Source organism: Mastigoproctus giganteus, chromosome 13 (genome assembly GCF_048544385.1).
Source record: "Mastigoproctus giganteus isolate SK-2022 chromosome 13, ASM4854438v1, whole genome shotgun sequence".
NCBI classification, from domain to species: domain Eukaryota; kingdom Metazoa; phylum Arthropoda; class Arachnida; order Uropygi; family Thelyphonidae; genus Mastigoproctus; species Mastigoproctus giganteus.
This window is the reverse complement of record NC_143587.1, coordinates 24,615,253-24,687,341: the sequence shown is the minus strand read 5'-3', so window position 1 is coordinate 24,687,341 and position 72,089 is coordinate 24,615,253. Positions and strand designations below refer to the sequence as shown.

At 36.2% G+C, this 72,089-nt stretch overlaps 1 protein-coding gene across 1 annotated transcript; it reads right to left on the bottom strand.

Moving 5' to 3' along the window:
• Positions 1-12,341: 12,341 nt before the first annotated feature.
• Positions 12,342-50,192, bottom strand: LOC150075875 (uncharacterized). Its single transcript, XM_090387916.1, has 4 exons — positions 50,123-50,192; positions 46,428-46,538; positions 24,968-25,159; positions 12,342-12,853 (listed from the first exon to the last, which is right to left on the bottom strand). Exons 1-4 carry the CDS (start codon positions 50,190-50,192, stop codon positions 12,570-12,572), a joined length of 657 nt encoding a protein of 218 aa, XP_090244042.1. The 3' UTR covers positions 12,342-12,569.
• Between the last annotated feature and the right edge of the window lie 21,897 nt (positions 50,193-72,089).

Sequence of the window (72,089 nt, the reverse complement as noted above, 5' to 3'; positions counted from 1 at the left end):
GTACAATATCTGCAGTTTCAGTATTTGGTTCTGTTTCTGTTTCATTCACTTTTGCAATCTGTCTCTCACTGACTCCTGAATCCGTCTGTTTTTTATCGGTCCTTATCTTGATGTCCATTTCTTTCACTGGAAAAATGTCGGTTGCACTGAGTCTTCTCAATTTAATCCTGACTTCTTTCTCTGGCAACATGTGGGTATCACTGATTTTTCTCAAATCAATCTTTGCTTCTTTCTCAGTGATTCTTTTCAGTTTAATCCTTGCTTCTTTCTCTCTTAGAATGTGGGTCTCACTGATTCTTAGTCTGGTCTCTACTTCCATACGCGGTAATTTGTGAGGATCATCGTTTCCCAGTTCAGTCTTCGTTTCTTTCTCTGGTAAAATGTGAATCATACTGATCCCCGGTCTGACTCCCAATTCTTGCTCTTTCAAGATATGGGTCTCTTCATTTCCTATTCCAATTCCCGAATCAGGTAAAATGTAAGCTTTATCTATCTCTAATTCTTTCTCTGCTAAACTGCAAGGGTCAATGACCAATGGTTCGATCCCTGTTTTTTTCTCTGGTAAAACATCAATAACACTTATCCCTGGTTCAATGTTATCATCGAGTCCGGGTTCGATCTTTATTTTATTCGCGCTTATAATCTCTGTGATACTCACTATTGATTCATTATCATTGCTCTCTGGTTCCACCTTTATTTCGCTCACCATTACCACGCATTTTTCACCAAACACATTCAAAGGTTCGATGTTTAGTTCGCTGGGTGTCTGCTTTTCATTGGTCCCCACTTCGGTTTGTGTTTGTGTATCCCTCAGAGTAACTGCTACCTTTTCTTTTCTTGCCTTTATCTTCTTGTTTTTTTTCGAATCCTTATTGTTCTTGTCTTTAGTTTTCTTTGTGACTTTTTCATTCTTATTCTTCGTCTTGTTTTTTATTTTCTTCTTTTTCTTCTTCTGCTTTGATAACATTTTTCTGGATCTTTTTGCAGAGCTTGGAATTTCTCCAATTATTTCCAGTTCTGGCGATTCACTTGTCCTCTTCCTTGACGTGTCGGGTTCATTCTGTGAGTCTACTTCAAACCAGAGGGCACAGCTGAAGCGTTCTGTTTGGGAGAAAGAAAACAATTAAGACACCGCACATCGATAGTTTGAATAAAATAATTTCAGAATATTAATTAATGTTTTGTTTGGTCACAATGTGAAAATCCTGGTGTTATGTGAGAATGGAGAAAACAAACAACAACAAAAAAAAAACTTAACTATGGCACTGAAACTGAAAAAAATTAGTGAGTAGATATGCGCACCCAGACAGTAATTGGTCATTCGCGCATATCTATTTTTCGCAACGTTATCTGCAGAATTGACAGATTAAAGAAATTATCCACACATGTGTAGTACTTTTGTAATATCAGCCATGTAATGACGTCACGTGTGCAATATCAACGAAGCAGTCACTCTGAGAAAGAAGATGTATAATAACCCTTGAAACGTTCCTATACTTAAAATATTGTTTGATTATCGTAGAGATGTGTTATAATGTGTATGGGAACCTTGATGAAAGCCCCACTAACCTTTCTTCGTAATTTGGGCATTCAGGTACATCTTGCTAAACTATTTAATAAAGTATAATACACAAAGAACAGATATCCAGTCATACGCTACACACATACGCACTAAATACAAAATTTGGATGCTAAAAGCATCCCAATAAAGATCAAAGTTACGATCTCCCTCTGGGAAAATGGCTCTCAAAACTACGCTTCTCCTCATTTTGGCAAGAATAGTTTGTTTTTTATATAAAATATTCCACAATAATATAAGTTTAAATATTTAATATTTTAAATATAAATATTAAAAAAAAAAATTGGGTTTTTATTTGGCACAGAAGTTTGAAAACCACTGTCTTATATTAGTTTAAATGTAGTTTATAAAATATACCTCTTGTCTTGATCACACTGGAATTAAAGACCTTCTTGATCACAAGGGGGCGCTTCGTACAGTAAAATCTTGCTGCCAGAGCACGAGAAAATCCAATAATGTGTTTAGAATATATATATATAAATACTGATTCATAACAGCTGCAATTAAATTTAAAACTAAACACAAAAAATCCAATGACATAAGAGAATTTATAGCAACTTTTACCTGAAGTACAGAAGACATTTAAAAGAAGACATGCAACCATAATTAACTACCCCTTTCCCCCAGCAGATTTATTAACTGCACTATATTTTCTTCTATAACTCTTCCCATAGTGGATGAGTCGCTGATGCTCCAACATAATGTCTCTACGGGAGTACAGTTGACCACAGATGTCGCATTTGACCTTTTTCCGGTGTTTCTGGTGAATGGGCAAGTGGCGACGAACATCAGGGACCCGCGAGAACACTTTCCAGCAGACGGGACATTGGTAGGGACTTAGGACCACGCGAGTATCCGTTGTGGGTCCTGGTTCTTCGCGATTTCCATCCAGGGCTGGAATTTCACCAACCGTCGCTTTTATTGACGACTTCACTTCGCCAACCTTCGCTTTGATTGACGACCTCACTTCGCCAACCTTCGCTTTTATTGACGACCTCACTTCACCAACCTTCGCTTTTACTGACCCCGATTTCACTCGACTTTTTTTCATCCCTTTCGAATACCGCGATTTCTTCAGTTTTGCCTTCTTCGTTGCCGAAACTCGAGTTTTCTTGATTTGCGCCATGACCTGGGTTTTTTTGACCTTTGTTGTGACCTGTGTGGTCGCCTTGGTCTTCTTTACTTTGGTGGTGGTGACCTTTGTATTTCGGACTTTTGCCGTGACCTTCGTCTTCCTCTTCATCTTTGCAGTCATTCGCGTCTTCTTGGACGTTCCAGCAACGCTAGTGAGTTTTGATGCGACCTCAGCGTTTATGTCAAATCTTCTTCGAAAATCTACAAACTCCCCTCCGTCTGTCTCAAACCAAAGGTCTAGATCTCCATAGGAGTAACTCCAAAAAGCTATTAGAGAAAAAAAAAATAATAAAAAATATTGTTAATAAATGATCCAGATATTTATGGAGTATTTTATGAAGTTTAATGGTTTTGTACTGGTGTAGAATAAAGCTTCATCAAGTTGCTAAATCAAATATTTATGTATTTTTGCCAGCGTTTTTGAAGAAAATATGCAAATTAACCACGTATGATTCTCATAAACTCAAGGATAACTATCGTCATCCAACAGAGAGAGCTACCAGCACTCCAAAAATACTAAGCGATATATCAAATGCAAATATGTCTTGGGTTAGAGTTTAAGATTCGATTTTGGCATGAACTGGACAAGTATTTGCTATTTGAGACACACACTACGTTATCAAAAGTAATGAAAACTCACTCACTTCGTACAAAAGAATAACAGCATTCTTTATTTTATTAATAGATGAATGTTGGATAGTTCTTTCAAAAGCCCTGCCAAATAGTAAATACATTTAACAAGATATAAACAAAAGAATAAACATTTTTAAGTTAGTTTAATATTATAAAACAGATCGTTAGTACAAAATGCAGAAACAGTTCTAAGGCACGGTCGGTTTTGCTTGGAGAACCCGACTGGATTCGGGTTAGGTGATATCATTTGCTCTTCCTATGTTGGTGTCGCTTATGGGAGAGCATGTTGTCTTTGCGAGTGAACTCCCTACCACAGATGTCGCATCTTACTTTCTCCCGGTAAGACATATGACACTTAAGATGTCTCCTCAGGTCACGTGGTCTTCCGAAGTCCTTGTAGCAAAGGGGGCAACCCGTGTTTTTATACCCTCGATACGGTTTGTACCGAGTATCCTCCACACTCATAGTATGAGGCAGCAAGTCATTGTCGACGTGGAACAAGAGTCCAATCTGTTCTACTGGATCAGGTTCGAGTTCTGTTTGGGGGAAGAGGAAGGAAAAATAGTTAAAATAAGATAATATTGGAATCAATAAACAGTTAATTAAGAAGTTATGTTGTCTTATGGTTTCGGTGAGATTTACAAAGTTCTCTGTTGCGCAGAGGCAAATATGTTTTGTTACTTTAGTGCGCATCGCATCGACTGCAGCTGGTGTTCAAAGACAACAGAATAAAAAATACAGAAAATGCACTTTGAAATTTCCATTTTAATGAGTTGACTAAATGAATTCATCAATGACAATTCCACAACATAAAATATCTAAATATATTAACACCGCAATTTCCAGTTATGTACATTAAGAAAGTTGTCACCAACATGTAGATAAACTCAACTAGGTTAAATCTTCTAAGAGTCTGTACGATTTCAGCGATGTCTGGATTTCAAATTTCCCCACTTCACATTTGAGTCAGCATCGGGATGAAGAATTCAAATTAGGATGATGCAACTGTGAAAGCTACGCTGATTGGCATCTCTTCAACTGTAATGGCGCTGATAAAAACAAAAAATGTACAGTAGCAGACACAATAATTCGTACAACACAAAATTTCCTAATAAAGTTCGTACAATCATAACTTATCAATTAAATTTATAGACTTTACGATGGTGTTTTGTGGCCGCCATAACTTTTGCTGTCTTGTCTTCAACCAGTTTTCTTAGAAAGCGGAGAAATAGGCCAATCCTCTTTGCCATAATTCTGTAATTTGACTGAGGGTTGTGGGGAGCTTTTACTATTTAGCGTGCGCATGACAGTGGCGCTTATGTGAGAGCATGTTGTCCCGGCGAGTAAACGCCCGACCGCAGATATCACAGTTGACCTTTTCCCTATAGGTCATGTGGCATTCCATATGTCTTCGCAGGACCGTGGCTCGTACAAACGCTTGGTAACAGATGGGGCAGAATTTTCTGTTCTTCTTGACCGACTTTTGTCTGGATGGAACATCGGGATTATTGCCTATTTCAAACCACAGTCCCAAATCTCTGTCCGGACGGCCTATTTTGTTGAAATAAAAAAACACTGTTAAAACCAAATACAATTCGCATTACTCATCTAAAATTAGTAATCATGAACTTAGGGGTTACTAGAGGTGTGTGTCTGTGCGCGCGTAGAACTGATGCTGCCATGGTAATATCTCCATTAAAGATCTCTTAACACGTCGAAACATCATACTGAAAGAAGTCTACAATGTACGTTAGATCGCATCAGTATAAGTGCACTTAAACAACGGTGTTCTGTACGTTGGCCAAGGCCAACAGATGGCGTTGAGTATGAGGGGAACAACGTATTTATATGAAGCAAATGACTCAAGTACAGAACTGTATAGTAAACAGATTATTTATTCAACTCTTTGATACAACAACAAAGCATTCAAATATAAAAGATAGACTTTGGAATTCTGGGAAGGCAGCGTTCACTTGGGCATCCCATGAACGAGTCGCTTGTGCTGCAACATGTTGTCTCTACGTGTGAAACTGTTCTGGCATATGTCGCACACTATCAAGTTCCGGATGGACATGTGGCATTTCATGTGTCGCCGCAGATGTTCGGATCGGGAGAGTACCACGTGACAGTAGGGACACTGGTGTCGTCTTCTGGAATTCGGGGTACTGTCCGACTCCACTTCGAACCACATGGCCTCCTGGATAACTGCGTCGGTATCTGGGTGAAGAAATTTTCACGTTAGAAATACTGTTTAAATATGTAACGCAACATGAATGACTCCAACAGAAAAAAAAAAGAAGAATCGAACCCATTCCTAATGAAAAACACGAAAGAGTAATAGCCATACTAATGAACAATACTTTGTCAAAGTCATTCGCTGATAAAGTGTCAGTAGAAGTCTCTGTTTCAAGCCCATAATGTAGCTATAAATGGCCGACCCTGAACACCAAAGATCACTCCAATCTATTGATTTGAAAAAACTTAAAATTTCCTTTCTTCTTGTATTTACTTCTCTAGCCACAATAGATTATCATAAATGGACAAAAAATTGTTTATTTATTTATATAGTTACAAGTCTAATGTTATTAGACGCGCTCGGTTATTCGGAATCCCAATAATTCGAAAAACCCGCCAGCTGGTTCGAATAACAGACGCGAAGTCTGATATTAGTGTTATTTGTTTTGCATGTCAAAATCCAAAGATCATCTCATCATTTCCTAGGATTTTATTATTTTTTTAATAAATTGGCAAAAGTAAAATAAGCCTTCATTAAAATAAAACAGAAGTGCACATTTTCTCAAGAGGATGCGGTTGAGGTGAAATCTGCTAATATTCAGGAAGAATTAAAATAATTTACAAGCCTCTGAGGTGGGTAGCCTGGAAGCATCAGTGCCACTCCCCCTCCGAATTCCAACTGACCCTCTCAGGGCTATAATTACTACTGTTAACCCCCCAGGCATTCAGACAAAGATTTAACGTGTCCTTCGGATTAGCTCTTTATCGTGTTCCATATTATTATTAAATATTTATTAAAAATACCAAAATATAATCAATATGTATACACCAAGAAATCAAAAGACACAGATTCTCAATATAGTTTATATATATTTATATATTTCTTTATTTATTTAACAATAATAACAGGCGTATTTTTTAAAACTATTCTTCAAAAAATCCATTTTTTTTCATGGATTTAAAATGACTTTGGTTTACAATTGAAGAGATACACTTCACAGAATAAAACTTAATAGAAAAGTCACGAAACCATGGCAACGATGAAAAATCAACATAAGGGCTTCACAACAATAAACAGCACTGCTATCCGAAAAAAGTCTACACCGGATGGATAGCGAGAGCTAAAAAAAAAAATTACACAGGTTCAACACGTGCTCAACGTCACATATTTTAGAATTGGACAGATATGTAAACTGGGCACCATTCGCTTAGAAATTCTGGTATGGTGAAAAAGCTGGCTATCGATATAGGAACACGTTATAGAGGACAGACGATAGGTGGCGCTCTTTAAATTGACTGTTCCGATTTGTGTTGATCTTTTATGTGCCTTACTAAGTTGTCGCGTCTGGTGAAAGACCTGGAACACCACGGGCACACAAATGCTTGCCGGAAGAGTCTGTGTCGATCCAGATGGCGCTGCAGGTGGAACTTGACAGCAAACCTCATGCCACATATGGAACATTGGTAATTCCTTTGGCGTTTGGGATCAGCGATCACCTGTCTTCTCATCCACCTATGAAGCTTCACCGGGAAGAAGGTGGGAAAGTCTAGGAAAGAACGAACAATGAAAAGTTTATTGGGAACTCATTTTGAGACTCATTACATGTAATTGAAATCGGGACATACCATCACAATTTCAGTAAGTTATGCTATTGGCTAATTAACAAATATAATTAACAAAATTTTGCTGATGTCAGATTCATCAGCGTTCCAGGATATACAAAAAGCGTTCTGCTTTGTTAGCCTTCCAAAACATCCAGTAATTAAAAGACGCGTGGCTTTCCCTAGCTGAGATCCTTCTTATCTTCACACATCATGGAGGTTGTTGAACATAACAAAAATAAAAGACACAAGAATCTACATAAACATCATTTATTGCCATTATTAAATAAAATCAATGCAATTTCTAATTTTAATAAAAAACATATTTTTAGAATCCTTAAATGCCTAACTGAACAGACTAACATGGTTTTATGCTTTTTATAACTAAGAATGAAAGAAGGCCTGGGGCACTCCACGTTTGAACTGTGACGTCATCGCTGCATTTCGACCACGGTTACCATAAATGGATTAACGTTCTTGTGGCTAAATCTCCTTAACTCCTTTTTTTTTTGCTTGAAGGACATTATAATTCTAAATCTAGACCATCTGTCTCTCTTAAACCTGCACTCACTTTGCGCATATCGATAATATAATGTAATAATAAAATAAATGAGGCTAAATTAAATAAGCCTCATTTAAATATATACTTTTTTCTTTTCTTTTTTTTATAAGAACTAATTGCTATTCAAAAACTTCGTATTCTTATGCAAAAAGAAATCCCTCCCTCCATATTGGACTTGGAGTAGTTGGAAACCTTATTTCGTTAGGATTGTAATATACATGTATAGTCGAAGCTCTATATAACCACCCTGTAGGAAAATGAGAAAACGGTCGTTATATCAGAAAGTCGTTATATCCATTGTTCATAAAATAGCGCCTTTGGGGTAGCACAGTTGGTAGGACACCCTCCTCCCCATGCCGGGTGGAAAAGACCCGAGTTTGAATACCGGAATTTTTATGAGTCTTTTTCACAAGGCTGAGTTAGTCGGTCTCAGGCAAGGGCACATGGTTTTTTCTCCCGGAAACTAGCGTTTTTCGTTCAGCAAACAGAAAATACGCAATTTACAAACAATATACACGGAGCAACATGGCCTTAGTGGCCGATGCTCCTAAAATTCAATAACACAAGGTTAATGAGAAATTGGCCGGGACCAACCACACAAGACGTTAAAAAGAGGGTCACTATAAAGAGCTTCGACGACTGTATTAGAATTATTGTTTCTCGCATTTTTATAAGTGTTTTTCCTTTGGCAAACACTTCTTCATAGATAAAAATCATGAGAGATGGACACAAGACTAATTAAGAAAGAGAAATTATCTTTTGAGTATTAAAAATAAGAATTAATATTTTTATTGTCACATTTTTAAAGAAAAAACAATGTATTAAAGCAATACATCACTAAAAGGGAACTTTTAACAATTGGCTAGCAAAACAGACATATAAGTGTTTTAATTTTTACCATTACTTTTTTTTTTATTCTACTTTTGAGTATTCTTTTTTCGAGGGAGTTTATGGAAGGGGGAAGGCGAAGGATAAGTCATTAACGTTTCCTTCCCCTTGGTCTTCCTCTCCCCCTACCTCTCTTTGTGGCCTGTTCTCTTTTCACATGCAAACGTCTGTGTCTATATAGAGTATCCTTCCGCGCGAGACGTTTAAAACAAACATCGCACTGGTACCCGGGTCGGGACTGATGTCGGGCCATATGTCGCTTCACACTACTCATCAAGGTCATCACAAGGCCACACACGGGACACGAATGTTTTTGATTACTTCCAGACTTCGTGTCCTCTTCCTCCTCCTCCTCCTCCTCCTCTTCTGATTTCGCCTCTTGAAGTGGAGATTCTGGCAGGTCAAACCAATTTCCAGAAGATGGCGCTACAATCAGGAAAAAAACTTGAATAAGTGTTAATATTTATTAAATAAAAATATTAAATATACTGAATTATTATAGACAAAGTTCATGACCACATTTTTGTTAAAAACAAGATGGTAGATGGTGGCACTAAACTGATTCTACTATGGTACCAAGTTTAGTTGAAATCGGTTCATAATTTTAAGAGACGGCCAATTCGTTTCCAGATGAAGGACAAGAAAAAAATGGCTGCCATCGTGACGAATGGGATATGTAAACAACTGAAACATGGTCCTCGTTGAGCTCTAATTTGGTCAAAATGCGATTAATAACGCAGGATGTAAGTCGATGGGTCGCCATTTTGTTTCAAGATGGCAGAAAGGAATAATTTTGTCGGGAGATCCATTTCCCAACAATTCTTCATTCCCTAAACTGGAAAACGCCCCAATCTTGGCGAGAATTGAACATCTTGTTCATGATATATATTGTAAGAATATTAATTACTCATGTCCATTTGGAAGTTCTGTATCAAAGTTGCAATTTGTAATCCGCCACTGACGTCGAAAAATGTATTTAACTTAAAAAAGGGATGGGAACATCTCTTGCAGTTTAGTCGCTGTAAAAAAGAAAATGGTACTATATTGTTTCAAGATGGCAGAGAAAAATAATTTTATCGATAATAAATTCCTATAAGATTCGGACCTACCGAACTGGCAGACTCCCTCACAATTTGAAAAATTCCACGTAATGTCAAAGCTTTCATTTCCGAAGACATTCTTTTCAGCTAGTCAAAATTCATCGAGCAGCTCTTGCAAATTTTTTGAAATATAGTATATACACTGGTGTTCAAAGAAAGTGCATCACCCCTTAAAATTGTAATTGTCCGAATAACGTAAGTATACGGCAATATTTCTTACAGATTGCATCAGATAAGATTGACACGCATAGGTGATGACGTAATATTGCATCAGCTGTTACTTTCAGCTATATAAGCACGCTCTGTAAGAGTTGCAGTCATTCCTTGTTTGTGTCAGGATGGCAAGTTACGTGTCGTTGATGCTACGAAGAAAGAGTGCTATTGTTGCTTTACGTGAGGAAGGATGTTCTTCCCGTCATATTGCTTATAGAGTGTCTTGTAATCATTCGACAGTGAGTAGATTTCAATCCAATTTCAAAATAACGTAATATACACAAGCAGATAATTTAATTCGCGAAATGGCAGCACCACCGTACAACCACTGAAGTGTGGGCCAACTGCTTGTAGATAGCAGGAGAATGTAACTTCAAGAATACTCTGGCGCAGTCAAGTTCTAACATGCGACTGCGTTTAAAAATCTGGTAACATAGGACGACCTATGTTTCCAAATTTTCTGGATTCTTGCTGTTAAAATCATCGATATTTGGCATAACAGAACGATGTACGCATGCGTCAGTTCCCCTATACAAAGCATAAATTCGTTTCGTCGAATCCAATCTTATTTCCAATTCCACAATCTGTAACTGAATTTCAGAGACACTGGCAAGTTATTGGACACTATGAACGCACTCTGACCACATTCTACCATACACCCATTCATCCTAGCCGTTATGAATCTGCGCAGGCGCGTGCAAGTACGCGCAGTAAGTTTAGGTAGTTATAAACATTGTGTATTAAGTTTTTTTATTCTTTTACTATATTCCAGTAGTTTGCATCCCCTAAATATGATTTTCATATAACTAACCCGCGGTTGTGACTTTATTTTTATACGCCAGTGTAGATGAAGTCTCATTCCGCTTTCAATGGGCTTTGCTACTAGTTAGTTCATAAATATGTGAACACTGTTTGAAACTAATTGAATATGATATAAAATTATATTAATAAAACTCAAAATAAAATGCTTCATTAATAAAAACAATTACGGCTTTAATATTAATAGAGGGCATTACGTAGGAGTTGGAGCAGTTTCCAAAAAGCGCCATACTTTCCGTGATAAATTTAAGTCATTGAATAATCCTGAAAAAGTTAAAGCTATGTGAACCCATCTTTGTGCCAAAGAGTTTATAGGTTAAGGTCAACGAGACTATATCAATTCAATTTATTATAATTAATTTAACATTGTATTTAATGTTCTTCCCCTCTTTGGTCCAAAGACGGGTTTCTCATGGAGTTGATTTTAGGCTTCAATATTTGTATACCTATACATTTTAAATAAAAAATATATATTTACCATGGTAAATTCATACCACCAATTCAACCGCATTGCCCACTGGCTCACAGTAACTTTCAAAAACAGTCAGATCTTAAATGATTAAATCACGTCTTCTGAACGTTGTTTTGACCACAGGTGGAATTAAGTGGAAATAAAAAGTTAAAAATATAAATACCAAGAAACTATTTTATTATTTTTAAACTCCAAAATAGCCTTCTTTTTTAAGGGCGAGCGTTATTCAATTATATGGATGCGTGTCATATATACGGAAACATACGGTGTTACAGAGGGTGGACAAAATAATGGAAACACCCAATATGAAACTTTAGTTTCATAGTGGATGTTATTACATCATCTTGACTGTCTTGTGCCATCCGTCAAACATGGAAAACGATCAATAATGGTTCAAAGCAGTATCCTGGTATTCTTGAGGTCCTATTACCACCCTGAAATGGGCGAATTACTGCCACTTATTACACTGATATTCTGAGTGATCACGTCCATCCCAAGGTGCAAACATTGTTTCCCACAAACGATGCAGCGTCAAGATGATAATGCTCCAATACACATAGCCAGTTGTGTCCAATCTTGATTTGAGGAGCATGAAACTGTGGCTAAGCATCTTTCATGGCCTGCACAATCACTAGATTTATTGAACCACTCTGGGCATATTTGAAGATTTTCTCCACCTCCATTGCTCAAGGAGCTTGAAACGTTCCTCCAGGAAGAATTGTCCAATGTTCCTCTTAAGAGAATTCAAGGTTTATTTGAATCTATTCCACGTAGAATACAAGCCGTTTTAAAAGAAAAGCGTGGCCCAACACCATATTAGTGCATCCCACTCTTATCAAGGGTGGTTCCATTATTTTATCAACCCCCTGATTTTTGCAATATTTTACAAATACACACTTCTCAAGAAAGAAGATCGGTTTATAAGGTAGATTGAATCTGGTGGATTGGAAGTGGTTCTGAATTGAAGAATTACATAATTAGGCAGATAAAATTATTAAAAAAAAGTTCCCAACAAAGGTATAAGTACACAAATGAAATTTTATTTGGACATTCATAATTGACAGACTATATACAGACTTCTATTTCTTGAATTTTGGGAGGAATGCACCACCAATTTCACACCAAACACGGGACAACAACCACGACTTATTACTTTTCATTAAGAAAACACGATGAGGGGCTTTCAACATTTACTGTAGAAGAAATGTTTATTTTAGAAGTTTATTTCTTATAGAATCACCAGATAAGATTTGGCATTTCCGTTGTTCAACATTCACACAAACTTGGAAGATTGAAATAAATGTTTTCCTGACCTTTTATTGGTGACATCACCTATGTTGGCTTGCCTTCAAGCTTTGGTCGACACTTACGAACGTGGGACTTAAAGTGGTTCTTCCAAATTACAACTTTTCCACAAGAGTCACAACGGAATCCATTATTCACATGCATTCCTGTGAAATGTTGTTTTAGATGACGTTTGCCTTTGAATCCTTTGCCACAAACATTGCAGAAGTAGCGGTTCACTTGTTCGTGTACCTCAAAATGCCTCTTTAGAACAATCCGCTCTCGAAACTGTCGTCCACAGATGTGGCAACAAAAGCCCTCGGTGTTATTACCTACGACACGAAGAAGGCAAATTAGCAATAATAAAACCTTCATTAGTTAATAAACATAATTATCTGTAAGCTGTAAATTCTATACATACGTTCTTTATCAGCTTTTTTTTGAAAAACTTCCTTTTGCAATTTCCCTTTTTTTGGACCACATAAATTTTTTCCAGTATGTCTCAGGTCTTTTGACAGCCAAATATAATAAACCCTGTTAATTCGTTTTTCAAGGGACCAGTTGATAAAGACTTCGTAGAGCGGAAAACTTATTAAGTGGACAGGGAAAGTTTTTCAACCTCCAACGATACAGAAACACTCACCATAAATCGTTTGTAGATGGAGTGAAATTTTTCTTCAGTTTATTGGCCTAAACTTCCACAACTTCAGTCAATATACTGTATGTAGTGACAACTTGGTGTTAAATTCCAAGTTGGATGAAGATCTGCACTTGGGTTTGTAAAAATTTGGTGTACATGCAATGCAATACGAATTCAAAAATTCATTGCACACAAAATTCTTTTTTCAGTTGTTGAAGTACGTTGCGATCATGGAATAACCTCTCACGATGAATTTAAAAATTTTACGTTGATATCAAGTTGGCCAACGATCCCCGCGAGGAAATTTCATATTCAGAAAGTTACATCAACGTCCAGTTCAGGGATTTGTAGTGCCAGAGATGTTGCCCGATGCCTAGATATTCCACAAAGAATGGATTTAAAAGTTACATCAGATGCGTTCAGCTGATGGACTTAGCTAAGATTTGTTTATCAAGGTTTGATGAATATCCAAACCTAATGTTCTGTGGACAGAAACTCACTTCTAGCTTCATAGCACCATCAACATACAATTATGTCGGTTGGTTAAAGGAACTCCTCCACTCCATTCTCACCTTGAATGTGTCAATATCCCATAAACTTTTCCGTAAGTATTCTGGAACATTCATGTTATTTCCCAAAACTGCTATAATCTTTCAGGATATGAGAGTCTTGGAGTGTACATACGCTTCATCTTCTTGTCAGCAAAGGACCAAAATTTCTTTTATGCTTTGATAATCAGAAGATAATACGCCATTGAAACATCCACAACTTCGGGGGGGGGGGGGAAGGAACCTTTAAACTTGAGAAAGTTTAGCATGTCTTAGAGCATCCTGGAGTTATTGGAGTTTACAACCTCATCCTTGCACTTATGATCCGGACATTGGTCTTCGGAAATGCAGATTATGTTCAGTGCGGTTGATTGGGGATTTATTTGGCGCATCAGCATTTATGGCCATAGTGCGCCATGCATGTTCAGTGCGGTTCAGACGGTTTTGAAACCCTGTGGATTCATTGCCAATCCACGTTGCTTCCAATATGGCTAAACTCTCCTTATTTTGATTATCTCCGCGTCAAGATTCACCCTTACAAGATGTTGGTGATGAGTATATTATAAAAAGAGCCAACATCATTAGTAGCAATAAAGGTCTCAGCAATAAAGGTCTCTATGATTTATTGCATTGCTGCATTTCAAATTTCAATTACATTTTGGGAAAGCAACCATCGATTTCTACCACAAAATACCATTCTTCTAGCCTTTCTTATGCTGGTTGCGTTTTCAATCGAGGATCAGTGGTTATGTTTGATACATATTGCGAATGCCATCTTTATTTTTCCTTTGGGGAAGGTTACTATTTCATTTAGATTCAAAGGAAGTGACCGAAGGGATGTCCTCGATGTCAACTTACCGCTCAATAAAAAAAAAATATCAACTCCATTATTTCTGAACACTTTATCAAAACTGATCGCGAGAATATATAAATTTAAATAAATACAATATGGCTATTTAAATTCAAAAATGTAGAGCTTCTGGAATATTCCTTCTATTCAGGTTCGGTGTAGGGGTTTTGGGGCCCAAGGCGAGCCCTCAGGTCTAATCGTGGGTGCACATTTAGCAGGAGCCACGATTCGAGAAACGAAAGACATAATTGGGTTTCTCAAAAGCACCCATCTCAAAGGTTTTTAATGAGTTGAAAGCAAGTGGTTCTTCCACATCTCAAAGACGCAAATGTGGCAGAAAAACAATACTTCAAGAGCAAAGCCGTCGTACTCTAAGGAGGACTGAACGGAAAAATAGGATTCCAGTGTGCAATTGAAGGGGATTAAAGAAACTGGGTATTAGCAGTTTCCTGCCTATTCGGAAGCCACCTGTTTCAGAGAAAAATCAGCTTGCAGTGGTGCCGAGAACATCGTGATTGAACAGCAGAACAATGGAAGAAAGTCATGTGGTCAGACGAATCGCGATAACTTTGTTTTGCACCGGTGGCAGGCAGAGTCTGGCGAGAACGTCACTCAGCGATGGATCCTGCTTGCCTTGTAAGCATCTGAAGATGGTATCAAGGCATGGGACGTGTTTTGTTGGCACGGGCTGGGTTCGTCGATGGCCGTGAGGTTGTTTGTGATGACCAAGAAGTTGGCGTCCGTCAACCTCTCGAAATGATGACAGGGTTGCAAAAGTTCTGAAATTATGGGTAGAGGTCGTCGTTTGACCTGCAGAATGATGCCTGATGACTTGGATATGAATAAGGAGACATTTCGTCATATTCTACGTGATGATTTAGAAAAAAAGGAAGATCTGTGCAAAATTTGTCCCGCATAACCTCAGGAATGAGTAGAAGCAACAAAGAGTGCCATCAAGAGAAGACTTCATCCATACTTGTCAAGACAGTCTTAATTTCCTCGACTGCATTATCACTGGGGATGATTGTTGGTTGTTTCAGTACGACCCAGAGATGAAGCGCCAGAGCATGCAGTGGACTTCAAAATTATCACCAAGGACCAAAAAGCTTCGTTTACAAAAGTCAAGGATGCTGGTCAATGTTTTTAGACAAACTGGGTGCGGTTCATGAGGAGTTTGTACCTGAAAGGCAGAGAAAGTCAATGATGCATTCTACGTATAGGAACTTCAAAGACTTGAAGCGCATTTCCCAGGTGAGGCCGCAATTTCGAGAGAAACGCAGCTGGTTATTGCTACACGACAATGTACTCGCCCATTCCTCACTTGTGAACAGATTTCTGACAAAACATGGCAATTTACAGATTAAGCATCCACTATTCTCCCGATCTAGCACCAGCGGATTTCCTCTTTTCCAAGTGAAAATGCCCTCAAAGGAAAGAGATTTCAGGAAGTTGGAGAACACAAAGAAAAACGTAACAGCCGAACTGAACATAATCTCCTTGGAGGATTTCAGTGACTCTTTTCAGAAACTTTTAGAATGGTGTAATAAGTACATTCAATCAGGTTATAATTACTTTGAATAAAAATAAAATCATTTTTAAGCTCCATCCCTTCGTGTTCTTTTTATTGCACCAATCTAGAAACTTTATTGCCATACCTTGTTCACTGAAAGCACAGAATTCATGGGATACCTGGTTCCTGGGCAACGCGACGCTGTCACCCCTCTCGCTAGTGGAAGAACCCACTGCTTGGCACGTATATAGGTACACTGCATTCACGTAGACGGTAAGTCGATGTCAGTATGGATAAGCGTCGTGAGTTAACCGAATTTGAAAGTGGGATGATAGTTGGTTCCCGACGCATGGGTCACTCTATCACAGAGTTGGTACAGAAATTGCACTATCCCCGTTCGACAGTATCAAGAGTGTATAGGGAATACGCCATTTCCGGAATAACATCTCGTCGTGGGCAGAAAAAAGTGGTAGATGAACGTGGCCGTCGACGTCTGTCTCGCATTGCTTCAGACAACCGGAGAGCAACAGTGGCACAAATCACCGCCAACTTCAACAAGGGAGTTGCCAGAAACGTCTTCACCAAGACCATCAGGCGATTATTAGCCGCAATAAGTTATGGGTTTGCCGACCCATCAGAGTCCCATTGCTAACACCACGACACAGGACTCGACGCCTCAACTGGGCTAAGAACATCGGCACTAGACCCTAGATGATTGGAGACTGGTCTCCTGGTCCGATGAGTTGATTCGGACCAGGAGACCAGTCTCCTGGTCTCCTGGTCCGAAACGGTCTCCTGGTCTCCTGGTAACGGACCTGGTAACTGGAAACGGACCAGGAGACCTGGTCCGAAACTCCTGGTCCGTTTCCAGTTATTTCGAGCTGACAGGAGGGTGCGTATCTGGCAGGTGGACGGTCGCTAATGGTCTGGGGCGTTCAACTGCACACGTTGGGACCTCTAGTACGTGTAGACACATCTATGTACGTCCAGGTTACGTGTCCATCCTTGCAGACCATCTGCATCCCTTCATGGTCATTGTGCACCCATAGGGTAATGGACTCTTCCAGCAGAACAATGCGCCTCCTCACAGAGCCGTGGTGACTAGAACATGGTTCGAAGAGCATTCCGAAGATTTCACCACCATGGAATGGCCTCCCCGTTCACCGGACATGACCCCAGTGGAGTATCGTTGGGATGCTGTGGAAAGGCCCGTTCACGCTTTGGATCCTCCACCCAGGAATGCGATGGAATTATGGATAGCGGTGCAGCAAGCATGGATGTAAATACCTTTGGAACGTTTTCGCGAACTCAATGTCTGGCCGTGTGACTGCCCTTATACGGACGAAAGGTTGGCCTACCCGTTACTAGGTAGATATCTCAATTTCTGTCCACTCAGTGTATATAAATAACAGAAGATAGGCAGGCAGAGTGGAATAAACAAGGACAATATTTGAATCAAGATAAAAAGGAAGGGCAATGTGGAAGGAATATGTATGTAAAATTTTGAATATGTTAAATGAAAGACAAATATTAGCAATAAATAACAAATTTAGACCTGTATATGGCCGAAACCAAAAGAGTGTGAAATATCACAAAATGTAATAATCCACCAAAAAAGGAAAAGAATAAATCAATGAAATAACAGAAATTAGTAAACGTAGAAAAGAAAAAAAAACGCGTAAGAAATACGTATCTAAAAATTATGAATAATTTAAATGTAGCCAAGAGTAGCCAAGTAACCAATGTAGCCAAGAGCCAATAAAGAACAAATTTAGACCGGCTCCCATTAACTAAGGCCGAAACCAAAGGGGTGTGAAATATTTAGAAATAAGATACAGTAAACCAGCTGTATAAGGGGAGGAGGGAAAACAAAAAAAACCAAAAACAAAACATACTATATAAAACAAACAGAAAAAAGACGACCATTGTATCCAATGTGGCCAGAAGGCCACTGGACACCATAATGGTGGAATATGCTGCATTTTGAATGCAATGCAAATCATTGCAACGGAAGAGACTGACAAAATGAAAGTCAGATAGACGAAGTTTCAACCCGGATTTAAGCGACTTTAGGACATTGGAGCATGTGCAACATATTCCCTCCTCCCCAGTAAATTCATCCCAACTCTGACTTATTTTTGAAGATTCAGACTGTACCATAAAAGTTCTTAAAATGATAATAATAATATGCACGCTAAACAAAGCTGAAAAATAAAAATAAGAAAATACATAAAAACAAGAAGACATAAGCCCAAGTGTTTATACGACCTTTATTTTCTTATACCCCTAGAATAGGTCCGGAATTTTTTGCACAAACTTTTGAAACAGCCTGTATATTGTGGAGTTCATACATGTTTATTTTTTATAACACGAAAAAGCAACAGCACAATAATATTCGATAAAATATCGATTACATCATTCGAATGATTTATAATTACTAATTACTAATCATTACACTAGGGAACATCATTCAAATGATAGTATTATCGATCGAATTGTCATATTCAAATCGCTTATGCCTGTCACGTGTGCCTCCCCCCCCTTTTAAAAAAATTGAGATAAAATAATTAGGTGAGTGTTTTTTTCCCTTATTATACTATATGTTGCAACATTATTCACTGTATACTAAGATACTGATGCATATTAAGACAATTAAAATATAATTATTTAAATTTGACAAAAATATGGTAATCATACCTGAAACAACATATCAGAAACTTAGAATTCTTCTCAAGTATCGCGAGATTATTCAAAAAAAAGTTAAGAAAATAAGGTGAAGTGGCAAACAGGAAATAAATTTAGCACAATGCACGAAGAATAAGAAGGAAAGATAGTATTTGATATCAGCTGATTGAGCGATATTATAACACAGTAACTTTTAGTTCATTTATGCATTCTCATTCTAAAATAAAAACATTCTAAAATTGCAGCATTCTCATTCTAAAATTGCAACCATTTGAATTCCAAGCTTTCATTAATAACAACATTCCTGAAAGATTCGAATTATCGCTTACGTGCTCCATCACGTGACAAAGAATGCCAAACGATCGACACGCGCTTCACTGCTCATTATGTTAAATTGAAAACGCTCAAAATGGCTGATAGCTATTTATGCCACCTGTGTAATTTAAGATTTATTTATTTTGCCAAAAATTATTTCACAGTTTTGCAATCATAGCATTTCTTTTTTTCCAAGACGGAAAAAATAAAAATCATACCGGGCTTGGTTTATTAGTAATATCAATCTCATGGATATTTATACTATTGTTCATTTTTTTATGAATTTTTACAATACACTAAGGGGGCGCTAATACAAAGGAAGTTAAATGCAGAATATTCTATAAATTTTTAAACAAAATATAAAAGAGTATTAAATTTTTTATAACATAAATCATAATTTAAGCTTTTTTCACACAAACTTATTACTTCATTTAAAAATATAAATCGAAAAAATATATATACATGTACACTGAAAGGACAGAATTCTTGTGATATCTCGTTCCTGGGTAACGCGACGCTGTCACCCCTCTCGCTAGTGAACCAACCGTTTGCTAGGTATATAGGTACACTGCATTCACGTAGACGATAATTCCATGTAAGTATGGATAAAGGTCGTGAGTTAACCGACCTTGAAAGCTGGAGGATAGTGGGTGCTCGACGCATGGGCCACTCTATCGCGGAGGTGGTACAGAAATTGAACTGTCCCTGTTGGACAGTACCGAGAGTGTATCCGAAATATGCTATTTCCGGAATAACATTTCATCGTGGACAGCGCTGTGGGAGGAGAAAAGTGATGGATGAATGTGGCTGTCGACGTTTGTCCCGCATTGTTTCAGCCAACCGGAGAACGACAGTGGCACATATCATCACCGACTTCAACGAGGAACATCTCCAGCAAAACCATCGGCGATCATTAGTCGCAATAGGTTATGGGACCCACAAGAATCCCACTGCTAACACCACGACACAAGGCTGTACGCCTCAACTGGGAGAAAGAACATCGGCACTGGACCTTGGATGATTGGAGACGGGTCTCCTGGTCCGATGAGTCCCGTTTCCAATTATTTCGAGCGGACAGGAGGGTGTGTACCTGGTGGAAACCGCACGAAACTATGCACCTGTCATGTCAACAAGTAACTGTTGAGGCAGGTGGACGGTATGGTTCCAACAAGAGGTTCCAACGTATGGCATACGTTGGAACCTCTTGTTCGTCTAGATGCATCTCTGAACGGTCCAAGTTACGTGTCCATCCTTGCAGATTATCTGCATCCCTTCATGATCATCGTGCACCCACAGGGAAATGGACTCTTCTAGCAAGACAATTTGCCTCCCCACAGAGCCGTGGTGACTAGAACATGGTTCGAAGAGCATTATGAAGATTTTACCACCATGGAATGGCCTCCCTGTTCAACGGACATGAACCCTGTGAAGCATCTTCGGGATGCTGTGGAAAGGTCTGTTCGAGCTTTGGATCCTCCACCCAGGAATGCGACAGAATTATGGATAGCGGTGCAGCAAGTACGGATGGAAATACCTGTGGAACGCTTTCGTGAACTAGTGAACTCAATGCCTCGTCATGTGAGTGCCCTTATCCGAGCGAAAGGCGGGCTTACCCGTTACTAAATAGGTATTCCATGATTTCTGTCCACTCAATGTAATGTGTGCCGATAGTAATAGAACCACTTATTGGTTTTAAACTGTTTAAAACCTCGCTCTTCTCTGTCTCTCTCTCTTTTTTTTTTTTTTTCAGGTTGTTCAGTACCCCTTAGCAACGTGTATTGAACTCAAATTTTTATAGACTGTAATTGTTTCTAAAAAACAGAAGTATAATGGATATATTATTATTATTATTATTAAATCAATTTTATTAACCATTTTGGTTAATCTTCTGAACAGCCTGCTGTTTAGAGGATGTCTAGTTCTAGTATTGGGAACGTGATAGAATAACAATTGAGCCAAATTACTATGTATATTCACTGGCTGAAAAATTAGAAACCTTTTGCTGTTGTTGTAAGGTTTTAGGAGCATCAGCGAGTAGGGCCTGTCTGTAAATTGCGTGTGCTTTGTGGTCAATTTTCTGTTTGCTTGGCAAAAAACTGAAGTTTCGGGGATAAAAAACAATGCTACCCTCGCCAGAAACAAACTAACTCAGCCACTCTATGAAAAAAGGCCCATAAAAATTCCTCCTGTCATCGACAGCACTCACACTCAGGTTTCTTCCACCCGGTGTGAAGAGGACGGCGATTCTACCAACTGTGCTTCCCACGAGGGTTGAAATCGTGTGAATTTGTGATCACACATTGTCACAATGTGTGAACCCAAAGACACGTGATCTTTCCGATTTTCAGAAAATTGTTATTTTTGGAGTACGTTTAGCAGGAGCCACAATTAAGAAAAATAAAAGAAACCACTGGTGTGTCGAGAACAACCATCTGAAAAGTATACAATGAGTATAAGACGGGAGGTGAATTCAGTTCTAAAAGGAAGAAAAGCGGCAGAAAGTTGGTACGCCAAGAACGAGAGAGCAGGGTATCTAAAGCGAATTGGGAGTCAGAATAGCTCTAGGGTGCAGCAAATGACTGAAAATTCAATCAAAACAAAGAAGGATCCATTTCCAAACGACCTATGTGGAGAGATTTAAAGATTCTCGGATTTGGTAGACATGTGCCTTTTCTTTCTAAAAAAAATCAAAAAGAATTCAACTGCAGGGTGCCACCAATGCCAAGACTCTACTATGAAACAGTGGAGAAACATCATGCTGTCTGACTAGCCTCGACGAGGTTTACGTAGTTCTTGATTTGGTAGGTTGAAAGTGTAACGTATATTTCACGAAGTCATGCATCCAGACTCTTTTGCGCTCACCACTCAAACGGCTGGAGGTGATATCATGGTATGGATATGTTTTGTTGGAACGGACTGGGTTCGCTCATTCCGTTAGGAGGTCGTGTTACCTCCAATGAATACCTTTCTGTCGTATTGAACCAACTTCACTCTGCAATGCTTCATTTTTACCCAGATTGCGATGGATTCTTTGAAGACGACAACGCAACTATCCACCACATGAGAAAACTGTATCTGAATCGTTCGAAGAACATTCCTAAGTTTTCTAACATGTGCCCTAGCCGCCTGATTCTCCAGATCTGAATCTGATTGAGAATGTTTGGAACATGTTGTAAAGGACAGTTCGGCTTCTCTGCCAACCACAATACTGCACGTGACAAATCCTGATGGAAGAATGGTGAAATCTGGAGGTAGATTCCGTCAGATACCTAATGGAATCCATGCCACGACGTGTACGGACTGTAATTCGGGCAAAAGTTGGTTCTACTTAGATACTGAATAAAGGTTTCTAATTTTTTGGCGAGTGAGAATGGAATTATTCTTACAATAGGAGGCTTGCTAAATATACGGAACCAATTTTCACTGAAAATAGGGGGAAATGATCAGGTCCCACTGTAGCCTTGTTAGGAAGATTCTCAGTTTTATGCATTATAGCGATGTCATTCATCCTTCAGTTGTTTCTTAGGATTCCATATTGGAGAAATGGCGTTATATAGAGAACTGTTCTATTAATGGACCTCCTCAAATACCGTGAGGGCAGCAGCACACGGTATTTGAGTAGAAGACCGGTTTGAAGTCCCTGACTGATAAATACGGTCGATCTACCAACACGCACTGGACCAGCGTAGCAGATTATGGTCCATTTTTCTCTCAACATGAATCGATGCGGAGGCTTCCATTCTGCAGTAGATTGATAATGGCTGCAGTTTATTTATTTTTTATTCTTTACCTATTAAAGGTCATATTGGTCCACTTGAGGAACAGCCTTTCGTCCATGTCCAAGTGGCTTTTGTAGTGGCTGAGTATTCTCAGAGACATTCTAATCCGTGAAATGATATACTGTAAGACGGTGCTGTGTTTTTATTTTGAACCTGAGAAAAATGACTCTTCCTCTCCGTTTTCAAGGTCATGTTTCAAGGTGCATAGTATCTTGGGGGGGGGGGGATGACGAACAGGTGTCGGCGAGTGACCAGAAGAGAAAACAAAAAAGGGTCTAGTAGAGTTGACACATCAGCAGTGGAAAAGCACATCTAAACTTGATCATCCCTGGTTGGTGGAATTTAATGTCTTTTGAGGTCAAGGGAATAATAAAGTTGAGATCAATTCCGAAAGGGCCCCTGCTTGGGGAAAGGCATGGGAAAAGTTAGTTCTGTGAGTTTGAAGTTGAAACAATGAATGGATATTGACTATTCTATTAGATTCGGTTCATACGTTCTGACAATTGAAGTGGAATTTAAACTGTATTTTCATTAAATTTCTAAAAAATTAGAAACCTTCATTTATTACAATCAGTTATACGATTACGTTACTTTTTCAAAATCGAAAGGCGTGCCATATGTGGCACGTCAACCATAACTGCTGTTTCTTTTTCACCACCAATAAAATCGACACAATTTCCACTTGGAAGAAAAAAAAAAAAAATTACATTTCAGAGTCAGGCGCTAATATTTAAGTTCACGCGCTTTGGGTGATAATGATTCAAGCCCGTGTGATGGCTAAATACGGTGTTGTTCTCGTGTCCTCTCTATCATGTGAACTCCTCTGACCGTGTGGTCGTACCGGAGTATAAACAGATGATTTATTTACTTTCCGAAATCCACCGGCGCTGTTTACCACCGTCCATTTACATATACATTTATTATCGAACCAATCAAAATATTTCTATGAATTTATGAATCGAAGTACAAATTTAAAAATTTGATATTTTGAAAAACGTAATGCAACCAATGTGATTTCAGAAAAAATGTATTACATTAATATTATATATTACGATTTAAAAATGACCCTTGAATATATTTCAATTATTTCTGTAGGAGATATTACAAATGCAGAATAGAAAGTGGAAATCACAGAAATGATTATATTTATTTAAAATGTCAAATATTATCCTGGCAGATATTTATAGTCAGCAACTCAGCTGATATGACAAGCCATAAGTCTAACGGCAACCAACCGCATGTCCTAGCAATCATCCTTCGGTTGGTTTATCGATTAGTATTTCCTGTAGTCTGCAGTAGGGCGACTAGTGAAGGCACGAGGACAAGAAATTTACAGTATAAGGTCGAGGTCGTTGCAGTTTACATTCTGCCCCCTGAGGGCCTCGAATATGGGCATGTATTGCCTTCGACTTCCACTAACAAACCAGATCTTTTGGTTCTAGAGGATCCTATTTAGTTCAGTAATAAGGAATGGTACAAAATAAGAAACAACATACTTTATCAAACAAACAAGATATTTGACATCGAACACAAACTTACTCGGTGTTGAATTCGAATTCACAGCAAACGAATGGTTACGGACACCGAAAAAACCAACAGATAATCAAATACGGACGACGAATCTTCGTAATTCTAGCAACGCTTCGTGTACGTAGGAATACCAGAAATACTGCTCGATAAGTTGCCGGAACTAGCAGCTTCAAACGTTGGCCTGTTGTCGGTAGACAGACGGCACGTTTTACTGTCGATCGTGGACACGTCTGCTAGGATTACGCCAGGAATTCTTATTTATTTTAAAGTATTTTGGCCTTTGGTAGATAATCAGGCAAAATCTTAAATACGATTCAGAAACACAGTAGTTTCGAAGAAAGGCAGAACTACTGATGGCTGAGAGCCGGATTTAAGATTTCCGGAATTTTTTTTTTTTATAAACAGAAGCTTTTTTGTTCCAAAAATATTATTTTGTAAATCGGGCAACCCCTTTTTCATCCTAAACAGGCAAATGATCACAGAACGCGCCCATTGTGTCTGTGATCGTTTGCCTGTTTTTGAATAAAAAAAGCAGCCTAATCAAAATCCTACAGTCAATAATCAGCGATATTCAGACAAAGGTACTTACCACATCCTGTATCATTAGAATCTCCTTCGCTGGGTTCAGGTTTTCCAATGTTGACCAATCCCTGGTTCGTCTTTCCCAAGTCAATTGTATCTAGCGATATCTCTATTTCTTCATCCACCACTATAAACCCAGGGGAAAGTGCACCCATCTGCGGTTCTTCCTTCACTCTGACCCAGCTCAAAGGTTCGATATCTAGGGGGGAGGGGGGGAAGAAAAGACAGTATTAATCCAATGAAGACCCACAATTGTTTATTCAAATCTTTATTTTCACTTACAAAGACATAAACAAAATGCTGTGATTATATTGATTTTAATTATTCCAGGTTCTTTAAGTGTATTTAGAGACATACTTTTCTGTTTGGTATATAAGGATCCTACGTTGTCCCGTTTATCCGATATTTGAATGCGCATTACATATCGGATAAACGGGTCAACGTGTTTTTTTAATAAAATTTTAATGTAAGGTTATATAATTGTTTTCAGTTATATTTTTTAAGGTTTAAAAAATTCATTAATAGCCCTTCAAATAAAAAAAAAGGTATTTCAATCAGTAAAACTCTTAACTGGGATTAGATAGTGAAATTAAATTGGCTATTTGTTTTTAAAAAGTGTATTTGGACAAAGTAGAATGTTTAAGATTGCTCTTCCAGTGTTTGATCGTCGTGGATAGTCCAAAGGCGAGGGTATTGCTTGAATTGGATTGGAAAGCCTTCTAATTGATAAAGTTTATGTTTTTTAAAAGCTCATGAGGATTTTTAAAAAAAAAATGATTTTGTTAATAAAAGTAATCTCTTTTGGGCAATCCCAAAGAGATTACTTTCAACGGGGTGAAACTGCGCAGGGTTAATATAATATAATATTACTTCGACTTGAACATTATCGAACCCAATTTAGCAAGTCCATGGTTCCTAACCTTTAATGGTAGAAAGAAATGAAAAAAAGAAATATACTTACAATTTTATTGACAAAGTTACAGCAAATTGGACAAAAACAAATCTACAAGATTGGCTATCATGGTGGCCATTATTCTTGAAGATAACGCCAGTTGATGTGCTCCCCCCAAAGAACAGAGTTCTAAGAAGTCATTCCAATTATAAGGCACACACACACGCACGCACACATACACAAGTTGTCATATGTTCCCGCGGTCCATGGTGTTTCATTAAACTGAAGGGCTTAAAACAGGAATTAGATTTTAAATCTTCCAGGCAACAGATTATCACCATTTAGAGAATTCTCGGAAAGGATTAACAAACGTGCATTCTTTTAGTAAGAAATTTCACCCTCCGTTGTTTACAATGATTCGAAAAACATCGATACAGTTAACGCCCTCTGGTAACAGTCACCGGAATTAGAACAATATGGAAACTTCATACATTTGGTGAAGTTTATTTGTGATAATAAAGTACCATATTTTATCACACCTGCAGCAGATTTTAGTAGCTGACCTAGAATTAGGGGTATTATATATCATTTCATGGAAAAAGTACATTAATTAAGCGCGCGCAGTACACACAAGTAGCACCCTTGGGAGTTTTAGAAACTCGAATGCCCTCGCAGAGGTTGTGAACAACTATTTTTGTTAACAAACTATCGGGAAAATACGATTATATCTTTTATATACAGGATTTTTTTAAAGCATCTCCATCGATGTGTACAGATTCATTTCTAATGGCTTCATGATGCTCAACCTTAAAAAAAATGTGGCACGCTACGATAATTCGTCGACAGATGGCATCACAGGCATCTGTACGATAAACAACATGATATAATATGAGTAAAATATGAATAAGGATTAACAATAGTTTTTTTTCAATTGGCACTTTTTTGTTGTTTCTCTTGTGTTAGGGAGGGGGGGGGTTGATGAGGGATAAAGGGAAGCAAAACGGGACTGACTAAAATTCTCTTAACCTGTACACTATAAAAAAATAGCATTTAAAATTGACGAGTCTTCTGATGATTGATTTGTTCCTGTTCAGGTACTGATGGTCCATCTTTGGGTCCAGCGAAGATCACAGAAGATCTATTTAATGTTTTCGTCACTGTCATCATGCTGACGTCGTCTGTGGTCAAGTAAATGATCTCTCCTGGTGAAACTCTTGTGGCACACATCACATTGAACTTGAACCACCATCTCGGAGTGTCTGGAAGTTGGCAGTTGTCCAGATACCACAAGACTGGAATAAAAACATCGATTATCTACCCTCTTGTGTCGATGATGTCTCAAACACCACTCCAATTCTTTCATTTTCAGCCAGTCTGGATCTCTGCTATGTGCAAACAGAGGAGACCCTGGTAGGAAATTAAAAAAAAAAAAAAAGAAAAGAAATTAGATTTTATTTCCTTTAAAAAAATTTTCTCCATTGTATGAATTATCTGTTAATTTTTTATTTTATTAATTCAAGTTTTTTTTATTCCAAAGATCAGATTGTAAAAATGTAAAGTTGTCTAAATCAAAGTTTACTGTGACGTCATTCACACAAAATGTTAGAGAAAATACATTTTGGTAAATTATGAATATTTATTGAAAGAAACCCTCATTACAAAGCGCTGTTTTTCTTTGACAGCGATAATAACAACAAATTACATAATATCAACTTCCAAATAATTAACAAGAATTACACAAAAACATAATTAAATAGTTGACGAGAAGAAGACTAAAAGTCTGTCATAATTAGTGGATCATTTTAATAAAATATATTATATTCTATATTATAACCAGGCACATTATCTTCAAAATCGAAATAACAGAGCAATTTCTGAACTTATTTCATCTATGTGATGAATCAATACTTTTTTCAAGGTAGTGTACTATATTAAAACTACACAGGCATTTATTAATTTAAAAAAAAAAAAATTCTTTTCTATACAGTTCTTTCTTATAAACACCAAACTTTCCAGTTGTCACGTGATAAGTTTTTTAATACAAGAGAGCCAAAAAAACAGGTTTCTATGACGACCACTTTAGAAAGCCAATTTCTAGATACGCACGTGCTGCAGTAGTTTGGCAACTTTCCAATTCTCGTTGCTAATAAACAAACAAACAAAGAAATAAACCAGACTTCCGCGATTACCATGGCAACCATTTTTAATGAGTCAATTTCAATGCAAGCACGTGCTGAAGAGTTGGCAAAGTTCCAAATGAACTAAACTGCTTAAGGCTTGTAGCATTAAGTGTTTTGGGCCATTCAATTAAATTTTTTTTTATTGATTTTTTTTAAAGTCCTTATTAAATATTGCACTTTGAGAGCAATGCCTTCTCTCTATTTTTTTTTTTTTTTTTGTGACACTATAAAGAAATTAATTCTGATAATTTCAATAAAATGAATACAATTCCATCTATACAATAAACAATGTAAATCAAAATAACGTACAGATAAATTTAACAAATCTCTGAAATATTTCTTGTCCGTCCTCAGTAAACTCTATGAATCGACTTCATGTGGTATTTCAAGTTGTCAGTCCTCGTGAAAGGTTTGTGACAAATACAACAGCGATAGAATTCTCTATGAGGCTGATGACGTTTCATATGTCTCCTTAAAGAATAAATGTCAAAGAAAGTTCGTTGACAATACGAACAAACAGCAGAGTCGTCATTGTTTGAAGAGTTAGTTTTTGCAAAACCTCCTCGGTGTGGCAGTGACCCAGACTTCCAGCATTCCTCTGCATCTACGGGGTGTAGAAAAAAAAAAAAAAGAAGCAAAGAGTTAGTGGGGAAAAAATAAACAAAATAGTTTGAAAAATGTATTATTTTATTATTATTATATTTATTTTGTTGTCGTTGTATACTTTGGTACTGGACAATAAAGAGCAATAATTTTCATTGTTGCGCCAACAATTGGCGCAGTTTGATTTGAGTTTGTTTCGTTGTTGTTGGAGCAGTTTAACAATTTGAGTAGTTTAACAATGAGTTTGTAACCATTCTATCTTGCTGCAGTTTAACAATTGGAGCAGTTTAACAATGAGTTTGTAACCATTCTATCTTGCTGCATTTAACAATTGGAGCAGTTTAACAATGAGTTTGTAACTATTCTATCTTGCTGCATTTAACAATTGGAGCAGTTTAACAATGAGTTTGTAACTATTCTATCTTGCTATTGTAAAAATCTTGTAAAAAATCCAAATAATATTTGCCTTTGATTAAACTGTTGTATCTTGTCACAAACATACTTTTTTTGTTGTTGTTTTATTAACTAGAAGCCATTTTAAATGCAGCACCAATACGTAATTACGTACAACAAACATAAATCTTTATATTAAGGGATTTTAAAGTCATTTGGCAGTATACCAAACTGGTAGCACAGAACATAAAATTAATGTTTCTGTAAAACAGATGGAAGGAAAATGAAGCCAAGAAAGTATTATTTGATTAGAGTGTCCATAGTTTAAATACTTTACTAGCGATATAACTTCCTTTTCTAAACATACTGGAATGAATGTTTGTGTTGATTTAATTAATGAAAAATATGAGTAAATTTGAACTGCGATGGGAATTTTATATGAAATAAGAAACTACAATGACTTGATATTAGAATTTTATTATTTAGATATCTAACAGCGGTTACAACATAATAAATTGTCATTTTATAAGATTTCATTTGCCTTAAACACTACATATAAGGTTTGAAGTCCCAGTATGATGATTTCACACAATGAAAATAAATCATTTTAAAATCCCCAAGTATTTATTCAGATTAAATAACCCATTTCAAATCTATTCTCGGATATTTTTTATATTAACTTACCTCCACCAGTACTGAAAGACACGTGGGTGAAAGAATCTATGCCATACATAAATACTGTAAGTACGTGTTTTGGGACTAATCTACTGGTTTCTTAAGGATATAAATTTCAAATTCTTATATAGATGCTTAATTATTAGATAATGACTAGAGCAGCTGGCCTCTTACAATTGTAATAATTTATTTCATTTTTTTTTCTTTTATTATTATGATGAAGCCTTCAGCCAGTCTGGGGTTGGTTAGTAGATAAATATAATTCCAGAATAAAGCAAAAAAAAAAAAAAAAGGGAATTATCACAGGGAAAAAGAAGTTAATTTAAGAGGTTGGGAAAAATCATCCGGGTAGTCCATGGACTAGTCTCTTGTGTTGTTTCATATTGTCTCTCCTGGTGAAGCTCCGATGACAGACATCGCATTGAACAGTTTCACGTACCATCAGGTGACACTTCATATGTCTTCGAAGATGGGGGATGCTTGAGAAAGTTATATTGCAATAGACACAGCGGGGCTCCTTCCACCCTCCTTTTAAGCAGCGTTCCCTACCTGCTCTTCTCATCCACATGTGGGATTTGGAGTAGATGGATACACCTAAGGGGGTAAAAATGACACGAGTTATTTCAGTTTAAGCTTTGAGAGGAGTGGCTATAGTGGGAGTGGTATAAACTAAAGGCGAGTGTAAGTTATCTGGGCAGACAATTTTCTGATTTGATTTCTCCTTTGTTAGTATTTCAACCGACCCCTTAGTTGAGTTCAACAAACACAGGTCTCTTACGAAGAATAAATTTATTCAAAGATTTAATGTACATTGTTTTTCCATGTTCCACGTATCCATTCCAGTGACGTAGCCATGGCAACAGTTTCCACGCTTTGGTAGTCTAGCAACCGTGCACGTACCTCTTATGCTGTTTCATGTTATCTTTGTTCGAAAAATCCCGCAAACACAAATCGCATCGAAATCGTTCTCTGATCGCTAGATGGCACTGCATGTGCCTTCTTAGATGTTGCAGACGAGATAGGATCCTGTTGCACAGGTTACAACGATATTCCTTCTTCCTTTGACCTTCGTAATTTCTTCTCTTCACGCTCCAGTCCATATTTTCCATTGACCTTCGGTATCCTAAAAGAATAATCAACGCTATTAATCAGTTTAAAAAAATATAATAAAAAGGGTGGGGTATAGTTGATTGTGAAGTTTTTGTGTTTAAATAAACCACCAGGCGATTATAGTTAGAAAAATATTTATTATGATATTTAAGTAACAAAACAAAATCCATTTGATACGTAATTTCTAACATTTCAACCATAATTGATTCCAGTTTTAAACCCATAACAATTTTACTTCCAAAGTTACAAACCCGTTGTTTATTCCATAGTCGTAAATTCAATTAGAAGGCATCAAGGCAATATCAAAATATTTCTTTTTATCAACGATTATGTATGGTCCTCTTGTGGTATTTCATGTCATCTTTCCTTGAGAAATCGCGAGAACACAAATCACATCTAAACCTTTCTCGCACCTTCAGGTGGCATTGCATATGTCTTCGAAGATGGCTCTTGCTGGACAAAACCTTATTGCAAATACTGCAAGTGGTATTACGAATTGCCGTCAATTCTCTGGTTGTCATCCAGCTGATATCGAACGCTAAATGAAAAAAAAAAAAAAAAAGATTTAAAACTAAACAAATACGAGAATGGGTTGAGGTTTGTTTATGGTATCTAAGAATTTTATGTATCGCCCGTGAAGAAATAGCAAGAGTTCATTGGATCTACGACCGGTCCAACCTAAACGCCCCTTGGAGTGACTCTAGGATTAAACAAACAAAGACAACGCGTTTTGGCAAACCTTTATTGTCATTAACACTACAAGAACCATTAGGGGAGTCACTGCTAAATCCCGTGCACATATTTTCTATGTTGCTTCATATTGTCTTTGTTGGAGAAGTCCCGGGAGCAGAGATCACAACGAAATCGTTCTCGGATTTCCCAGTGACATTCCATGTGTCTTCTAAGATTGTCTAAACGCGACAGGACCTTATGGCAAAGAGTGCAGCGATGTTCTTTTTTCCCTTGTTGCTTGCTGTCTTTTTCTTTGCTTGTCCAATCCATCATTTCGGTCCATCCCAGCACATCGAATCCTGTAAAGACAACCACCGAATGAGTGCGAACTATTCAGTGCGTGGTGGGAATGAGTAAGCAGATGGAGCAGTTACATCAGTGAGGTATTGCTTATTGGAGATACCACGAACAGAAGTCAAGGTTTCTTAAAACTTTATTGAAAATTTGTGTACATGTTTCTGGTGTCTTTTTAGGCTATCTTTATTACAGAAATCGCGAAAACATATGTCACATTGGAAGCACTCTCGTATATCCAAGTGGCACTGCATATGTCTTCTCAGATGGGCCAATCTCGAAAGAACCCGGTTACAAAGTTTGCAACGATATTGCATATATTTCCCTTTTCCAAGTTCGATGCTTTTAAAAAGTTGGATTTCCTTGAGATCCATGTTCTTTAACGCGTTTAAATCCCTTCCTAAAATTAAAAAAAAATAAAATAATAAAATAAATAAAAGTTAGCATGGGAATATAAAAATCTGTTAATTATCCTTCTGTGTAACGTCGAAGAAACATGTATATGCATGTTACGTTTCTACTGTACACGTGACATTAATGTAGACTTCTCACAAGTTATAAAGATTTTTATTATTTACATAAATTTGCATAATCGGTGTACGCATTTTAAATTTTCAGATGTCATGCTTTTACTTATTTACAGAATAGTCATCGTGCGCGTGACATTTCTTCATTTACATATTATAACAACATACTTCGTGCTCTTTCCATACCACAAAATATTTCTAGCCAAATAAATTCGCCATTATGGGCATTGCAGCGCGAAATGACTTCAACCATGGACCGATAGTTGGCGTCTGAGGAGAACCGTGGTGGGTTTATTTCAAGCCAAAAACAAATAACGATTCTTGAGAGTTGTTTTATTCACACAAATTTTAGTAGGCACAGATGAGCTTTACGCATGCGCATTTCCATGAACAAACAGTCTGTGTTTCTTCATGTACTCTTTGGTAGAGAAGTCACGGTGACACAGATCGCACTGATATCTCGGAGGTACCAGTAGGTGGCGCTGCAGGTGTCTTTTCAAGTTTTGACTAGAGGTCACCACAAGGTTGCAGACGGAACAGCGATATCCTCCTTCCTTGTTCACATATTTTCGTCTTCTCTGGGGTCTTCTTCGACCACAGTTGACGTAATACATCGGACTGCATCCTAGAATTTAAAACATCAACTGGTATTAGTAAATGCGTTTATTAAAGCACTTTTTAAAGAGCATATAAGATGCAGGGGTGGTCAGAAATAAGGCAGGAGACGTTAATGATTTACACAATACTTGCTGGTGAAATACTTTATTTGTAATTTTAAAAATATACACAAGCATTTTGCATACAGATCCTGAAAGACAAGCTTGAAAAAGTTTTTCAGAGCATCCCTTATAAACTACAAAAATCATTCAGTCCCCCAGCGCTTTTACTGTTCGCGAACTTCGAGAGAGGACCGATGGTTGGATCCAAAGTTTCATTCCCATTACACTAATTGGCACAAGATTCACCAGCACACCTGTGTCTTTTGAGGTACTGTTTGGTGGAGAAATCGCGGGAACATAGGTAACATTTATACCGGGGTCTCACCGGTAGATGGCACTGCATGTGTCTTTTCAGATTTGGAAGGGATGCCACTATGAGATGACAAACTGTGCATCTGTATCCTCTGGCTCTGCTAAGCAAATACCTGGACTCCGTTTCTTGATTGTTCCATTCCGTTGAGAATTCTACCGAGTTTCCTAAAATACCACACACACAAAAAGAAAGGATTGAAAACATCTTTTTAATTAATATTCAAAAATAAAATATTTAGGTTGGATTAATTTATCCAATGTCAAATCCCTTAGTCCCTCCCCTCCCCTCCCCCAAAATCAGTGTTTATTAATAACAGACTTCATAAACAAACGAGTGGGTTTAAATAAACAATCTTTATTACTCTGTATAGCATATACATGTCCCTCCAAAAAGTTTACGTAATATTTCATAAACCAAATAAAATGCTAAAATAATATAAATCCACTACAGATGGATATAAACTCAGTGTCTTGAGCAGAACTGGTAACAGGACAAAAAAAAAAAAAAAAAAAAAAAAAAAAGAAAAGAAAAGAAAAAGAAAAAAAAAGAAGTTAACGTAATATAATATATTAGGCTTAGTTTCATTCATAATACATATGCTAAGAAAAATGATTCTATACATTATTAATAAGCAATACATCGATCATCTCCAGTTTTATGCAAATATGACAAAAGTTTTTATAAGGGGGGGAAAACAAACATGGTAGAGTGCCATCTACCGGATGGAATTTTATTCACAGCAATGGGTATTTGGCTCTGCACAGTTTTAAAAATATAGAGGTATTTTTAAAGAAATTGTTTATTAGAATTCAGTTCAATCGACATTAATAATTGTACCAATTATGCATTGGTCCTTCCCCCTCCCCCTTGTAGGATTAAGTTCAAAAATAAGGATCCAAACATTGCAGGAAAATGATTACCTTACGTGACCTTTATTTCTTAAGACTAAGATTAATTTATTAAAATTATATTAATAATTGTAATTAATATAATTTTAATAATATAATTCAATAATTAATTTAAAATTTGATTGTTTTTTTTTAGGCTCTGAAATGTATACGTTCTTTAAATGAAAGTTGCAGCTTCAAGCTGTGCTGTTATTAGCTTAGGTTGGTCGGTTTTGCTACTAAAAACCAAAAATAAAAAAAAAAGATGTTTGAATAAGTTAGATTGCATCATCAAGTGGTGTTTCAGCTGACATTTTCGAACTTCAGTTTCGAATCCAAATAATTTTTAATTATTCCTTTCTGTATTGTAGAAAATAAATGGAAAGAGAGAAGGGGGGAAAATTCCAGTAATTATTACATCTTCATTCAGCTTTGGTGATTGGACAGATTTTTTTTTTTGTACGTGCAGTTCTAAAAATATCTGGGCATTTTTAAATATTTAAAAATAAAAAAAAATCCGCAAAATTAAAAATCCCAAATATGTTCCAAATGTTTAATTAAAACAAGAGTATTGATCAAAAGAAACAAACATGGAGTTAGACTGGTATATGTTGATGTCTCCATCTGCTCTTTGGAAGACGTTATGGGCGAGCTGCCTCCATGCTGTCTCGTCTTCAGCAACTTCTTTCAAAGTCCTTCATGCTCAGGCCAGTGTCGCTCTTGATGGTGTCGAGCCAGCGTGTTCTTTGTCGACCTCTTCTCATTGTTCCACTGACCTTTCCTAGCATTGTCGATCTTTCCAATGAATTGGATCGCATTACGTGACCGAAATAGGTCAATTGTAGCTTGGTAATAATGGCTTCCTCTCTGTTCGTAACTTACGCTGTCCATGGTATGCGAAGCAGCTATGATCTTCGTTGTATGGCTCAGTCTTTGTCTTTCCAGATCTTTACCATGTTCATCATTGCGCTGAGCCCAAGTGAAATTCCTCTTTTAATTTCAGGACCAGATTCTCTGCCCCGGTCGATCTTAAATCCAAGAGAGATGAGGTCCTGGACAGATTCGACCTTGTCATCGTTAATTTTAACTTCTCCAGTCCCAGCTGTCTCATAATTTTTATTTTCTTGAGGTTATGCTGCAGTCCCACTTTCTCGCTCTCATCTTTAACCATTAAAATCATTTGTGTCAGATCTTCCTCATTTTCTGCAAGCAGAGTTGTATCATCTGCATGTCTTAAATTATTGATGCTTCTGCCACCAAATTTCACTCCAATTTCTGAATCATCCAAATACAATTTTCTCATAACTGATTCAGCATACAAATCAAATAGAAATGAGGATGGAAGATTTTTTCCGATTTCAAACCATCTGTATCTCCAAATTTCGTTCTGACAGTTGCTTTTTGGTTGGAGTATAATTATTAGCTCAACCAAGTATGCCGGTAGCCCCAATTCTATCAAAGAATTCCACAATATTTCGTGTTCAACACAATCAAATGCTTTGGTGTAATCGATGAAGCACGTGTACATACCTTTCTGAAATTCATGGGCTGAAATAATGGTCCATGGTAGAAAAATGTTAGAGAATTTGTTGGAGAAATAATTCGTACAATAAATTTGAAATAAGTGACTAAAGAATTAAATAGAAAATAGTAAGAATAAATAAAGAAACACCCCCCCCCTCCCACACACACACAATATATTTATTAGTTTTACACTATTTATTTTTTATATCTTCAGTGAGGTGATATAATCTTATCGATCTTCCTCCTTCAATGTCTAACTAATGTCCAATATTTTCAATTAATTATTTTTTTGAATTTATTTAAAGTCTTCTGTGTTCTTAGAACGTTCTAACCGTTAAAATTTTTATCTTAATCTTAGAGACTAAATATTTACCACACAGACATAAAATATGCGTCTAATGAATCCTCTTTACCTCTTCTTCCTCATGGTAAGATGCATTTTCAGTTTGTTACGCCTTAAACTATCAAATTTTAATAAAACTGAGAGCACTTTTCAACACAGCCACTACACGCAGCGTCACCAATAATTATCATTATTTAATAATGAATAATTAATCAGCGCCACCAATAATTATCATTATTGGTGGCGCTGATTAATTATTAATTATTAATTAATAATAATTAAATGGCTGCATTGTGAGTGTTAATATCTTCCCACTTACAAAGGTGGTGGTACTAAAGAGGAGTTGAGCAATGTAGGCCAGTTGGTTTTACTTCTAAGGTACGAAAGATCATGGAATCTATAGTTAAGGAACAAATTGTACCTTGAATAGATACCAACTTGGATTCGTTAAAGGAAGGTCATGTCTGACCAAGTGGTAAATTGCTTTGATGTAGTCAAAACAGTTGGACATGAGTAACAATTTTGATATTATCTTTCGAGACTAGCAAAGCTTTCAATATCATCTTACATGGAAGACTACTATATAAAGTGGAAGAAGATTGAGTTATCGAGAAGATTCTACAATGGCCAATCTTCAGAGTAGACCAGTGTAACGAATGGAGTCCCTTAGGATTCTGTTTTGGGCCCACTTCTAATTTTCAGTGATATTGATGATGAAATCCTATAAAAAAGTAAAGTGCAGCCATTATCAACCCACTGCAGGATGGAATCCTCCTCAACAATTCATGCTGAGAGAAATGGACCATAATCTGCCACGCTGGTCCAGTGCGGGTTGGCAGATCGACCGTATTCAGCAGTTAGGGGCTTGAACCCCCAATGAAATCCTATGGAAAGTATCAATGTTTGCTATTGGTGGGAAGGTTGGTTAGCAATTCGAGGCTACAAAAAAAATACTTGGATATGTTGTATATACGGTCGGAGAAATGGCAACTAAAGTTTAATGCTTCTAATGCAAGGTTCTATATTTGGAAAACAAATCCTGGAGTCGTGGATAAGCTATGGGGAAAGGGGCCGAAATTGGTTCAGGACAGAAGTTGTTTAGGGGTTACGATTCTGTCAGATATGAAAATTTCCATAAAATTTCATGTCTGACTGAAAACGAGCGGTTAGGAAGGCACATGGTGTTGTCCTGTTCATGATTTGGAGGACCTTTGCTAGTAGGGAGAAAGATGCCATACTCTCTCTCTGTACAAAAGGATGGTTTGACCACATTTGGAACATTGTATTCGGGTCTGAAGATGGCACCCAAGAAGACAAACGTCTGGCGAGGATTCAGGGCAAAGTAAGGCAACCACATTGATGATTAGTGCATGCACATATGAAGAACGGCTGAGAGGGTGTGGACTACAAATTTTGACAACTATACATCTAAGAGTAGATCTGACTGAGTTGTGTAGGTGTTGAATAAAATGAATACGGAAGGTCTGATCTCTTTCATAGATGAGACAAGAACCAAAGGGGTAAAATAAAGACTATATTTCATGAATTTCACCTTTAGGCAACCGGTTATCGAACACTCGAATAACTTTCCTTCCATTTGGCAGAGGCAGCGAGAGTGGCTAACTTCGAAGTTGAATTTGATGTTAGAACATTGTTTATATAGTTTGAATTTTGTTTTTTGGAAACTTATGATGCATGAAAAATCCACTTCCTGGAATCGTTTCCCTTCGGTAATACTCGGGTTAAAGTCAGCAAAAAGACTGTCAACGGAAAGCATCACATCCAGATCACCAGACAATTTGTTTTCTAAGGCGATGTGTTTCTTTATTTTTGGCAACTAGAAGTCACTGGAAGTACTTTCAGATTTTCAGCAGGTTTTCAATCGGTCGAAATTGCACATTTTCAAGCTCTTGGTATCCCTTCCCCCCACCGCTTCCCCGATATGGTACAGATCAGTCGCCTTGTGACTTCCGAATGCTTGAAGAACTTAAAAGGCGGGGGTTATGGAGTTATTCAGATATGCATCTTGGTCCACTTTCATTTGACTTGCCATTGTAAATCCGAAACAAGCATCTGTTGGTAGATTTAATCTGCTCCAAGCCACTTTCATTTGACTTGCCATTGTAAATCCGAAACAAGCATCTGTTGGTAGATTTAATCTGCTCCAAGCCACCATGTTGCGTAAATTGTGAATTCTGCGGTAGCCCAGAAAACAGGCATAGCAACAGAATTATAGACATAGCATGCTGATGCCACAAGTCCTTAGCTTCCCCATAAATAAAAATTTGCCTTTCTCAATTTGCTGAAGTCATGTTGTCAGAGGCATCTGTATCCAACTAGCGTCTGCCTTTTCACAGTCTATTGTTCTCCGGCACTGCGCCCCCCTCACATTACAACAAAGTAATATTAAGGGGACCACTAATTTTAATTATCAGCCAGGCATAATTGTGGTAACACCCTAAAACTGACCATAATCACTGCATCTTGGAAGAGTTATTAAGAATGCAATCCAAGGACATTTAGATTGAAATGGCATTCTGAAAGCCATGGTTTTCTTAAGGGGAAAATCATGTTTGACTAAGCTGGTAAACTATTTTGACACAGTTCCTCATGATGTGATTGTAGGGAACAATTTCGATAGTTTATTTGGATTTCAGCAAAGAATTTGACTGAGTTCCTAATGAGAGGTTATTGTATAAGCTGGAACATATTGCGATTACTGGAAAGATTCTAAGATGGATTTCAGGGTGGCTTCAGAGCAGAATGCAGAGGGTTGTGATTAATGGATATTATTCAGATTGATGTAACGTCAGGAATGGGATCCCTCAAGGATCGGTTCTTGGATCACTGTTGTTTCTGGTTTTCATAAACGAACATTGATGAATGCATAAAGGGCGCGATGTCAAAATTTTCAGATGACAGAAACACCGGGGGAGTCCTTAATGATTAGTGCAAGCAGCACTCCTTCAGGATGACATGAACAGACTTCAAAGATGGTCAGAGAGGTGGCAGCTATGTTTTAACGCTGCTAAACGCAAGTAGAGGAAATAAGGGATCTGAGAGTTATAATACGAACAGATATGAAGTTTTTTGAGCAGTGTAAACAGGCGGCCAGGAAAGTCCATGGTGTCCTATCAATGATTTGTCGAACGTTATCCTGTACAGATAGAGAGGTCATGGTCCCTCTGTAAAAGGCAAATTGTAAGACCACATTTGGAATACTGCATCCAAGTATGGAGACCTCATCTGAATAAAGACATTGAGCTTCTTGAAAGGTCCAAAGACGGACAACTCAGTTGGTTAAAGTGGTAGAAGGGCGAACATAAGAGGAAAGACTCCATTATGTGGGTTACAGAGCTGGGCAACCACCTTAGAGGGAACCTGAGTGAGGTTTATAAGGCTCTGAGAGGAGTTATTAAAACGAATAAAGGTGGAATTTTCACTGTTATAAAGAATTCCAAAAATTGGGGGCTATAAATTCAAATTACAGAGGTTGAGGTTTAAATCAGATTGTAGGAAGTTTACTTTTAGCCAACGAGTCGTTGATTACTGGAACAAGTTGCCCTCTCTGGTAGTTGAGGCTGAAAATTTGAAGAAATTCAAAGATCAACTGGATAGTTACCTACATCTTTGGCCAACGCAGCGAGAGCCCGCAGTATATGGCCAAAATTCATGCCATCGCGGTAGCATAGTGGTTGCATTTAAAAATTAAAATAAAAAAGAGTTTATCATAACTAATATAAATTTAAAAATTGGTTACTTAAAGCATTAGAAATTTATGGTGATAGCCACCCGTGCATAATCCCCGGGTTGGTTTTAAGTAGGGATTAGTGGAGCATGGGGGCATAGTTGCCGGTGGCTGTGAGATCGCGAGACAATTAGAGACGCTATTAAGGCACTACGTTAGCACTCTGAGAAAGGAAAATTGTAATCCTTGTTTTACGGATTGAAACGTTATTCTAATTTATGCAAACGTTATTCTAATTTACGCATTACGCAAAATTATTCAGTAATATTGAGTTTCCTAAATACTTAATTAAAAGACCATTAAGTATCTTATTTTAGATAAAATAAGGATAAAGGATAAAAGGATAAAACATACCAAAGTTAACAAACAAGAATCTGCACTCACTCACCCAGAGAAGTACAACGACAGAATCTTGTGATCATCGAGGAACTTCTCACCACCCCTTGCACCAACCTATCGAGCCAATACAAACACCAACTGAAATTACACAAAAGAAAGTTTAAGGGACCCACAAGGGTTACTTGGCAATGTCCACTGTGAAAATTCCCAACTCCTCGCATTTCTTTAATGGTCTATTAAGTCACCAAAACAACCACAGATATCCAGATGAAGGCAGGTTCAACAGAAAATACGTCTTAATACAGTTAACCCAATAACCGGAAACCTCCCCCCCTAAAACGCTGGAAGCACGAAATGTAAATTCTCACGACGATAGTAGCCAATCCGTAAACGGAATTGCAAGTACTCGACATAAAAATCTAAAAAAACCTCAAAAGAACTGAACTTAGTAAACTAAATAAAAACAGGGGTAGAATATCGAAGAAGGAATACACAGTTCTTGAACTACTTATTTACATGAACAACTACCTCAGTGGACAAAAAGTGTAGATCATGTCCACCGGTGACTTGAGCTTGGATATAAATGTAATTTTGGTGGCCTGGTCTCGCTTTACACGGAGGGTTTTTAACTGGCTGGTGCTACTACAGGGGGTGAACAAAATAATGGAAACACCATTATTTTGTTTCACACTTTTTCCAATATCAGAGAGAGTTTATGTTTGGCAAATACCAAAGGAAGTGCATCATCCTAACTGTCTTGTGCCATCCGTCAAACATGGAAAACGATCAACAATTAGGCAGTAATATCTTGGTATTCTTTAAGTCCTATCATCACCCTGAACGGGCAAATAGAAAAACATAGTTTATCCCATGGTGCAAACATTTTAAGTGCCCTCTAAAAACAGAAAAATTCGTTTCGTCACACAGCTAGATGTGTCCAATCTTGGTTTGAGGACCATGAAACTGAGGCTAACCACCTCCCATGGCCTCCATACTTAAACGTTATTGAGCCGCTGTGGGCATATGTGGAGAGGAGTGTGAGAAGCAAATTTCCTCTACCTTCATCACTCAAGGAGCTCGAAACGGTCCAATTGGTCCAATATTCCTCTTAAGACAGTTCAAGATTTATACGAATCTCTCACACTTAGAATATAAGTTGTTTTGAAAGCAAGGGTGGCCCATACCGTATTAGTGCATACCTGTAACTCTTACATGTGTCCATTTTTTGTTGACTCACCCCTGTATTATTTGTTTCAATGGAGCAACTTCAAATTTAATCAAGGTTTAATTAAGGATTTTTAGAACTGCACAGTCTTTTGTAAATTAGGCAAATAGCTAATTTATAATTTCAATAATATACCACAATTTAAATAAAGATTTTAGCAATTACCAGATATTTTTAGAAATATAACGTTTTATGTCGAAGCATGACTCAAAAAACTTTAAATTTAAGAAATTATTAGGTCTTCAATCGCAGAAGATTCAAATCTATACCATACCTACGATAACATTGCAAATGTCAATCTACCTTAAACTAGATTCATGTGGTATTCTTGTTAAATGATTTTTCTATACTCCTAATTTTCGCGTACAATGATTGTCATCCTAAATCTATAATCCAAATCCACTCTAAATCCATAATCCAAATCCATTCTAAATCCACAACCCAAATCCATTCTAAATTCATAATATAAATCCATTATAATCCATCATCGGAATCTGTTCCGAATCCACCCTAAATTAGTAATCCAAATCCACCCTAAATCGGTAATCTAAATCCATTATAAATCCTAAGTCTAAAAAAATTAAGCAAAGTTATAAGGATTTGTGTGGTTTCTTCTTAAATATTTTTTCTATACTCCTAATTTTCGTACATTGATTTAGTCATCCTAAATCCATAATCCAAATACATTTTAAATCCATTATCCAAACCTTTTTAAATCTATAATCCAAAATCCATTCACAATCTGAATCTAGTCTAAATTTATAATCTAAATCCATTCTAATCCATCATCCGAATCCATTCCAAATCCACCCTAATCAGTAATCGAAATCCACCCTAAATCGGTAATCGAAATCCACCCTAAATCCGTAATCTAAATCCATCCTAAAACCATTATAAATTATAAATCTAAAACGGTATGCAAAGCTATGATTCGTAAGGTTTCTTGTTAAATGATTTTTTTATAATCCTAATTTTCGTGCATTGATTTATTCATCTTAAATGCATAATCCAAATCCATTTAAATCCATAATCCAAATCCATAATCCAAATTCAGACTAAATCCACAATGCGAAGCCAGTCTAAATTCATAATCTAAATCCATTCTAATCGATCATCCGAATCCATTCCAAATCCACCCTTAATTAGTAATCTAAATCCACCCTTAATCCATCCTAAATCTAGATCTGAGACTTATGCAAAGTTATAATGATGTGCGAGGTCAATGCTAATATATTTATGGCTACCAGATCACTTTAGAGAATGTGATAGTATAAGCTATTACAGATTACTAGCTGGTATTATAAGATTTGATCAAAGATTGTAAAAATAAACTAAGCTCTTAAAAATACAAGTAGTCCAGCACCATCATTACAGGATTGTACAGTCGAATTTCTTTAATACTGGCTTTTAGCCTTTCTCTTTTACATTGAATTCCCATACATGATCTAGGTTCTTCAGGGGGGGCCCAGACGCAAACATTAATGCTATAGAAAATGACCTCAAGAAGGTGTTCTTCTTTCATGGATTTATGAACCTCCTTAGGGCCGTTTTCCTTGATGGGCCCGGGTGTATTTCACTCCCTGCATCTTGCCATCGTAAGGACAAGCCCTGTCATGGATCGTAGAAAAACCCAAAAGACATATACGTTTAATTTTCCCACAGTTATGTCCCCATTTCTTGGTCCCTTTAAAACGGATTAACGAAAAAGAGAACCCTGGTGTAGCTCAGTGTACTATCAAAGCCTTAATGATTATCTCTAAATGGACAGTTAGTGCATGATCATAAAATGTTTTATTCTTGCAGATTAGAGCCAAATTTCTTTGCCTATTTTACTATCTATTGAAGTACTGAATACTTCTTAATAATCAACGTGTATCTTAACATCAAGCTTAATCCTAATCTACTGGCTACTTCCCAGCCGATCAGAGATTAATCTGCAGTCCTCAACAAATAACAGGTTATATATATGAATAACAAAATATAGATATTGTACGAAAACACTCCTTCAGAATATCCAACCCAAAATGGGTGGTATTTGGAGGGGTTACTTTCTTAATCCAAGTCCTTCATTTACACTCCATGTAAGGCCCTCTTGTGCTTCTTAAGATAATCCTTAGTGGAGAAGTGCCTAGAACACAAATCGCAATAGAACCTAGTTCGAACCGGTAGATGGCATTGCATGTGCCTTCTTAGATGCTGCAAACGAGAAACGACCCGGCAGCAGATAGTACACCTGTATTCTCCACTCTTCTTTTTCTTCTTCTTGGGCTGGTAACTATCCATCCTTGGCATCTGGTTGGGTTCTTCCCACTTGGCAAATTCCATGAGGAAAGAGGAAGGATTGTAGTAACCTGTAAGATGAACATTGAATTAGAATTCTGTAAACAAAAACACGGATTCAGAACATCCTATAGCTAAATATGTTCTAAACACTGTTTGATGGCATTGAGTTTCTTTTTTTGGGGGTGGTAGGGGGAAATTTAACAAGATAGAAAACGGTGGAATGTGAACGAATCAACAAATTGTACAAAGAATGAAGAATGTCCCGTAACCCCCTGATGAGAATAACTTTATTTCCCCTTCCATACAATATCCTTGCTTTTTCAGTTGCAGACGTTTCAATACAGACATGTTCAAACAAGTTTATGAAAAAATCGTTTATGATTCGTGGTAAAGTCGTTTATGCTGTTTCATATTATCTTTCGTAGAAAAGTCGCGAGGACACAAATCGCAAGGGAATCTCCTACGCTCTGCCAGATGAAGTTGCATGTGTCTTCGAAGATAGGCCAATCGGGAGAGCACCCTTCCGCAGGTTGTACAGCGAAATTCATTCCTCCTTTGGCGTGTAGGTTGACTCCATTTACCATCTGCAGTTGCCCATGCAGGACAATGAGAGGAGAAACCTGTGTAGACAAAAGAACATGTCAAAATGGATTTTCTTAAAGAATACACCTTGGAGAGTACTGTTTGTACAAAATTTTAGTAATTGATCTGCATTTCATCCCATGTAGGACATTGATTTCAACAAGTATGTGTATCAAGCATATTGTCACCAGCTCTTTTCAATACCACTAGATGGCTCTGCGATGTAAAAAATTGTTGAATTGTATAAATCATGGATGGTATAAGGTACACTAAGAAGATGCAGAAAACTTTATTTTTAAACAAGAGTACACTGTCCAAATATTCAACTCAGTCTAATTGTACATAGGTTATTTAGGTCAAGGTGCCACCAATTTTATGACCACCAGTGCATACATCGATCAAAGAAGGAAAACAAAAACAAACATAAAATATTATAAAGTTTTCAATGAAAGATCATATCATGGTTTGATACTTGGTAAGAAGAGTCCTGCTTGCTCAAGTCACAAACAAACCTTTCTGGTACTTCTAAAGTGAGATAGCATATGTCTTCTCAAATATTCCAGACGAGAAAAGACTTCGTCACAAATACGACATCGATGGTTGCCTTTCTTTCTGGTGGATCTGGATCGAGTCCGGTTTGCATCTTCACCTTTCAAGACTTCAAACAGCGAAAAAGGTGGTCCTGAAAGAAATAAATAAAAAGAACACTGTTGATGAACAATAATTAACCATTTATACATTTTAAATTATTTACAGTTCCTTCTGTATATCGTGTCTTTAAATTATTTGTGTTCCATGGCCGGTTTATATGTTTCGCGGGATGAAAAGTTGTGTTCTTAAGAGAAGAAAAATCTTCCTTTCATTTCGATGGGAAAGATTTCTTCTAAGATTGGATTGCTGTCTTTATTGGGGAAGGGGGGGGAAGACACAAACACAAATAATCCCATAGAAACTAAAGAAACTCACGTGAAATAACCAAGAACTTTTATTTCTTTCTACAGTTCGATTACAATATTCAATAAATATTTCATATAAATCCAATGCTCCATTTATATATTGGAGACACAGTAATGGACTAATAAATTCTCTTGTGAAAAATGCTTCCCCGCGTTATAAATTTCAAACATGCTCAGACATGTTTGGTTTAAAATCCGTATTACGAGACAAAGTTTTCCAACTTTCCAACCTTCAACCCATCAACGATATTAGACTAAACAATGTAAGCGATGAAATTTTGTGATTTTCCCCAAGAGGATATTTATTTTGTCCATCACTATTCACAATAGAAAAAGAAATATTAAATAACATTAGTAAATTTAATATATTTTAATTAATGTAACAGATATTAGCCATTTCAACAGTCGGGGAGGATCTGGCTCTCAACCAACTACTAACCACATTCAGGATTCAAGTTCGATGAGCAAAGTGGAGCGAAGGCACGGTATTTTTATTTTAATTATATTAAATCCATTTATAAACGTATTTCTGGTTCAAAGTTCCATAACCATCATCCAACAGAAACATTGTACAAAGTTTTATAACCATCATCCAAGAGAAACATTGTACAAAGTTCCATAACCATCATCCAACAGAAACATTGTACGAAGTCCCATAACCATCATCCAACAGAAACATTGCACAAAGTTCCATCATCCAACAGAAACATTGCACAAAGTTCCATCATCCAACAGAAACATTGCACAAAGTTCCATCATCCAACAGAATCTTTGTACAAAGTTCCATAACCATCATCCAACAGAAACATTGTACGAAGTCCCATAACCATCATCCAACAGAAACATTGCACAAAGTTCCTTCATCCAACAGAAACATTGCACAAAGTTCCATCATCCAACAGAATCTTTGTACAAAGTTCCATAACCATCATCCAACAGAAACATTGTACAAAACCCATTTTAGTCCAAATATTAGTCCAAAGTGAGGTTTTCGATCATGTGAGAATCTCTTTTATGTTGTTTTAGGTAATATTTTGTAGAGAAGTCACGTGAGCACAAATCACAGTTGAACCTTTGACGTACTGGCAGGTGACAGAGCATGTGTCTTCGAAGATGTTCAAGTCTGGAGAGTACCTTATTACAGATCATGCACTGATGCTCACGCCTTTTCTTTTTTTTCTTTTTCTTAGGGACCACTTCCTCAGCAGCAACACTTTGGGTGTCATCGACCTCTAAGTCAGACACCAAATAGCCTGTAAGAAAATAAAACTAAATTAGCACACACTTTAATTTTAATATCCAACTCCCCCATCCCTCCCTCCCCAACATTTATCCAATCTACAAAAATACAATTTCTTTGAAGCGCGATAATTGGGATGATCTCAATAATTGGAGTATTTTCTTCATGGTTTGGTGTCATCTGATGCAAACAGGTTAAATCCTAAAATAATGGTGGTATTATTTAATACGGGGCTGTTTGAAAAGTAATGTGACTTTACGTTTTGGTGAGAAGTTTATTTTCAGAACAACAAAACCACACATACACTCCTGCCTAAAAGTTTGGAATCACATTTAATATTTCTTAATTTTCAAAGTTTTTATTAAACCGGGACCAACTTGTTTACCAATTTTTAATAAAATATTTTCTATTGTGCATAATATATTAAAATCGGAAAATCGAAAGAAACAGTTGGCTTTGGCCAAGAGCCACCAACATTGGACAACTGAAGAGTTGAAAAACGTGCTGTGGACGGATGAATCCAGCTTTGAAATTTGAAATGATCCAAGAGTTTATGCGAGAAGATCAACTGAAGAAAAAGTGGTGCCACATGGTTTAGTTCTTACAGTCAATCACGATGGTGGTTCCATCATGATCTGGTGTTGCCTCTGTTTTTCTGGAGTGGATGACATCATCAGAATTGAAGGAACTTTAAGAAAAGAAGGCTATGTTGTTTTTTGTTGTTGTTTTTTTGTTTTTAGGAGCAGCAACTAAGGCCATATTGCTCCGGAATATGCGGTGGTCATTCCCTGACCTTTCCGCATCCTCCGTATTTGGTGGTGACGGGTTCGAACCCCGGTCTAATCAAGAAGCATGTGCTACGCACTGTTGCTCCTTCCCACCTGGCTACGGAGGCGCCTTAAAAAGAAGGCTATAGAAACATTCCTGAACATAATGCAATATCCTCTGGACTTCGACTTTGTGGAAGAAATTTTATATTACAACAAGACAATGGCCCGAAGCACAGCTCTAAGCTGTGCAGGGACTTGTCTAGCAACTCAATTAAAGGATCGGGGACTGCAAATTATGGTGAGGCCCCCCAAATCTCCTGACTTAAACCCAATAGAATTTTATGGATAATCCATGAAGTCTGTCCATCTTCACAAAATTTATGAGGAACATTGCAGATCGCTTGGAATAAATTTAGTGAAGACTCGTCACATTCGGGTATTTTTATCACTATCATAAAAAAAACATAAGGGACACTATCATCCAACCAGGTTTCAACAGAGCGTTTAACACCATCGTGGGACTGGTTCTTTTATGGAGGTTTCTTCAAAAGGTCTGAACAGATGATAGAAGGAGAAAGACGTCTTCTGGGGAGTCCGTGGCGTTGTTTTTTGCAAATGGTCATCCCTGGCTAATGAATTTATTGGATTTGGTCTTTTTGGACAACTTCATTTATCCAGTAGAGCAGCCATATCACCCAATATTAACAAATCTGTACAGCGTCCTGTAACAAGAAGAAAAGAAATGCGACGCACAATTGGGAAAGGCGCGGTTTCTGATCCATCTGTTAACTTACTTTACGAACAGCCCTTGAATAAGAAGGCGAATCCATATATAAGATAAAGTTCAGTAATGCTTCAGGACTATTTGGATATGTCCTTTGGAACTGCAAAATTTGGATGCAAAGTACTTTTACTTCAGAACAAGTTTTTTCCAGGAAAAACCCACGTTGCGCACCGCACTAACAATTGCTCTAATACTTCTCAAATATCACTGCTGTCACAGTGAAACTGCTTTGTTTAGGCGTCTAAAAATATCGCTCGATTTCTGGTGACATGGTTACCTACCACGAATTCAAAAATGTATTCATGGTATGTTTCCTTAGCTTTTGAGCACCAGTGTAGATGAATAATCAAAAGATGAAAACAATCACGTAAAATTAATTTATTATCAAAATGTTCTTTACTTTACAGTGTGCACTATTGTTTGCAATTCAAAATATGAGGCGATTGTTTGTACAGAAAAATATCTACACGCATTGTCCAAAAATTGAGCAAAAGTTAATTGTTGGGCTGTTTTAGTCCATCCTCTTCAGTTGTTGAAACCACGGTGGCTTCGTGTACTCGATCTTGTGGACAAATCTTTGATGCTGTTTCATGTTATCTTTGCTAGAAAAATCCCTGGCACACAGATTACAGGGAAATCGTTCCCTCACCGGCATGTGCAATTGCATGTGTCTTTTAAGATGGGTTCGGGTGGAGAACTGGCGTTGACAAACAGTGCATGCATGTTCTCGCCACTGTTTCTTCATCTTCCATTCCCTTAATCTCCAGTCAGGGAATTCAAGCTGGGATGGAACGAAAGAACCTATAAAAAAAAAAAAAAAAAAAAATATATATATATATATATTAACTTTTGAAAAAACTATGAAAATTTTATAATTTTCAGCAATAATGAGTTTAACTACCCTTCCTCTCTATCCCCCCCCCGGTGGTAGACTCGTTGAAGATAAAGTGTGTGTGGGGGGTTAAGAGTCTTTACGTGGTCCGGTTCTTGTTAATTTTTTTCAAACAAAATGGTACTTGGTTTGCGTTGTTGTTTTTGAGGTCAACACTCCAGTCCAATTAACTATCACTATTGTTTGGATTTTATTAATTTAAAGAGAAATTTTCTACATAAACCAATGGAAAATAAATATTTAAAAAAAAGAACAACCTTCATCGAATAAGTTCTATATATACACACTAGGATTTTAAATAATCACCGTTGTCAATAGCAACCATTTGGTTGACAGTTCCTTTCCAACCTCTTTGGATTGTTAGTCCTGAACTTTATGAACACCCCTTTTGTGCTGCTTCATATTGTCCTTATTGGAGAAGTCACGTGAGCACATGTCGCAAGGGACCCTCTGTCGAACTGGCAGATGTAACTGCATGTGCCTCTTCAAGTGGTGTTTCCCGGATACAACCCTGTGACAGATATTGCATCGAAATTCTGTTGAAAAAGACTGATGGGCGCAACCTCCCCAGTGCTTCATCCAATCGGGGATCTCTTTCAAATAACGGGTCTGAGATGAACCTAAAAAAAAAAAAAAAAAAAACATTATTTAAGATTTCCTGTGCAGTTAGTAGTGAAATAAAGGAACAATTAGTTATAAACAGTAAAAGTATGGTGAAACAGTACTGCGCATGCTCTAGTTGTGGTCAAACCCCTGCATCCCGACAAAATTACAACTGCAATAATCTCTACGGGCACCTAACCCTGTTCCATGTATTCCATGATACACTCACAAGCAATATTAATTCCATAGTCTTATAGTCGGGTAAATGCGGTAATTCATGTTTTCGTTTGACCAAACACAAAAATTATTCAGTCGGACTACCAATTACATTCATAATCATTTTATTAAAAACCATACAGGAACAGTTGTTTTCAATCATACACCAGCAATCATTGTTCTAATAAAAATAGATTGGTCGTATTCAAATGAGATAGCTTTTTTTTTTTTTTTTTTTCAAAACAATAACTGATTGATTATTGTTCAAAGATGCAATTCATTGCTCTTATCGAGAATAAAGTGAACAGATCTTCTGTGTTTGTTCAAATTACCCTTACTACAGAAGTCACTTGGACACAAATCACAAGGAAATCTTTCACGCACTGTTTCATGAACCTTCATATGTCTCAATAGATCGTTTCGGGTTGAGATTAGACGCATGCAAATATTGCAACGATACTTCTGGCCTGAATTTGACCTCCTACTGAACATCGATCGCAGAAAAAAATCTAATAAAAAAGAAAAAGGAAAAAACAAACAAAAATATTTGAAAAAAAACATTTTACCAATATTAAGGTACATACAACACAAATAGCATAAGTATAAAATTTCAAATACAACACGAACAACGATTATATACATATATCTACTGTATTCGTTCGCGTACAACGACCATTGTTTAATTTTAAGTAACGTGGTCTTATAGTCGGGTACATACGGTAGTTCAAGTTCTTTAGTCGGGCAAATACGGTAGTTGAAGTTCTCAGGGCAGTTACTTAATTGTTCTTTGCTATCTTGAGAAATCTTTTTCAACAACAAAATGGACATATCTTTTGTGTTGTTTCAGATTTCCTTTGCTGGAGAAATCTCTGGGGCACAAATCGCAAGGAAAACGTTCTCTCACGTTCTGATGAAGTCTCATATGTCGCACGACATCGTAACGGGTGGAAAATAAACGCGTGCAAATTGTACAGCGATGTTCTTTTCCAGTCTTTTGCTTCAGATCACGCCACTCCCTGAGTCTCCAGTCTGGAATATCGAGGTTATATGGAAGGTTCGAAGCTATGAAAAAAAAAAAAAAAAAAAAAAATACATCAGTTAATATCAAAATAACTTTATTGAACAAAATTTACATACAAGTGATTAAAACAAAATTGCAGTCAGGCAAGGAACTTGAAAAATGGTCGAGGAACTGGCGCCTTTCGCTACCAACGCCCTCTACAAAGTCTAAAGAGTAATATATTAAAAATATTTCTTTTACATTTGCAATTGTATGTGTAGACACAGGGTTGTTTTTTAAATATATATATATTAAGAATTTGTATAAATAACAGACCTGATCAATTGTTTTCCAACAAAACGCATGCGATCATTGCTCTGATCATTGTTTCATCAGTACCCAACTGCGTACAGTTTTGATAATTAGTTCTATAATACCCAACTGACCATTGTTCTGATCATTATTTTGAATAAACTTGCTTCAACCATTATTGTTTACACCATAAACAACTGATAACCGTTCGAATCATTGTTTTGACCTTATAGAAGTTATAATCATTCAAATCATTGTTTTTAACCGTATAGAAGTGACCATTGTTTTGACCATACATAACTTGTCATTCTTTTGACCATAGAATCATTTTTCCAATAAATGTTTTGACCATACAGTCATTGTCCCAACAATTGTTTTGACAATACATAACTTGTACCAACAATTGTTTTGACAATACATAACTTGTCATTGTTTTGACCATAAAATCATTTTTCCAATAAATGTTTTTTGACCATACACTTGATAATTGTTTTTACTATAAAATCATTGTCAATGTTTTGACCATACAGTCATTGTCCCAACAATTGTTTCGACAATACAATCATTGTACCAACAATTGCTTTGACAATACAGTCACTGTACCAACAATTGCTTTGACAATACAGTCACTGTACCAACAACTGTTTTGACAATACAGTCACTGTACCAACAATTGCTTTGACAATACAGTCACTGTACCAACAACTGTTTTGACAATACAGTCACTGTACCAACAATTGTTTTGACAATACAGTCACTGTACCAACAATTGTTTTGACAATACAGTCACTGTACCAACAATTGTTTTGACAATACATTCACTGTACCAACAATTATTTTGTTGGTACAGTGAATGTCCCAACAATTGTTTGACCATACAATCATTGCCCAGATAATTGCTTTGACTATACAATCATCGCCTATATTGTTTGGACCATACAATCATCGCCTATATTGTTTGGACCATACAATCATTGCCCAGATAATTATTTTTACCATACAGTCATTGTTCTGATAATTGTTTTTACCATGCACAAGCGATCATTGTTCCAGTATAGACGTTTTGAAAGGTAGAATTTTATACAGATTCTATTCACATGAGGCAACTATTTCAAAATAATGGTTAATCGATTATTGTTCAAAACAATAAATTAATTTGCTCCTTTTCCGAAAAAAAAGTGTAATCATTCTCGATCATTGTTTTTGTCCTCATATTTTCGATCCAATCCAATTAGTCCAACACCTTATGAATGCTTTTCTTATGGTATCTCAAGCTGTCTTTGGTAGAAAAGTCCCGCGAACACAGCTTACAAGGAAATTTTTCTCGAACTGTCATATGTACCATCATATGCCTCTTCAAATGATGCTTCAATGAAAACGCACGTTGGCAAACATTGCACTTATAATCTGAGTTCGCCAATGTCCATTGACGTTGTTCGACTTTGTGCCACTCAACAGGCGGATAGGAATTTTCCAAAGGATCCGGATGGTAAGTACCTAAAAAAAAAAAAAATAAAATAAAAATAAATAAATCACATTGAGAGTTGAATGATTTTCCCTGGGTGGAAACACGAAGCCTGCATAACAAATCTGTAATCTTATGTGAAGATAATTGTTTAGGTGACTGTCCTATTTCCCACCAAACAGGTCAATCCTCTCAAAACGACATGCTGGACAGACAAATTGGACAAATACTAACTCCTGGTGATTTTCTCTTGTAGAGGATCTGTATCCTCATCTTGAATGAATTTTTTAAATCAAAAGATTTGATTTTAAAACAGATAAAAAATAAAATAAAATATAAAATAATAAGCAGGAATTCAAATTACCTGAGATTTTCCAAGGAGTAACTGCATCCAGGTAAGGTACAATTAGAATAGATGTAAAAAGACCTGCCTAAAGATAGATGACCCTTGTAATAGGATAAAGGAATGAAAGCAAGCTTTGACCTCCTAAGCTTTGACCCTCATGGTGAATAGCTGGAGTTATAAAGGGAGATAAATCCGGAAGCTTGATGAGAGCTTTTCGCTTATACCATCTTCAAAGGGGGAGTGAACACGTGTCGAAGGTCATATTATATGGCTCAGGCACGTTCCATTGTAGTATTCCAAAAGCCTGGAAGCAGGATTTAAGTAGGAGAAAGGAAGAGAAGGAGGAGAGGAGGAAAATTCCTGCCCCCGTGTTTCACTAATAGCTTGGGAATTTGAAAATTGAACATGACCTTTGACGCATGTTCGCTCCCCCTTTGAAGATGGTATAAGCGAAAAGCTCTCATCAAGCTTCGGGATTTATCTCCCTTTATACCTCCAGTTATTCGCCATCCTTGGACTTAGGGTCAGAGTTTGCTTTCATTCCTTTGTCCTGTTACAAGATTCATCTACCATTAGGCAGGTCTTTCAATACTATTTACATCTATTCTAATTATACCTTACCTGGATGCAGTTAAAGGTAAATTGCAGCCATAATCAATCCACTGCAGGATGGAAGCCTCCTCAACGATTCATGTTGAGGAAAATGGACCATGATCTGCCAGGCTGGTCCAGTGCGGGTTGGCAGATCGACCGTATTTAGCAGTCAGGGACTTGAATCCCGGTCAACTCAAAGAGCGTGTGCTACTACACTCCCCCTCCACCTGGATGCAGTTATTCCTGAAAAACTTGGAAAATCTGAGGTTAAGAGAATTCCTGATTTAAAATTTTAATTCAAATATGAGGACACAGATGGTCTACAATCACAATAAATTAGCATTTCCCCGATTTTAGGAATATTAGGGGTCTCGATACAAGTTGTCTATCCAACATCAAGTTTCAAAACATGGATTCCCATGTTTTTTTATACGATGTCAATCCTCTCAAAACTTCCTAACATCTCTGGAGAGTAGCGTTAGATAGAAAGAATGAATCCAGAAAGGTTGTTAATCACTGCATAGATCCAGAACTCATAATACCTATTACTTTATTAACAGCGGTTTTATGTACTCTGATGACGACATCAGTCATTGAAAGCCGAAACGTTTTTTGCCTTTTGTTTTCTGATCACTCGACTGTAGTGTTTTGTTTATCAAATAAATACACATGGTAACCAGAAATTATTAGCATTTTTATTAACCAACCATTAGTTTTATTTAACAGTAAGTGCGAAAAATAATAACATGAATGATAACAAGAGTATTCTGCAATATTTTCAATCAGTGTCAATAAGATTGTAGAATTTCTAGGCGTGTTGTGAATCCAGTATTAGGCACCATGTTTATGTTCAGTCATAGAAAATATAATTTCATTCAAAATACGTTAGAGATTATAATCGATTTAGGCTTCATTGCGCATGCGTTCAAAGGTCTTTTTTGATCGCGTGGTATACCCTTTTATGTTGTTTCATGCTATCCATCGTGGAAAAGTCCTTAGCGCAGATATCACAAGGGACCCTTATTCGAACCGTTTGGTGTCGCTGCATGTGCCTCCTTAGATGTTCCCTACGCGAGACTACCACATTGCACACAGGACAACGATGCTCTGATGCTCTTCGGGTGCTTCTTAGCCCATAGAATCCAGCGTCATCTTGGAAATCAAAGGTTTCGATGTCCCCAAACGTAAGAAAGTTTACTAAAAAAAAAAAAAAAAAAAGATTTAATTAGAATAACTCAATTAAAAGCTGCTCAGGTCAATAATAAGGTAAAATTTATTTTATTTTTGAGGTGGGTGGAGTGGTAATTTAACACGAGGCATTTAGGGAAGGATACAGGTATCGTGTTTTTGTTAAAATACTTTGATGTAAATACGGTAAAGTCACCTTGGGGTACACCACTATTTCAAAGAAAATCCCACAAATATTTTTCTATATCAGAATTTTATTGGTCAAAACTCGACACTCAAATTACAACTATAAATAAAACGAAATCTTTAACAAAAATTACATTTACAAACACTTCTTTTGTTGTAGAAAACACAATCACAGACAACCAATCACTGAAATGACCCAGTATTACCTAAGCCAATTAGTTCTAATTTATAAATACATCAAGTTGCATCATGGGATAGCTATGGAATGTTCACTAGATTATCTATAAGAGGTAGCCATGGTATGTTAATAATTATCTCTACTTGATGAAAAGATCCTCATGTCTCAAGACATCAAAATCGTGTTGAGGCGTACAGGTAATTTTTTTTGTCTACCACAGTACACATCTAATAGTATTTTTTGCAGTATCCACCACAACCGCGGATTGCCCGTCACATGATCTAAACAATACCTCCCTATCCCCCAAAAAACTAGGGATAATTTTCACTTATTGAGTAAACGAACCCTCAAAGTTTGTCCACAGTATAGTGGGCGTTTTTCTTGTGGTATCTTAAATTACTCTTATTTGAAAAATCACGCGTGCAAAGATCGCAAGGGAATCTCTCTCTTACATCCATGTGCAGCTCCATGTGTTGTTTGAGGTTACCGGAGGTGGTGTAGTGGCGATTGCAAAGGTCGCAGCGATATTTCGCCCACGGCTTCTTCCAGTGCTGAAAAGGTGAAAGGGCATAACCACCAGCAAAAACAGGCGAACCTAAAAAAATAAAAATAAAATAAAAACCTTTTTTTTTTTTTAGAAGAAAAGAGAAAGAATGAATCAGAAAATTTTGTAATTTACTGCAAATGCACCACTTTTATTTCAATTGGAGGAGAGTGGTGAGCATCATAAGAAAATGGTCACGAGTCTGTTCTGTCTAATGAAATAATCTTCTTTAGTATCCACTGGGATAATCACTGACCACTAGAACTGGATCTGAAACTAAATTTTGCAATAAGAGAATTGGAGATTGACCCATTTTAGGGGTTCATGGCTATACCCCTTCCTGTTCTTGCCTAGACTGACTTAAGTACCATGGAAACTGGCTAAAAAAACTTCAATGGTTGATTTTTAATTATAGATTTATTTGTATTTAGTAGTTACCAAAAAGTTGTAATGATTATTTTTTTCATATCATATATTTAAAGAATAAAGTACAGTGGTGGACAAAAAAAAAAGTGGACTACATTAAATTTCATTATAAAAATAAAAAAAATCGCTGTTTGTAAAGAAACTGGAGAAATAGAATCGAACAAGCTGTGGCTAGGAAAGAGATAAAATTCTTAATTACTTTATTATTAATTTTTTTTAATTATTGATGAATACTTAATACCTGTGACTAAAATTAGCTTCTTAGCATCACAAATGCTGACTAGAGATACTTGATCTAAGAATTTTAAAATTATACGATTGAAAAAAAATTCAAAAAAAAAAAAATTCCAAAAGCACGTGGTACCAAACGATTCTGCTTTTTTTTTTTTTTTTTATTTTAATTGTTAAGGAGCACAAAAATTGTTCTGGTTATGGCACATTTCGTCTGGTGCCCATAGCATCCAACTGCGGATGCGCACGTACTCGTCGTGCTTGGTCATCTCACTGTGAACCATAATATCAAAATGGCCGTCTTGAACACTTAGGGTTGTGAAAGTTCAAAACACGTAATGTTTCTTTTTATGCCTCGTGAGACTGTTCTTATGTGAGAAATCACGTGAACAGATTTCGCATCGGAACGTTTCTCTGACATCCATGTGCAGCTTCATGTGCTGTTTGAGGTTACCGGGGGTGGTATAGCGACGATGACACATTTCACAGCGATACTTCGCCCATGGCTTATGTCTGTTGTGAAAGGGCCCATAGCTTCTTTGACCAGCAAAATATGAACCTAAGAAAAAAAAACAAAAAAAAAACAACCAATGTTATATAAATCTTTATTTTTTTTAATAAGCAGTAATTAAGTTCAAAAGACATAAATATAATTAACTGGATTAATTGATAGGAGAACTCAATATGAGTTCTCCTATCAATGAACCGAAACACTGGCTTCTTAGGTCACTTGTATTCAGGGGCGGGCCGTCCCGAGGGTGAAAGGGTGCACTACACCCAGGTGCCAACGTTCAAGGGGTGCTTTAAAACCTGAAACTTACATATGAAGAAAATTTTAAAGGGGGGGACAAATTTCAATTGGCACCCGGGTGCCACATACCCTAGGAATGCCCCTACTTGTATTCCCCTGATAGTAGATCGTCCTGCACTTGTCTTGATAATCATCTTACTTGCTGTGGTACCAGATTCTGACTTCTGTAGATGAAGTTATACATTTATTTTGTGTGTGTAGGCAAAAAAGACATCTGTCCAGGGCCCCCATCAGAGGAGGGACCCCAAATTTCAAGCCGAGTGGTCAGGAGTGCAGTAGTAGTCCCGCTCCTTGATATACCACGGTTCAAGCCGTCTGCTAAATACAGTCGATCTGCCAACCTGCACTGGACCAGAGTGGAAGATTATGGTCCATTTCCCTCAACATGAATCATTGAGGAGGCTTCCATCCTCCAGTGGATTGATAATGGCTGCAGTTTACCTTTACCTATAGATGTCCTACACTTTAGATGGATTTTACCATGACAATGAATTTTAAATAAAAAAAATTAATAAACACTAAAAGGTGAAAATCACAAACATACTAAAAAAAACAATAGAAAGCTCACAATGGTTTCTTTAAAACAATAGGAAGTGATTGTGAATATAATCGAAACGCTCTCTGACTCCTTAAGTCATTTGTAATCTCCTGATGAGGGGATTGAATGGAATTTGCCATTCGCACAAAACAATAGAAAATAAAAATATTAATATATTAACATGGTGATGAAATCATAGGCCACTAAGCACTAGTAATAAAGTGATCGGAAGAAATGTGTATACCATATTAGTAAAATTATTAGAATACCCTCGGGTTCTGTAAAGCGAATTAAACGATTGCGACATAATATCTGGCTCTTAATTTGGGATCGACTGGGTAGTCGTCGTGCTGGGAGAGAGATCAGCACATCGCGTGTTCGGTTCTGCACGACGTCACAAAATACGAATTCTAATGTTAACAATAATCGCTACAGTTGTTCACATCTCTGCCCAGTCCAACTCGCCTTACGTGTTCAAAGATAACTTATATCAACAGTAAAATATTGCTAAAGGCATACAAAACACACTTTTGGTATGTAAATTTATTCTGTTTGCAATAAATGATCATGCGCGGAATACACTTCAATTATTACAGCGTTCTGTGTCTCTCTGACGTCTTGGTTTATGAAGACAACGAATAATTTTTCATTACTCGCCACATCCCAGTTAAAAATAAATAAAAATTTCAACAACAATCATAAATCGAACAATAAAAGTTTAACAATGAAAAAAGACGAAGCAGACGCTTGCCTGGAGTAAAGTTCGTGGTTGTCATAGCAACTGGCTAATCTGTCTTCAAAGACTAGTCCTGACCTTGGCACACACACTTTCTGAATGAAACGATGAAGTCTTAATCACACATGTGGTGGATTTTCCGATGTCTGGTAAGACTTCCTTTATGGGAAAAATCCCGGGAACATATACTGCAGGCAAATCTTTCCCTTATGTCCATGTGCAGAGCCATGTGTTTCCTAAGGTTACCGGGACTTATGTAGTGACGATTGCAAATACCACAACGGAACTTTGCCCATGGCTTATGTCGATGGTGGTAGGGCCCATAACTTCCAAAATTATGGGGGGAAGGTGGACCTAAAAAAAAAAAAAGAAAAGTTTCAGTTTATTTTTACGTACATTAAATAAAATTGAATCCAATGAATAAAACGGAATTTAATGAATAAAATATAGAGAAACGATCCATCCTGGGTCATGGGTTGATCTTGTGGTCATCCATCCTACATTTAACTATTAAATGACAGTATATAAAACTTTTTCGCACACTATGACGTCACCTTTTCATAGCAGACGACTTACTATTTGTTAAAATTCATCGTTTGGTCAGTAGGCAGCGAATCGTTTGTCCAGTTCAGCCTTCGAATCTGCTGTATAATGCCAAACGACACTCGCATCTTTCTTATTTCTAATTCTTTGTTGCATCAAGATGATTTTTTATTCAAGATATGAATTTTGCCAGCGTCCCACTTAAGGAACGATGAGATAAATCAAACTTAAAAGTGTCAGGAGTGTCAAGAGACGCAAAATATTAGGACACTGGTGAAAGATCCATTGAGTTGAACGTTAGTCAACGTGCTGGGAGAGAATTCGATACATCGCGCGTTCAATTGGGCACGAGGCTGCAAAAATATGAGTTCCACTGTTGACAATAGTCGCAATAGTTGACAGCATCCTTGGCAAGCCAAACTTATCTAACGTGTTCAAACATGAAAGGAAGATGAACCTATAATATTGCTAAAGGCATACACAACACACTGTCGATAGGTAAATTTATTCTGTTCTTTTCAACAATAGTTTCCCAATGGTCCCACATTTTTACAACGACCATTTCACATTTTATAGTAGCAGACGACTTACTTTATTACAAAAACCACAACTGACACATCTTTCTGAATCTGAAAGGCGCGCCTTCACTCCAAACCTTGGCACCCATACTTTCCGAATGAAATCATCTAATCTTATGGATCTCTCCTACATCCATGATGGTTTCTTTTATGTCTTGTGAGACTTCCTTTATGGGAAAAGCAAATCTTTCCCGTACAGCCATGTGCAGAGCCACGTGTTGCCTAAGGTTACCGGGACTTATGTAGTGACGCTTGCAAATACTACAACGGAACTTTGCCCATGGCTTATGTCGATGGTGGAAGGGCCCATAGCTTCCAGAAAGATGAACGTAAGATGAACCTAAAAAAAAAAAAAAAAAACTTAATGGATAAGAAAGGAAGACACTCCATCCAATATGGCCACGCAGGCCCAGTTTATTGCCATCTAACATGCCTTATTTATATAAAAATCAACCATTACAATACATAAACCGTTTCTTCATATTTTTTACATTTTATAGTAGCAGACGACTTACTATTTGTTAAAACTGATTGTTGTCAGTAGGCATCGAATTAACTGTCCATTTCAGTCTTCAATTCACTGTGTTGATTGTATAGCTGAGAATCGTCTGCTGTACAAGAGCAGTCAATAAATTGTCCATTTCAGTCTTCAGTTAATTGAGTTTATTGTATAGCAGAGAGTCGTCTGCTGTACAAGAGCAGACGACTCTAGCATATTTCACCTTTCAACTTCTGGAGTGTGGTGACCTCTGTTTTGTCTTTTTGTTTTTTTACTGTTTAAGAGATCATATTAAGAGTCATCCTCAGAGGATATCATATTTTGTGAATATTTACTTTCTTCTCCTCATCACTGGATGACGTTTTTAATAATTTTGTGGTGTAGTTAAAAATATCAATGTAAATTGCTGCTATCTGAGCCCCCCTCCACCCCTTAACTTGTTTTTGACTTTGTTTTAAGTGGATTACGCGAAAATGTCCATGACCTGTTAGTGCAAAAATCGTTGGGATAACATTGACAGACCCGATAGTCAGAACATAAAAGACTGCTGTACAAACTGGAGAAATGTACCATTAAAGACCAGTTACTTCTATGGATAAAGGGATGGTTAAGTGGAAGAAGACAGAGGGTGGTTATCAATGGGCACAGCTCTTCGTGGAATAATGTTATTGATGGAGTTAACAGGGTTCAGTGCTGGGTCCATTGTTATTTTCAACATTTATCAATGATATTGATGAAGGCATATCAGGTTGAATGTCTAAGTTTGCAGATGATGCAAAGGATGGCATGGTACTTAATGACAGTCACCAGAGTGAGCTACTGCATCAAGATCTAGAATAATTGGACCGATGGGCTGAGAAATGGCAGTTGAAGTTTAACAATGACAAATGCAAGGTACTGCATATGGGTAGAAGTAACTCCAGAGTAACTGTGTGGTACTAGACATGTCTGCAATCAGACATGATTCTCTTTGTTAGCAGGGATAAGGAGGAAGGATGCAGATATGCTGGAATGGGTGCAGAGAAGGGCAAGCAGGTTGATGAAGGAAACAAAAGGGTGCTCTTACCTAGAAAGGCTTCGGTCCTGCAAATTGCAACGTCTCGAGACCAGGCACCCGCTGACAGGTGTTTAAAGTCTTGCATAAGCTGAATGTTAATGGTATTCTTCCACTTGCTGAAACCACACGAGACATAAATTCAAATTGAGGAAGGATGGTTGCAGGACAGACGTGAGGAAGTTTGCCTTCAGCCAGAGAGTGGTTGATTGTTGGAACAGGCTTCCATCTGTTGTGGAAATGGCGGTTGAATAAATTCAATGAAGAACTAGACAAATTCTTTGAGGGTACGAATGGATGAAGTGTGGTCTTTCTGCGCATGCGTTTTTAGTACAGAGAGCTAGCATAATCGCATTGATTGTTTTTGTGGTATTATTTCGATGTAATATATTCCAGCTTCATAGACTTCATACTACACGAGGAACAATATTTTATTCAAACATGGCGTAATTTACAGGTTCAAGTCTTATTACACACAAATAATTACAGAAGACATCTCCAAACATACAACACCGAGTTAGAAAAAAAAAAAAGAAAGAAAAATTTAATAAACAGAATGATGAAGTTTTTTGTGTTTAGTCAGTGTAGTCTTGTGGGAAAAATCACGTGAACATAAATCACACGGAAATCTCTCCCTAACGTCTTTATGGAGCTCCATATGCTGTTTAAGATTTCGTGGACTCGAGTATAGTCTATAGCATATTTCACAGCGTCTCTTGCCCCCCGGATGCGCATAACGAGTTATTCCATATCTTCTGTGCACGTGACAAAATGGCATACCTATAAAAAAAAAAAATAATAAATCGTAAATAAAAATCAATTGGAATTTTTAATTTCTTTTATTAATCAGCGAATGTTCGGTTTTTGTGACAGGGTCTTCAATGTTGTGGTGTAAACAGGGTTTAGAAACACAAAGGCATTTTCTATTTTTTACTTCTTTTAATAATCACCGGACTCCTGAACGCTACATTCTGGTAACACGAAAGAGTACACAATAGTTAAGTCTACCAAAAAACCATCACGATTTACTACAATGCATAGTTATATATGAAATACGTAATTTCACATACATCAATACTTTCTTTCAGTAGATACAAACCATGAAACCACTATCACTTCACTACAAACACCATATGTTGAAAATATTACACTGATTCTACTCTCTTTGCTTAAAGATTGTATGGTAATTGCGAACAATGGTGTCCACAATCTGTCCACAATCTGTCCACAATCCTTTCAAAATAGGATTGTGGACAAACTATCAAAGTTCAGAATATTTTTCGTATTGAGACTTCCATTTCGAAAAATTTCCAGGCTCAGATTCAACTTCAGCACATCCAACTTGTTTCTCTTTAAGAAATCAGAAATTTTCATTGATTTCCAGGCTTAGATTCAAATTTAGCACATCCAATCTATTTCTCTTTAAAGAATCAAAAATTTTCATTTATTGATTTCCAGGCTGAGATTCAAATTCAGCACTCCAGACTCTTTAAAGAATCAAAAGCTTCTTTAATTTTCTTTAAAAAGATTAAAAGATATTTTAATTTTCTTTAAACATTGTTTGATTCTTTAAAGAATTCTCTTTAAAGAATGAAATTTTTTCATTGATTTCCAGGCTCAGATTCAAATTCAGAACACTCAACCTATTTCTTTTTAAAGAAGCAGAAATTTTCATTAATTTCCAGGCTCATATTCAAATTCAGCAACTCAACCTATTTCTCTTTAAAGAATCAAAAAATTTCATTGACTTCCAGGCTCATACTCAAATTCACAACATCCAACCTATTTCTCTTTAAACAATCAAAAATTTCCATTTCTTGATTTCCAGGCTGTGAATCAAATTCACCACTTCAGCCTCTTTAAAGAATTAAGATCTTCTTTAATTTTCTTTCAAAAGATTAAAAGATTTTTTGATTATTTAAAGAATTCTCTTTAAACAATGAAATATTTTCATTGATTTCCAGGCTCAGATTCAAATTCAGCACACACAACCTATTTCTCTTTAAAGAATCAAAAATTTTCATTTCTTGATTTCCAGGCTGTGAATCGAATTCACCACTCCAGCCTCTTTAAAGAATTAAGATCTTCTTTAATTTTCTTTCAAAAGATTAAAAGATTTTTTAATTTTCTCTAAATATTTTTTGATTATTTAAAGAATTCTCTTTAAACAATGAAATATTTTCATTGATTTCCAGGCTCGGATTCAAATTCAGCACACTCAACTTGATTCTCTTTAAAGAATCAAAAAATTTCTTATATTCAGAACATCCAGAACAGAAAATTCAGAACATCCAACCTATTTCGCTTTAAAGTATCAGAAATTCAGAACATCCAACCTATTTCTCTTTAAAGAATCAAAAATTTTCATTTCTTGATTTCCAGGCTGTGAATCGAATTCACCACTCCAGCCTCTTTAAAGAATTAAGAGCTTCTTTCATTTTCTTTCAAGATTAAAAGATTTTTTTCATTTTCTTTAAAGATGTTTTGATTATTTAAAGAATTCTCTTTAAACAATGAAATATTTTCATTGATTTCCAGGCCCAGATTCAAATTCAGCACACTCAACTTGATTCTCTTTAAAGAATCAAAAAATTTCTTATATTCAGAACATCCAGAACAGAAAATTCAGAACATCCAACCTATTTCTCTTTAAAGTATCATAAATTCAGAACATCCAACCTATTTCTCTTTAAAGAATCAGAAGTTTTCATTAATTTCCAGGCTCAAATTTCAAAATCAGACATCCAACTTATTTCTCTTTGACAAATCAAAGAGACTTTCTTTAGCCTTCCAGGCTCATATTCAAATTGAGAACATCAAACCTATTTCTCCTTAAAGAATCAAAGAATCTGAACAATGAATCTGAGCGAATTTTTTAAAAAAAGGAAAGATAATTATTGTTCACCATCACCGTACAATCTTTAAACTCATTTGCATAATAATACTCTCAGTCTACTTTGACAACATCCAATGATTATGTACAACTTTATAAATATAAGAAAATAGATAGAGGTAACTACTACGTAGACCTGTTAATAACTTTACTTACGTCACTAAGTCTGACAAACATCTCAATAGAAATAATTTAACCATTCCTGACAATCAACGCGACACAGGTGGCGCTGTTTTCAATATGGAGAATGCGAACGTCATTAAGCGATTAGATCTGCCATCTGAGAGTTATCCTACGCGGATGAGGATATTTTTACAGCGCCATCTGGTGTCAAGCTGCAGTAAACGAAATCATTGGATATGTCATGAAAAAAAAAAATGAAGTGCAAAAGACTTTTAAAAGTATAAACTAAATATATTTTTCTATCATTAATTACAAATATTGTTTTAAAAGAATTAAAGACACCCAGCCGTTAGTTTCATTCCAGTGACGTCATCTGAACCTTACAGAACTAGTCACTGGTCTCCTAAATTGACTAATAATGACAATCCTTCATTTCTAACATATTTTTCATGCATCGGTTACCAATACATTCAACCTCTGAGCCACTGTTCGATAATTTCACTGTAATGCTCAATTACAAACCGTATTTTACTACTAGTCAGGGACGGGCCTAGTTAATCGAGCACCCAGGTTTGTACTGCACCCTCTAGTACTTAAAAATATTTTACTTTTGCGCCTCTAGTAGAAATGCAGCCTGGAAAAACTCCTGTTAGTCATCCCTGACTCAGTCCGGCCCTACTAGTAATAGTACAGCACAATATTTGCAGATTCCTTTGAGATGACCATATTACGAGAAGGGGCTCATCTGGTATTCCTTAAGGAAATATTATTAAAAGGAAGAAACGCTAATAAATATCTATTGATTAGTGTTCCCCCCCTTTTAACAATATTCACTTTGAGATTCATTTTTAAGCTCACAATCCAAAGATCATGCTTCTTCAATATATATTCTTTCTTTTACGTTTAAAAATTATTAAAATAATCATATAAATGCGGGAAAAAAAAGAAAAAGGAAAAAAATTGAATGACACTGTTTCAGATCTTAATTTCGTTCTATATTAATGATTTAATTTCTAAATTATTACAAGTATCCACTTATTTCGTTGGAATAGTGCATACACTGGAGAACAGAAGTTAAGGCATAGTGGAGTTTGCATACTACAATTTGTAAATTGCGCGTGCACACAGATAAAATTACTGATGAATATGACCAAATGTAAAAATAAATAAATAAATACCCGCGTCACATTGTTTAATATGCAAATTGCATAGTTTTAAACAGAACAGCATGACTGTGCATCACTCATTTCTATTGTGCACAGATATCAAGGAAGTCTGAGGTAGCAAGATCTTCCCCCAGAAACTCAGGTTCTTCACCCAAAAAACCAACCAGAGAACACACACAATTTATGGACACAATATTCACAGATAAATGAGGCAATCCTTGGGTGTCCCTAATATGACAATTTATCCCCCCCCCATCCTGTTAAGGTTTACAACCTCATCTAATGGATACCGATTTTCGGGTGCGCATGGCTAATTTGCATATTCCAGAACTGACATACGACACTGTTGCACAATAACAAAATCTATTCATGTACCAAATTTCATTGGCTCTTATTACTTCTTTCGCCAATTATTGCACGAATGTTATATGTACCTTAACTTTTGTTTACCAGTGTATATATGTACTGATTCATTCGCTTTTTAGATTGACTATAAAAAGCGAATGAATCAGTACATTCGCTTTTTAGATTGACTATAAACCATTTTCTACTAAAATTTTTAATTATAGTTTCGGCGTGACTATTATTTTCTTTGTTGTCAGTTATTTTTTCAAACGTATTCACAATTTCAATTTTTCAAACGTATTCACAATTACATTACATAACAATAACAAAGGTAAAAGACAGAATCCAATTTACGTTCTAAAACTTTAGACATTAATCAGCGTCCACTGTCACCATGACAACAAATCGTTTCACCCGGACATGAACACAACACAAGAGGAAAAGAAGAAACAAAAGGGCCGTGGGTAGGGTGGGTTATTCACTGTGATTTATTACTGTACGAGTCGCAGCCATGATGCTTTTTTTTATGTTTCGTCAGCGTAGTCTTATGAGAGAAATCACGTGGACACAAGTCGCAAGCAAACCTCTCTCTGACGTCTTTGTGCAGTACCATATGTTGCTTGAGGTTACCTGAATTGGAGTACACACGATTACAAAGTTTGCAGCACGTCTTTTCATTTCGATCATAGCGTTCCTCTGACTTCCTCCGGTCGTAACTGCTTTGTAGAAAGTGAAAGGGCGAAACTGAAAGAAAGAATTAAGAGAAAATATAAGACTAAAACATCTGTCGAACTTTATTGATCAATTTTACTTTCAAGAATTTTATTTTTTTTGACATGAAACAAAAGAGGTTTAAAAAAATTATGTAAAATGATCTTATTAAAATTCATGATTCATTTTTAGGATTTTAAAATCTTTTCACGCTTAAAATTGTTTATATTTCACACATTTTTGTAATATTTAGCATAACAAAGAAACTTTGTACATTTCAGCTCGTGAATCATTGTTCGATCACTATCAGTGTACATTTCAGCTCGTAAATTATTATTCGTCACTATCAGTGAACATTTCAGCTCGTGAATCATTGTTCGATCACTATCAGTGTACATTTCAGCTCGTGAATCATTGTTTGATCACTATCAGTGTACATTTCAGCTCGTGAATCATTGTTCGATCACTATCAGTGTATATTTCAGCTCCAAAATTCATTGTTTCTGAGAGCTGTACATTGATGTAGTTAGAACTGCCTGCTATGTACCACAGTATCTCTAATTTGCATATCAGCTAACGATCTCTTGAAACTCATATCTCTCAGCATTTTTAACATATTATAATGATATAAGAAGAAACATCTTATGACTATGTTCATACCAACAGACCGCAGCATAATGACCCCCTGTAGTAATTAATTCCGAAATCTTGTCCGTGGTGTTCCTTCGAAGTCATGCCATCTGGCAAAAGTGTAACTCTGGAATGATCCACAGTTTTCACGAGATCTCCCTCTTCTTGACACTCCTGTCAGAACTCCTGGATATTTAAAAAAGACACCTAGATAACAATAAAGTCAATTCTTATTTATTCTTACTTTAAAAAAAAAAAAGTTAAATTTTTATTAAAAAAAAGTTGACACACGATGTAACCTGTGGTACATTCAGGCAATTATATTTTTACTTCAAAAATTTAATTATAAAGATTATTTCTAGTTTTTAAATAATTTTTAAAAATTTAAATAAGTTTTTAACTTTAAAAATTATATTTGTAATTTTAACAAATTTAAAATTTTATTTTGAAAATATTTATTTTTTAATTCTTATTTATGTAAGGAATAAAAGAAATTAATAAAAATTTTCACATAACTAATCATTGAATTTAAGTCAAGACTAACTACATAACATACTTTTTGTACACAAAAATAATCTTTATTCCAAATTTAAAATACAGAAGAGACAAAAAAATACAGAAGCAGGAGACGTTTCGTTCCAAATGTACTATGACACTTCCTCAGAGCTGGAATTAGAATGCATAAACAATTTTGGTAACCAGTTGTAGGAATACAATTCAAACCAGCGATAATGATTTAATATTGCTGTATAAGTAAAACTAAATAATTGGAAATTTTCACTTTATTAATTTTTAAAACGTATTATTTCTTTTATTTTCATTAAAATTTTACTATACAATAAAAAATCAAGTATAAAGTTTAAAATTTCAAGTTTAAAAATTTTAATTTAAAAAATTGCAATTCGAAAATTTTGCAAAATTTCAAAATTCAAGTTGCGTCATACTCAGAGCATCATAACTGAAGACCTTGAAGAATTTGCTCATCATAGATTATGCAAATTATGAAATTAAAAGGGGAAATTATTCAACGGTGACCAAAATGTCACTTCACATTTTAAGGGACGTAAAATTATTGATATTTTTTCACTTGTAATAATCGACTCCGTTTTTGTGATAAAATCGGATGATAAAAAATTAACTCACCATCAAAATGGACGATTTCTCCATGAATGCTTAGTGCTAAAATCAAACAAATTTACTTTTTGATACTTGGAAAAATTTCAAGTTTGATATGTCAAACAATACAGATTCACTTTATTTTAGCAGACGACTTTCATATACATGTCAGCAGACGAATGATTGTGTAATATCAAAAAGTACAAATTCGCTTTACGTTAGCAGACGACCTTCATATATACATTTCAGCAGACAACCTTCATATATACATTTTCAGCAGACGACCTTCATATACATTTCTGCAGACGACCTTAACATACAATACAACAGACGGATGATTGTGTAATTTCAAACAATACAAATTCACCACTAGCAGACGATTTCCTTGTACATTTCCACAAACAAGTGATAGTGTAAGATTTCAAAAAAATAAAATTCACAATTTTTCTTGTGCTAAATGCCTATGTGATTAAAATAATTTGTGTACGATGAAATCATATTCAATAGCTCATTGTTTTCATTTAATTAAGTTAGGACAAAAACACAGCTTCGTAACTTCAACAAGAGAAACAATGATTGGTTAATCAATTACGAGGACGTTTATCACAGGGAAATCTTTCTCTTGAATCTTTATAATGTGTTGTTTATAATTTTGGCTGTTTTAAATTATCAATCAATAAAGAGGAAGTGTTTGATTGTTCTATGAAACAATGAATATTGATTTGTTTATTCTTGGTGTCAGATATTGAGAGAACAAATGCTTTATGAGTATTATATGGGTGATACATGGAGACATGATAACTGGAGTTATTTATTTTATTCTAAAACAGCAGCAGAAAGGTTTCCCATTTGAAATTTTTTGAAGTGCAGTGAAAAAGATGGAGTATTGGCAGAAGAGTTGGCTGGCAGTATGAGCACTTTCGCATAATGATTTCCAAAATTTCCATAAATTACTTTTCAAATACAATTTTTTTTTTCTGACTGGTGAAGGTATCTTTAACTTCTTTGGATAAAGAGAGGCAAACCTGAAAAATAAATAAAATAAGAATTGATGTAATAAAAATATAAAAAGATCGCCAAATTCATTAGTGCAAGATTTTTCAAATGGAAGTTTTATTTCTTTTGGCCTTTGCCAAAATTAATTAATTAATATTAAAATATTTCAAATATATATTTAAAGATAAATTATACTTGTATTAATTAATTCATATTTAAAAATAATTTATATATAAAATTAAATTTATTAAAGTCACATTTAAAATATTAAGGGTTTAATTTTAATTTTATTAAATAAAATTTTGAATTTTGTTTAAATTCAAAATTTTATTCAAACGAGTTGAAGGTACATTAGAATATTAATAAGGTGTGCTTACTTTTCCTTTTCTTGATTTCTTTACGATGTCTTCTTTCAACTACTTCAAACCTTTACTACGATTATTTGGTTATTGCAGAACTGAGCACTAAAAGTGTAAGTGCAATACAAGTTCACCCTCGGGTGTAGACGACTTTCTATTCTTTTCAATTACCATCTCTTAATGTGATTTGGAGATTAGAATTTCTTATTTAATTTTGGCAATGTTGCAATGTGGTCTCTAAAACTCGCCAGACTTGAAAATTATTTCTCAGTCGTAATATTTAAATAAATATTTTCTTTAAGAATGTTTTATGATAATTAACAAAACAAATGAACGCAATTATATCACAATCACTACTAGCAAAAAAAAAAAAAAAAAAAAAAAACAGTATCAGAAACATTTTCTTTATTAATACATGTTTTGTACAATTGGCAAAGTTAGAGTTAAATTGTTAGAGCAGACTCATGCCCTAGAACGCTGTAATTGTTAAACGATTGTGACATATTTCAACAATGAAATCCACATCCATTAGCAGACGAATTTCTTGTACTGTACATTTCAGCCAATGAATGATTGGCTGAAATTGTACAAAGGATTCATTAATTGAAATGAATCCTTTGTACAATTACCAATTAAATCCAATTTTTCATTTAATCGAAGTTTAAAGAGAGTTAAACAAAAAGTAAGAAAAATTTAAGGCTCTTTTAACTCTAACAACACACAAACTGATTAAACCTGATGTTCCTTTCTGTGTCTTATTAGACTGGTCTTATGAGCAAAATCACGCGAACATCTATCGCAGGGGAACCTTTCTCTTACATCGTTGTGCAAGTCCATGTGCTGTCTAAAACTTCTTCCGCTTGAAAAAGAACGCTGACATCGATCACACGTGAATTTTTTTCGGTCACGAAAGGGACGGTAACTTCTGTGATGTAAATATACACCTAAAGAATGAAAAATGATCTGATTATCGCTTTCTTATTTCGTAATGAATGATTTATCTTAATTTCAGGATTTAATCAGGCTAATCAGAATACTGAAAGCAGATGGAAAATTGTATTGAAAACAATGGATTGGGCAAAGGTACCAGTAGTTAACACTTGTAGGTTTGACAGTGAAATACCACCAGTTTATATTCAGGGGCGACCACATAATGTCAGATGAATTCACAACATAGAGAGAAATACAAGAATGTTATCGTATTTAGTAGTGATGCTGGCTTGAACTACAGTGGTTCAAGCCAATGTACTTCTGTACTCTTACACTTGACTACCCGGCCACATGGAGTTTATCGGACACTCATGTGGTATTTCTATGTGATTTCTGTGATTTTTTCCATTCAAAAAAAAGAAAACGAAGATTTTTACAAATTTCTTAAAGCAAGCTGTCTTTCTTCAGAGGTAAACTGATGGTTGTTTGATTATTGGGTTTAAGACGCGTAAGCAACTCAGGCCATATTGGGCAGTAGATTGCGTGTGTTCTATGGTCGATTTGCTGGATGAAAAACCGAGTTTCCATACTCCTGAGACTGATTAACTCAGTCACATTGTGAAAAGGCCTATGAAAATTCCTCTCCTCATTGACGGGATTCGAACTCAAGTCTTTTCTATCTGGTATGGGAAGGAAGGTGATTATACCAACTCATTTGATCATTAACAATTAAGATTAAAATGGAAAACAAACTATAATGCATAAATCTGTAAAATTAACTCATTGTAATTTATTTACTTAGATATATATAAATAAAAGAACTATTGCGACTAGTCACCGGTTGAAAACTGATCAATAGTTTCTTCGAGAATGTTTATATTAAGATAAAATAAATGAACACACTACAGCGTTTATAGTTCAATCACTGTTGCAAGAACACACTGTCAAAAACATTTTGTTTTTATTTGTTTAATTAATAACATGTTTTTTACAGTTGGCAAACAAACAGTTGGCCTTTGAACAAATAGGGGCCTTACAGTTGGACTTATTGGCCTCAGAACATTTTATTTCTGAAACGATTGTGACGTATTTAAATAATAAAATTCTCATTCATTAGCAGACGACTTTCTTGTACATTTCAGCTAGCGAATGAAAATTTGGCGTATTTATATAATAAAATTCTCATTAGCAGACGACTTTCCTGTACATTTCAGCTAGTGAATCAAATGGTGACGTATTTAAATAACAATATTCTCATACATTAGCAGACGACTTTTCTGTACATTTCAGCTAGTGAATGAAATGGTGACGTATTTAAATAACAAAATTCTCCTTCATTAGCAGACGACTTTTTTGTACATTTTAGCTAATGAATTTGAATACAATTAATTTTTTTTTTGTATAATTTTTTTGAAATTAAAGATTTTCTATTCGGAATTTTGTTAACATTAACTTTCTTAATATCAGCAGCACATAAGAATGATTAGTTAAACATGGCAGTCCCTTTTATGCCTTGTTAGGCTGGTCTTATGAGCAAAATCACGCGAACACTTATCGCAGGGAAACCTTTCTCTTACGTCTTTGTGCAACTCCATGTGTTGTCTAAAAGTCTGTCCAGTTGAAAATGAGCGTTGACACTTATCACACGTCAAATTTTTTTGATTGTTCGGAAGCGTAGAATAACTTCTTCTCTGATGTAGTGAATATATACCTAAAAAATGAAAATTGTTGTAATTATTGTTTCGTATTTCAAAATAAATCAATATATTTTAATGAAAATTTCTAAATAAATACTCGGGCA

Excerpts from the sequence above, each read along its gene's own strand:
- LOC150075875 (XM_090387916.1), bottom strand. The coding sequence starts at position 50,192 with ATGAAGGTTCATGAAACAGTGCGTGAAAGATTTCCTTGTGATTTGTGT. Across the intron at positions 25,160-46,427 it reads TGAGCATCAGTGCATGATCT|ATATCGAACCTTTGAGCTGG; the intron begins GTAATAAGGTAC and ends CCTCCCCCCTAG. Across the intron at positions 12,854-24,967 it reads TTCTAATGATACAGGATGTG|GTAATAACACCGAGGGCTTT; the intron begins GTAAGTACCTTT and ends TTCGTGTCGTAG.